The sequence below is a fragment of the Petromyzon marinus genome, chromosome 54 (genome assembly GCF_048934315.1).
Source record: "Petromyzon marinus isolate PM22_M1 ecotype Great Lakes invasive population chromosome 54, UKy_Petmar_22M1.pri1.0, whole genome shotgun sequence".
Classification (NCBI taxonomy): Eukaryota; Metazoa; Chordata; class Hyperoartia; order Petromyzontiformes; family Petromyzontidae; genus Petromyzon; species Petromyzon marinus.
Genome location: NC_133720.1, coordinates 1,155,886 through 1,227,974, shown reverse-complemented (window position 1 = coordinate 1,227,974; position 72,089 = coordinate 1,155,886). Strand labels below are relative to the sequence as shown.

The 72,089-nt window shown below is 52.7% G+C and overlaps 1 protein-coding gene across 2 annotated transcripts; it reads right to left on the bottom strand.

Annotated features, from left to right (window-relative positions):
* Positions 1-36,526: 36,526 nt before the first annotated feature.
* On the bottom strand, positions 36,527-69,071 carry LOC116954123 (cerebellin-1-like). 2 transcript variants are annotated; one of them, XM_032974584.2, is made up of 4 exons: positions 68,729-69,071; positions 59,627-60,327; positions 40,126-40,245; positions 36,527-37,309 (listed from the first exon to the last, which is right to left on the bottom strand). In XM_032974584.2, the coding sequence occupies exons 2-4, from the start codon at positions 60,005-60,007 to the stop codon at positions 37,112-37,114; spliced, it is 699 nt and encodes a 232-aa protein (XP_032830475.2). In that variant the 5' UTR covers positions 60,008-60,327; positions 68,729-69,071; the 3' UTR covers positions 36,527-37,111. The 2 variants fall into 2 exon arrangements, with proteins under 2 accessions (XP_032830475.2, XP_075908185.1); XM_076052070.1 differs by lacking the exon at positions 68,729-69,071 and adding an exon at positions 61,486-61,879.
* Between the last annotated feature and the right edge of the window lie 3,018 nt (positions 69,072-72,089).

Genomic DNA, 72,089 nt, shown 5'->3' with positions numbered 1-72,089 from the left:
AGGACGCAAAAAAGGCGAACCATTTAATATTTTATTGTGATACTGGCAAGAAAGGTAGCATGGTGTGTAGCTCCGCCGTGGTTGTTTGGTTGGTCAGGGCGCTTTGTGTGGCGGACAAGCATGAGAACGCACGACTCTTGATCCTTCCCCGGGCACCTCCGATCAACGCCGCTGGCTACGTACGGCGCGAAGGAAGTTCAACGCACTTACATAGAACGTCACGTGTGCGCGCGTGCACACGTGACGTGCTGCATTTACGACAGCGCGAACGTCATGCCCAAGCCGAGGCAAGGAGCGGTGCTGATGACGGGGTTTGTTTCGTTGTCTGTTGGTTGCCAACCCGTTGTCACGACTCACATCTCGCAGGCTCTCGCTTGTTTCGATGCGAGGGCGGCGTGGGGAGCCGAAGGTGATCACCGTGGCGTTGCTGTCGGCAGCGCTGCATCTCAGCGACAATGGAAATCAGAGGATGCGTTCGGGCGCTGTACGAGCATATGGCGCGTCAGCGTAGCTGGGGGGTGGGAGGTCTTTATTTTTGGTTTAAAGAAATTAAAAAAAATTAGATAAATACATAGATTAATAAATAACTGCTTCGTCGAATCTCGCACTCGAAACGGATCGGTTCTCACTTCTGTTTCGGCCCGCCACGCCGTCTCGATGGTTTATTTATTTATTTCAGAAGCCGATCGCGAGTCGAGCTGTCATCTCGCCCAACTAAAACTTGGGCGCCGAGAATAAACGATCGTGGTGCGCTGCGCTCTGTAACCAGTGGCACTGCGTGCAAGTGGGGACACGCTGTCAAAACTGACTCGGCTCCTCGCCGGGGTTTAATGAAATAGTCACCACGCATGGCACACACACAGTGGAGAGCGTGTGCGTGTGTGTGTGTGCGTGTGTGTGCGTGTGTGTGCGTGGATGTGTGTGTGCGTGCGTGTGTGTGCGTGTGTGTCTGGCAAAACAACCCCCTACCTCCTCTTGGTGCCGGACGGGCAACGCTGTCGTGGACAGTGCTGTGGGGGAGAGGGCCAATTCCGATTGGCCTTTTTCCCCTCATGGCATCTGTAACCACCACAGCGGCTAAATAGGGGCTCTGGACGGGTGCAAAGGGCTGGTAACCCCTCCACCTTCAATTAATTACCACGAAACCACGACTAAAATATCTAACTAATAAGCTTGTGCCGGAGGCCCCGGGGGGCCAGGCGTCTATGACGTCTCCAGCCAAGAGATTGAATCTATACCCTCGGGGCTCATCCAGAAACAACAAAAAGTCACTACGGATGGCCACGTGGAATGTTCGGAGGAGAGGCTGCCACTCCTCTGTTGGGAGCTGGACCGGTACTGCCTGGATCTCTGTGGCATTCAGGAGGTCCGGTGGATCGGCTTTGACTCCTGTCACCATGAGGGGTGGACAGTCCTCTACTCGGGGCAGGAGACTGCCAAACAACAGGGTGTGGCTCTTCTTCTGAACAAAATAATGAAGGGGGCGTGGGAGCGTGGCGGTGAGGTGTGGGAAGCTGTAAGCCCCAGGCTACTTTGGGCTCGCCTTCTCATCAACCGGAGGCGAGAAGTGGTGGTCGTGGTTACTTATGCCCCCACCGAATACGAACATCCGTGGAAGGATGCAGGCAAGGCCGATGATTCAAATGCCTTATATGACCTCCTGTCACAGGTGCTGGCTAAAGTGGCCCCTCGGGATAGAGTCATCTTGATGGGTGACTTCAATGCCCGAGTTGGTCATGATGCTGGCACCTGGTCTGGAGTGATTGGAAGGCATGGGCCAGATAAGCTCAATAACAACGTTAGGAGGCTGCTAGATTTCTGTTCAGCCCATGGGCTTGTAATTACCAACACGCTGTTCCGGCATCGGCGCATCCACACAACATCATGGATGCATGCCGGGTCCAAGCAAGAACATCTGCTGGACTACATAGTGACGGATTAGCGGATGCGAGCCCATGTCCTTGACACCAGGACCTACCGTGGAGCTGGTCTGCCCTCTGACCATCGACTTGTGATTTGGAAGATGCGCTTGCCATTCTTCCACTCCGGTGGTGGGTGTACACCCAGGACCCCATTCCAACCTAAGGTGGCCTGGTCTCAGTTAGCTGATGAAAGTTGCAAGCGAGAATTTCATCATCGCTTGCGGCTGGGGTTGGCATCGTCCCCGACTCCTCCTGATGTCGAGGGTAAAGGGGCGAAGTTTAGGACTGTGACTCATGCAGCTGCAATGGCTGCTTTGGGTACGCGGTGCAGACCTCCCCAGAGACCCTGGCTGACAGAGGAGGTGTTCAGGATGGTTGAGAAAAAGCGACAGGCCCACTGTCATCGGCTACAGAATCCCACGTCAGAGAATGAGGAGGCTTACCGCAGCCTTCGCTCAAAGGTTCGGAGAGCCGTGAGGCGCTGCAAGGATGGGTGGTGGTCGCGGGTTGCTGAGGAGATGGAGTCTGCATCAGTGGTCCGCGATCACAAATCCCTATTTAACTCCATCAAAAAAGTAACCTGCAGCGCCATACCTATTACCATCATTAGGGGAAAAACGGTGATCCAATCGCCGACCCCCAGGAACAGGTTTGCAGATTTGCTGAGCATTTCTGTGAGGTCCTGGGGGAGGGCAAATCCCTCAGCCAGGAAAACATCGTGGCACAAAGTGGGGATTGCCCTGCTGAGGCTGTGGTGCCTCAAATATTGGAAGAAAATATCACCCCCTGTGAGTGGCTGGCTGAGGTGCCATCTGTTGAGGAAGTACTGAAGGCGATCCAGAGTCTGAGACCAGAAAAGACACCAGGCAGAGATGATCTCCCAAGCGAAATGCTGAGGGAGGGTGGCGTTTGTGCACAGACTGCCCTATATGACATCATAACAACAGTCTGGACCACTGGACGGATCCTGCAGGATTGGAAGGATGCCCTGGTGGTCCCCCTCTTTAAGAAGGGGGACCGCACAGACTGTAACAACCACAAGGGTATCTCACTCCTCAGTGTGCCGTGAAAGGTCCTGGCAAGGATTATTCAACATCGCCTTGCTAGGCACGCTGAGGAGAGGCTTGCAGTGCCCCAATGCGGTTTCAGGAAAGGGCGGTCTTGCACGTAGGCCATATTTTCTGTCCGTCTGCTACAGCAGAGGTGTAGGGAGTTCCAGCAAGACCTACATCTCTGCTTTATTGACCTGGTCAAGGCCTTTGATACCATCAGTAGGCCTGGGCTCTGGGTTGTTCTTCGTGCTTTTGGAGTCTCTGACCCTCTGCTCACGATCATTAAGGACCTTCATGATGGTGAGCGGGCCCGGGTAAAACTACGTGGCCGGGAGTCAGAGCCATTCCCTGTACACCTTGGGATGTGCTTTGGCTCCCACATTATTTAACATCTAATTTGACCACGTAGTTTGTGAAGCCTTCAATAGCTGTACCGGGGGAATTTCCATTTGGTACAGATATAATGGGAGGCTGATTGATGCCCGGGTGCGGTCAAGGAATGGCTCCCTATTGGTCAACCACGTTATGTATGCCGATTATTTGGTAATTGCTGCTCATTCAGAGGAGTTGGAGACGCTGCTGCTGAAACTGGAGCGTGTCACGAAGAGGTGGGGCCTTAACATCAGCCCCACCAAAACTAAGCACCTGCCTGGGTATTTTGTACCATCGGACACTCCACCCCCACACCTCCCAATCGGTGATGGGGCAGTTGTGGAGAGAGTGAAGAGTTTCCCATACCTGGGCAGTGTGCTGATGATCGGCTCCGGTTTAACAGCAGAGGTCTCACTCCGAATCAGTCGAGCGGCAATATATTTTCATCGATTGCGTAACGCTGTGTGGAAGCTACCTGGTCTGTCGCTCCGCACTAAGCTTCAGGTCTTCTCGGCCACGGTCATTCTCTCTCTTCTCTACGCTTGCGAAACGTGGACCCCCTTATTGGAGCATCTTCGCCAGTTAGAAACATTTAGGCTGGCCTGCCTACGAGCCATCCTGGGTTTAACCAGGCTGGATTGTGTGAGGAGCTCACAAATCCTTGAAAGATCTTGGCAAAGTCCCATCGGTGAGCTCCTCCGGCAGGCAAGGCTGCGTTGGCTGGGTCATGCAGCTCGCATGCCCAGCAACCGCATGCCGAAACAGCTTTTGTTCGGCCGGATCGAGGGGGCTAAACGGGCGCGGCACGGGCTAGAGAAGAGATGGAGTGATGTGGTACAGGAGGACGTGGAGCTGAGTGGACTTACCGATGACCGGTACCAGCGGTGTCAAGATCGGTCTCTGTGGAGGAGCCTCGTGAAGGACGCTACTGGGCAGTTGGAGGCAGTCGCCCTCCAACAACAACGGAGGGCGGAGGAGCGACGCTCACAACAACGAGCGGAGCACCGGGTGGCTAAAGCACAGCAAGTTAGCACAGTAGGGGGCACAGGTGGTGCATCAGCCAGTCATCTCAGTCATTTCAGTCAACCAGCCCGTGGCACCTGGGTCTGCCCCGTGACCTCCGGCCAGCGGGCGTTCGACACTTCACGTGGCCTGAAGGTGCACATGGCCTGGCACAAGCGTCGCCACTTAGTGGCGAATGGCGGTTGTTGTTGTGTGTGCGTGCATGTGTGTGCATGTGTGTGTGTGTGCTTGTGTATGTGCGTGTGTACATGTTGCGCACTGCGCTATGATCCTGGCCACTCGGGTTCGATTCCACTCACGGCCAACATCAGTGGTGACGATTATCAGAACCGGTTCTGGACCTCCCCTAGGTCGACTCAGTCTCAAATGGGTACTTGGTGCGATGGGCAAACATCGCCGCGAGGGAGACAAAGGCGGCCGGGCGTGGTGTTGGCCACCGACCCGCTTGTGTGCCATGCCGGCTTTTATCGGTGCTCGCTAACAGCACTTGCTCCGACAGTCTGTTACAGGCTATACGGGGGATCTTTGTCTTGTGTGTGTACGTGAGTGTGCGTGTGTGTGGGAGCGGTAGTGTAGCGGTTAGCGCGCTACGCTATGAACCCTGCGACCCGAGTTCGATTCCCGCTCACCAAATGACGATTATCTGAACCGGTTTTGGGCCTCCCCTAGGTTGACTCAGCCTCAAATGAGTACCTGGTACGATGTGTAAACATCGCCACTGGGGAGACAAAGGCGGCCGGGCGTGGTGCTGGTCACCCACCCCCTCGTGTGCCGTTCTGGCCTTCATAGGTGCTCGCTAACAGCACTTTCCCCAATAGTCTGTCTGAGGCTATACGGGGGATATTTGTCTATTTGTCTTTGTGCATGTGTGTGCATGTGTGCGCATGTGTGCGCATGTGTGTGTGTGCGCGTGCGGGGGAGCAGTGGCACAGTGGTTAGCGCCCCGTGCTACAAACACCCCAGCGACCTGAAATCGATGTTGCCGCTCATGGCTAATATGCCAGTGACAAATGTCTCACCAGGTCCTGGGTCTGCCCCTAGATCAACTCGGCCTTAACTCCGTACCTTGTGCGGTGTGTAAAACATCACCTTTGGGGAGACAAAGGCGGCCAGGGGTGGTGCTGGTCAGCCACCCCCTCTTGTGCCGTGCCGGCCTTCACAGGTAGTCACTCACAACACTTGCCCCAACGGTCTGGTAAGAGACTACACAGGGGATCTTTGTACATACGTAGAGGTGTTAACTACTCACTGTTCAGTAACCTGCATTGCCACTAGGTATCAAAGGGGCAGTGCAGCGCTACCTCTGTGTACATAACGGTTGGGGTCAGACGAGGTGAAGTGGATCCTAGCCACAGTTTGGTAAGAACCAATAAGACAGTTCCACGTGGGAATGTGGGATTGGTTACACCTGACCACAAACGGGTATAACAAGGGTGACCGCGCAGAGCGCGGGGAGTTCTCTCCCTACACGAAGACCGAAGCCCGGGCTGAAGATAGCCAGGACCCATGACCCAGCCGTCCAGCCCTTCGGCGTATCCAGTGGATCAGATAGCCTCCCCTAGTTCCCAGCCGGAGAACTCTAGGATAGCGGTAGACGTGTGAGTAAGTCCCGCCAAGATAGGAGGCTGTACCTCCTTAGGTATCAAGGAGACCTGTGTGTAGGTCACGCTAAGTCCGGAGGCTGTACCTTCTTAGGTATCAAGGAGACCTGTGTGTAGGTCATGCTAAGTCCGGAGGCTGTACCTTCTTAGGGTATGTGTTAAGGACTGTGTAAAGAGCAGTATTACAATAAACAGAGTGTGCCTCATAAGTTTATTCGTCATTATAAACACTACACATGTGTGCTAACAGGTGCACTTGCCTCAACAGTCTTTCAAAGGCTATGAGGGGCATCTTTGTGTGCATTGGTGCAGAGAACTTGTGCAGTGGTTCACACACTGAACCAATATCAGGAGCCGAGTTCAATTCCAGCCAGTGTCTTTGTTCTGTGGGTGTATACATTTTCATTCGTGGTGTTTACTCACTAAAGTTAACCCGTCCATTTGAGCCTTCAACAATACACTCTCTGTAAATTTGATGAATGCATTTAGATTTCCTGTTTGTTTAGTTTTCCCATTTGTTCAACTTGAAACTAATTCATTAGTAAATGTGTAATTGTTTCATGCGTGCCTTAATGAATTAACGCCTTCATTGGCGTTAATGAGACCATTTTCACTCTTACGAATGGAATGGATTCATTCCATGAAGAACCACTACATGCGTTAACATCTGCGCGCTTATGGGAATTTTTTAAATGTAATGTCGGATCATAGTAACGCGTTAATCCGTGTAATTGATTCAGGAATTTACTGACACATTCGCTAATTATGTGATTACACTGTGTAACGAAAAATTGTTCCTGGGTAGTAAGTGTTATTCCCTAATTGCTTATGCCTCAAAAGTACAGAATATGGCTATTATTATTATTATTCCCCACAAACTTTGCTTTTGTGACCAGGACAGTGATATTTTTAAATTTACATATTTTCCAGAAATTCCAGATAGATTCAGTGCTGAGTAAACTTGTAACTTCTAGAACATTCTAGAACTTTCCAGTAATATAAACAGTAGTATAAATACAGGGCCTTTAAGCCCACCAGTTCAGTTTAGTTCCAGCTGCCTAAGTGGATACATATCTGCATTTTTCTGAGATGGCATCAAGAGGCTGCAAGCATCCGGCAGACGCATTTTGCTATGTCTGCGGCCAATTTATCAAGACAAGAGCGAACAAGTACTCTGTGGAAGCATCTGCTAAGATGTGTGAGGCCTACAAGGCATGTTTCGGCATGCCTGTGGGGGATCAAGACAAACCCTGAGCACCTCATTTCACCTGCGAGCAATGCAACAAAAACTCTGGAAGGTAAGATGGACAATTGTTGTTCGGAATTTTATGTTATAAAATTTGTTTTTAAAATTTAAATTGTAAAAGCTCTTTTATTTTATTTTTACAATTTTCAATGTTATTGAAAAAAATATTTCATCCGTGAAAATGTTGCGAGAATCTCTTACACATTAGTCATGGGTGAAATAAATGTATTTGTGTAGGATGGTACAGAGGGGAAAAGAGAGCCATGAAGTTCGCTATCCAAATAATTTGGCGGGAACCCACTGACCACTCAAGCAACTGCTACTTCTGCATGGTGGACCCTTCCAAACATCGGACTGGCAAGAATGCACCTGCTATCACGTATCCGGACCTTCCTTCATCCATCGCCCCGGTGCCACACTGCCATGAGCTCCCCGTACCCACTCCTCCGGAAAGAGAGCAGCCGTCTTTAGAATAGAGCAGCAAGTCAGAGAGCGAGGAAGACGTTGTAGATCCAGATGACAATTTCAAAGGTGGAGCTGAGGAGAGAAACTCATACTACCCCAACCAAAAAGACCTCACCGACTTGATCAGAGATCTTGGTCTCACCAAGTCCATTGCCGAGCTTTTGACGTCTAGGATCAAACAGCGGAACTTGTTGAATGAAAGTGTGCAAGTCGCAGATCAGAGGAAGCGTCACCAACATTTTTGCAGCTTCTTCGCCCGTCAAGATGGGCTCTGCTTCTGCCACAATGTGACCAGTCTGTTCGAGGCAATCGGAATCGCCTGTGACCAGAATTAGTGGCACCTCTTCATTGACAGCTCATCCAGGAGCCTCAAAGCCGTGCTGCTCTATAATGGTAACAAGTACCCGTCTCTTCCCCTGGCTCACTCGGTGCACCTCAAAGAGGATTACAACAGCATCAAGACCTTGCTGGACGCCTTGAAGTATGATGAGTACGGCTGGGAGGTTATCAGAGACTTCAAAATGGTGGCATTCCTGATGGGTCTCCAAGACGGTTTTACCAAGTTTCCCTGCTATCTTTGCCTTTGGGACAGCAGGGACACCAAGGCGCACTACCACAGGCGGGACTGGCCACATCGGACCGAGTTTTCTGTGGGGAGGAAAAACGTCAAGTGGGAGCCACTGGTGGACCCCCGGAAGGTGCTGATGCCACCACTGCACGTCAAATTGCGCCTTATGAAACAATTTGTCAGAGCTGTAGATAAGGAGTTGGCAGCCTTCAAGTACCTTCAAGACTTCTTCCCTAAGCTGTCTGAGGCAAAGATCAAAGCCGGTGTCTTCGTCGGACCACAGATAAAGAAGATCCTGGAGTGCAATGGATTCCCCAAGAAGCTCACTAGTAAGGGGAAAGCGGCTTGGAACAGCTTTGTCGCAGTGGTTCGTGGCTTCCTGGGCAATCACAAGGTCGATAACTACGTGGAGCTGGTTGAGACTCAGGTGAAGAACTACGGCTAAATGGGCTGTAGGATGTCCCTCAAAGTCCATATCCTTGATGCTCATCTTGATCAATTCAAGGAGAACATGGGAGCGTACTCGGACGAGCAAGGCAAGCGCTTCCACCAGGATATACTGGCCTCTCAATGCCGCTACCAAGGAGAGTATAACGAGAACATGATGGGAGACTACTTTTGGAGGCTGATTCGTGAAAGTGATTTACAGTATAATCGTAAATCTCGAAAAACTACTCACTTCTAAATATTTTGTATTCATGTTTGTATTACTTTAGTATAAATACATGTAAAAATTTTGATTCATATGTTGTTGTTTTCTGACTTTACGTGACCAAAAAGACACAAATTCGCCCGGTTTCTCATTGAAAATAGGTAAACTTCAAAATATAACTTTCCTGGTCACAAAGCAAAGATTGTGGGGAATAATAATAGCCATTTTCTATACTTTTTAGGCATAAGCAATTACGAAATAACACTTACTATCCAGGAACAAAATTGTGTTCAATAGTGTTACCTCTGTCAGGGAATCCACTCGGTTGGCAAAGCGAGCAGCAAAGATAACTCTCCATCCCTTCATCATCGCCCAACATCACCACCAGCGGGACCACTTTCACCACACCCGTCACCATCACCGACGTCGATTTTGTAAATATTATTATCAACCACCACTAACCCCCATCATCCTCACCATCATTATTACCATCATCATTACCATCATCATTACCATCATCATTACAATCATTATTACCATCATCATTGCCAACAGCATCATCATCAACAGCACCAGTGCCTTCTTCATTATCATGACCATCAACATCATCACCACCAGAACCACCACCAAAATTAACATCACCACCACGACTATTGCAACCACCATCATTGTTCTCATCGCAATCACCACGACCATCACCAGCATCACAATTGTCACATTGATCGTTGCCACGATCACCATAGAATAGACTGGCTCTTGCCATAGAACTGTGGAATTTTTCTGATATCCCTGCAGACTCACGATTTACATTGGCACTGATCATATTCACTGATGATGATTTTATTATTTATCGTGATAACTATTATTGATGGATCATCATTAACATGATCATTAACATGATCACTAACGACGATGATAATTGACAGATCATTACTATCAGTGTTTGATGATAATCATTATTCACACACTGTAATGACCATTAATGATGACAACGATTGATCGGTGATTAATTCTGATTTATAGCCTTATTTGATGATAACGATCATTGGTGGATGCTTGATGAAGCTGATCATCAATCACCGCCACGATGAACAGGCCAATTTGATCTTGGCCGCCACTTGAACTCGTGACCTCGGCGAGCGAGCGAGCGAGCGAACGAGCGAGTGAGCGAGTGAAACCAAATGCCATTTCCAGCCGAGTCTGCATCGCTCGGCCGATCGCTGCCCCATTTATCGAACGGCCTCGCTGACGGATGGCGATGCTACGTCGCAGATATGACAACAACGCCGCGTGGTGAAATACAACATCCACGGGGCGTGGTAGGGGCGGGGGGGGTCAGCAGAACACGTGGTAGGGGCGGGTGGGGTGCGATGCCTCGTGACAGGCGATCGGGCTGCCTTCGGGAGAGACACCGTCCCATCGCGTGGTCTCCCCGCAGCGACAAATGGCCATCTCGTCCACGGTTTGTTTGCGAGCCGCGATGGGTGCCACCTCGACCTTGGCGCCGTCGTCTCAGTCGTGGAGCTGTCAAGGGGCCGTCCATAAATGACGTCACGCACCTGGGGGGGGGGGGGGTCCAGACATTTGTGACGATGTGTGACGAGGGGGGGGGGGTGAGAAATGTGACGTCACATCAAAATGCGCAACTTTAAATATAGACAACACGTTCTACTTAATTAAATATACTTTTTAGTAAATGTGTTCTCCTACAACAGCGGCACATTAAATACGCACTACAATGACAATAGTTTAAAGCAATTTGAAGCATGTTTTATTTTTTTTGGGGGGGGGGCAGAGCTTTCTGACGTCATATTTTAGGGGGGTCTGACTTTATGTGACGCCGTGTGACGAAGGGGGGGGGGGTAAAAAATCGTCCAAAATCGCGTGACGTCATTTATGGACGGCCCCTTACAAACTGCACACGCATTGATGCAACGAACATCACGTAGCGGTCGGCTCTTCGCTTGCAAGTTTCACGTGGACTGCAAGACACGCGGCCTGGGACGGGCAACAGCCTCGGACTCGGCAGCAACACGACAGTCGCTGCGTTCAGCCGCGCGGAGCCAGAGCGCAGACAGCCCATGCACCTTGCACCTCGTCTCTACATCAGCCCACGCACCTTGCACCTCGTCTCGACATCAGCCCACGCACCTTGCACCTCGTCTCGACATCAGCCCACGCACCTTGCACCTCGTCTCTACATCAGCCCACGCACCTTGCACCTCGTCTTAGACATCAGCCCACGTACCTCGCACCTCGTCTTAGACATCAGCCCACGCACCTTGCACGCGCCCTGCGCTACCCTCACTCCTTGCCGTAGCCGTCACGTTCTGCTGCTGCCTCTTCGTCGGTGGGACGCTCGACATTCAAGCGCGACCCGACTGAGTACACACACAGTTCACATACACAGTACACACACAGTACACACAGAGTACACACAGTACACACACAGTACACACACAGTACACACACAGTACACACAATACACACAGTACACACACAATACACACAGTACACACACAGTACACACACAGTACACACACACAGTACACACACAGTATACACACACAGTATACACACACAGTACACACACACAGTTCACATACACAGTACACACACAGTACACACACAGTATACACACACAGTATACACACACAGTACACACACAGTACACACACAGTACACACAGAGTACACACACAGAGTTCACACACAATACACACACAGTTCACACATCACAGTTCACACACACAGTACACACACACAATACACACACAGAGTACACACACAGTACACACACAGTTAACACACACAGTACACACACAGTACACACACAGAGTACACACACAATACACACACACAGTACACACACAGTACACACACAGTACACACAGAGTATACACACAGTACACACACAGTTCACACACACAGTACACACAGAGTACACACACAATACACACACACAGTACACACACAGTACACACACAGTACACACAGAGTACACACACACAGTACACACACACAGTTCACATACACAGTACACACACAGTACACACACAGTACACACACACAATACACACACACAGTACACACACAGTACACACACAGTACACACACAGCACACACACACAATACACACACAGTACACACACAGTTCACATACACAGTACACACACAGTTCACATGCACAGTACACACACAGTACACACACAGTACACACAGTACGCACACAGTACACACAGAGTATACACACATTACACACACACAGTACACACACACACAGTACACACACAGTACACACAGAGTACACACACAATACACACATAGTACACACAGAGTACACACACAGTTCACACACACAGTACACACACAGTACACACAGAGTACACACACAATACACACACACAGTACGCACACACAGTACACACACAATACACACATAGTACACACAGAGTACACACACAGTTCACACACACAGTACACACACAGTACACACAGAGTACACACACAATACACACACACAGTACGCACACACAGTACACACACAATACACATACACAGTACACACACACAGTACACACACAGTACACACAGAGTATACACAAAGTACACACACAGTTCACACACACAGTACACACACAGTACACACACACAGTACACACACAGCATACACACACAATACACACACAGAGTACACACACAATACACACATAGTACACACAGAGTACACACACAGTTCACACACACAGTACACACACAATAGACACACAGAGTACACACACACAGTACACACAGAGTATGCACACAGTGCACACACTACACACACAGTACGCACACAGTATACACACAGTATACACACAGTACACACAGAGTATACACACAGTACACACACAGTATACACACAAAGTACACACAAAATATACACACAGTGCACACACAATCCCCACACAGTACACACACACAGTTCACATACACAGTACACACACAGTTCACATACACAGTACACACACAGTACACACACAGTACACACAGTACGCACACAGTACACACAGAGTATACACACATTACACACACACAGTACACACACACACAGTACACACACAGTACACACAGAGTACACACACAATACACACATAGTACACACAGAGTACACACACAGTTCACACACACAGTACACACACAGTACACACAGAGTACACACACAATACACACACACAGTACGCACACACAGTACACACACAATACACACATAGTACACACAGAGTACACACACAGTTCACACACACAGTACACACACAGTACACACAGAGTACACACACAATACACACACACAGTACGCACACACAGTACACACACAATACACACACACAGTACACACACACAGTACACACACAGTACACACAGAGTATACACAAAATACACACACAGTTCACACACACAGTACACACACACAGTACACACACAGCATACACACACAATACACACACAGAGTACACACACAATACACACATAGTACACACAGAGTACACACACAGTTCACACACACAGTACACACACAATAGACACACAGAGTACACACACACAGTACACACAGAGTATGCACACAGTGCACACACTACACACACAGTACGCACACAGTATACACACAGTATACACAAAGTACACACAAAATATACACACAGTGCACACACAATCCCCACACAGTACACACACACAGTGCACATACACAGTACACACACAATACACACAATACACACACAGCACACACACACAGTTCACACACACAGCACACATAGAGTATACACACAGTACACACACACACAGTACACACACACAGTACACACATAGTACACACACACAGTGCACACACACAGTACACACAGAGTATACACACAATACACACAGTACACACACAGTACACACAATATACACAGCACACACACACAGTACACACACAGTACACACACAATACACATAGGGTACACACACAATACACACAGAGTACACACACAGAGTTCACACACAGTACACACACAGTTCACACAGTACACACACAATACACACACAGAGTACACACACAATACACGCACAGTGCACACAGAGTACACACACAGTACACACACAGTACATACACAATACACACACAGTACACACACAAAGTACACACAGTACATACACAATACACACACAGTACACACACAAAGTACACACAGTACATACACAATACACACACAAAGTACACACAAAGTACACACACAACGTTGTTCCACGTAAAACGGCAGAGTGGAGCACATTTTGGATAGAAATCGCCGCATAGACAGAGAGCGATTCCGCACAAACCGAACCCGCACACAGCGAGGGAGAGCGGCATTCTCTTCTGTCCTCTCACTCAGCCTCTCATCAACACCCCTCTCATCTCACGACATTTGCATCTCTTGCCTACATTCTCCTCTCTCGTTCTCTCTCTCTCTTTGTTTACGATCAGTGGAATCAAGAAGATGTTCGGTGTAGTCGGAACTTTGCTTCGTTCATCATTTCGGGGTTTTTTAATGCTTTGCTTTATGTAACCCCCTTCCCCCCCCCCTTTTTAAATGAAAGACTTAACAAAAGATTTCTCGCTCTGCTCTCCTTACCCATTCCCTCTCTCTCTCTACCCCCCTCTCTGCCTTCCCTCTCTCTCTCTACCCCCTCTCTTCCTACTCCATGTCGCTCTCTCTCTCTCACTCTCTTGCTCTCTCTCTCGCTCTTGTTTTTAACTACGATAAGTGCTCGCTTCTGCCCAGGCCCCTCAAGAGGCTGGCACCAATAATGGGCTCGCATAATGCGCACCCATCACGTACGCGGACTCATTAATCCCCCCCACACACACACACAACCACTTCGCGCAGGAAGAGCGCAGAAGCGTGGTCACCACTTCTACGGCTCTATGTAGGGAACTAAACAGGTGGACTTGATGAAGCTAGTTGTAATTACTGGCGAAACGTCGTACTCAGATTGTAAATGTTGTGGCTTGGCTCTCCAACACACCGGTGGCGCTGTACTAGTGACGAATTGGCCACGTTCTGTTTACGTGACAACCCTTACCAGCTGGCTGTGTCGGGTGGTGGCGGGTTTAACGGCACATTTATACATTTACGCGATCTAACCCAACAAACCTCTATCATGGATGATATTTGTCGCGAAAGCCTCCTGCTACGAGGCGTTAAACTCACCCTCTTGGCTGTTCGTGCGCTGCCGTTTGCGCGGTCAATTGTCACCGTGACATTCCATAACGAGCAGACTCCCTTAACGCACTGCAATTGCAACCTTGTTTACATTACATAACATGGGTGCATCGATAATAATAATATTTAAAAGTAATGCTTGATGTGCGTGTGAGCACACCCAGACCGAGACAATGCAAATCGATTTTCCTCGCAGCCCAACTTGAATAATGAAAATTAATTGTTGGTGATCGATTAATGAATGAATGCGCGTACGCTGATGAATGACTCAAGCACAGGGTACAGCAAATTAACTAATGGGAACTGGGTGAATGAATGAAATCATTAATTCATTCATTGAATTATCACCTAGAACTCAATCACATTCAGGTGCTAAATGAACAAGCGGTCACGTCAAAGTGGGTGCCTAATTGGTGGTCCTAAACATGTGGTGGAAATTCCACATTTCTGTGGTGGGAACCAGAATATCTACAGGATAACCACTGTTGAATTATTAAAAATGTCATGATGGTGGTAGTGAAGATGATGATTGTGATGATGACGGTGGTAAGTGTGATGATGATGGTGAAGATGGTGATTGTGATGATAGTGGGGCAGGTGTTGAAGATGGTGGTTGTGGTGATGATGATAATGGTGAAGATGGTGAAGTGATGATGATGATGATGAAGTTGGTGATTGCGATGATGATGGTGATTATGATGATGATGATGGTAGCGGTGGCGATTGCAGTGTCGATGGCAGCTCGAGTCATTGAGTGGTCCCGGGATGAGGACACCGGCGGCTTCCAACCTTCCCACGGGAAGTCGAGCGCGAACGCGGGCTGCGTCACCCCGCCGCCGAATGACTGACTCATGAGCCTATGAATGCGTGCGGGGACAGACAGACGCATACCAAAGAACGAACGGAAATGAAGAGAAACGCGCGCCCGGACCGCCGTGGCTATTCACGCCGAGACTTCTGGAGGTGGCGGGAGGAGAGGAGAGGGGGGGGAGGACATCACATCTGTATTTGCCAGCGCATCCATAATTCATCAGTCACCGCTCGCCCGCAAATAAGGCGCGGCGGTGTCACGGAGAGAGTCGACGACGTCGCCGCGCGAATCTAAAAAAAAAAACCCCTGGGACTCGTCGCTGCCCGAGCGCGTTCATTGCGCCAGGACGGAGGAGTCACTGGGAGGGAGGGAGGGAAGGGGGGGAGGCGATCGGAGCTGATGGCGGGGGAGCAACCGCGTGTCGCTCACGCCGGAGCAAGATTCTCCTTCTTTGGTTCTTTCGGTAAAGTCACCACCACGTAGAATGAGAATAAAATAATAAATTGATAAAATAAAATAACACAATAATATTCTCACGACGTTTCGGCCACAACACAAGCGGCCTTCATCAGGTGATAGGGGCGAGACTGTCTGGTAGGACAGCGCTGGAGTGAAACGTCGTGAGAATATTATTGTGTTATTTTATTTTATCAATTTATTATTTTATTCTCATTCTACGTGGTGACTTTACCGAAAGAACCAAAGAAGATGAAATCATTGCAGTCACGAAAGCTTTAAAAAGCAAGATTCTCGTTTGAGCGCCGCAGTTTGTCTTGACTCTGCATTAAAGGGACGCTCTTTTTGTGTTCCATTTCGCCTTTTACGCCCCAATTAATTAGCTGTGCAGCGTGCGTTTGCCAGGCGTGGGAGCGCCTCTGGTTCCCCCGAACGGTGCATCAACAACGCGGCCTTTGTTTGCGAGAGGTCAACCCCACGACCGCCACCTTCGCTCTCTCGTGGAATGTAGGATCGCGGGACTGGGGACTAATGAGCTGCCTGCTCGTCCCGGTGCTCACAACGTTTGGCTACGTACGGTGCCAACGAAGTTTCAACGTAAACAAAGCGCTTCGTCTGTCGAGCTGCAGACACTGCCAGCAGCAGCAGCAGCCTCCTCTAGAAGAGGGGGCCGCCAAATCTGCACCTCCACGCGGTCGTGGCTGATGGCATCGCGCGTGTGTGGGCACCGCGACAAGGAATGCCCCTTGCCACACGCCTGAAGTGTGTGCACCACGGCCTGTTAGCTCACTCGCTGCTCCCAGTCGTGTTATTTCAGGGAGGGTGGCCACCTTGAGTCAGAAGCACCACGCTTCCCGAACTCCTTGCTGAACTATGACGCACTGAATGTTTCCAAGTTGATATATACGTCGTTAATTCATATTTCGTTTTTATATGTATTGAAAAATAAAAATGTGTCTCGACACTTCAGTTGCACGAATTCTAGCGCTGTTTGTCACGCAATGAGCATTGCTCTCACGTGCCGAGCGATTGGGCAAGTGACGGCCTCTATGCTTCGGACGTAGCTCTGTGATATCCCCTTCCTTGGGCCGTTTTCTATCACAAAGGGCTGCCGCTGCTATGTGACAGATCCGAATATAGTTTCAGCCTCGTGGCAAAATTCCAAGAGCATAATTGGTAAACAAAAAACGTGGCATAAACTACCCCAAAAAGTAAATTGCAACTCTTATTTCGAGCATGTTTCAGTGTGTAAGTGTAAATGCGCAGGATCGTGCGATTGTGGGGTATACTCAGCTGCACGAGCCTTCGTGCCATCGACAAATCCACGCGCAGCTCGCGTCGCGCAACACGGCCGTGCAATGAATGCGCCTGTCAATAGAGCCGCCTCTTAAGACGAGTCCCGACGGCGCGTAATGAGACTCTCCCGCACTAGGGACGCGCATTTACCCACACCGCGGACAATAACGCCAGGTGCACATTCACGCCGGATCGGCGGGGGCGGGTGGAGGACGCAAGACTCGGCGCGGCGTGCCACGCGTGGCTCGTGACCGTGCACGTGGCCACGGCGTTGAACGCAAGAACATCTGCTGGGCTACATAGTGACGGACCAGCGGATTCGAGCCCATGTGCTTGACACCAGGACCTACCGTGGAGCTGATCTGCCCTCTGACCATGGCGCCTGCCATTCTTTCTTTCCGGTGGTGGGTGTACACCCAGGACCCCATTCCAACCTAAAGTGGCCTGGTCTCAGTTATGTGATGAAAGTTGCAAGCGAGAATTTCATCATCGTTTGTGTCTGGGGTTGGCATCGTCCCCCACTCCTCCTGATGTCGAGGGTAAACGGGCGAGGTTTAGGACTGTGACTCATGCAGCTGCAATGGCTGCTTTGGGTACGCGGTCCAGACCTCCCCAGAGACCCTGGCTGACAGAGGAGGTGTTCAGGATGGTTGAGAAAAAGCGACAGGCCCACTGTCATCGGCTACAGAATCCCACGTCAGAGAATGAGGAGGCTTACCGCAGCCCTCGCTCGGAGGTTCGGAGAGCCGTGAGGCGCTGCAAGGATGGGTGGTGGTCGCGGGTTGCTGAGGAGATGGAGTCTGCCCCAGTGGCCCGTGATCACAAATCTCTATTTAACTCCATCAAAAAAGTAACCTGCAGCGCCACACCTATTACCATCATTAGGGGAAAAAACGGTGATCCAATCTCCGACCTCCAGGAACAGGTTTGCAGATTTGCTGAGCATTTCTGTGAGGTCCTTGGGGAGGGGAAATCCCTCAGCCAGGAAAACATCGTGGCACAAAGTGGGGATGATCCTGCTGAGGCTGCAGTGCTCAAATATTGGAAGAAGTCACCCCCTGTGAGTGGCTGGCTGAGGTGCCATCTGTTGAGGAAGTACTGAAGGCGATCCGGAGTCTGAGACCAGGAAAGGCACCGGGTAGCGACGATCTCCCAAGCGAAATGCTGAGAAATGGTGGCGTTTGTGCACAGACTGCCCTATATGACATCATAACAACAATCTGGACCACTGGACGGGTTCCGCAGGATTGGAAGGATGCCCTGGTGGTCCCCCTCTTTAATAAGGGGGACCGCACAGACTGTAACAACTGCAGGGGCATCTCACTCCTCAGTGTGCCGGGAAAGATCCTGGCAAGGATTATTCAACATCACCTTGCCAGGCACGCTGAGGAGAGGCTTGCGGAGCCCCAATGCGGTTTCAGGAAAGGGCGGTCCTGCACAGATGCCATATTTTCTGTCCGTCTGCTACAGCAGATGTGTAGGTAATTCCAGCAAGACCTACATCTCTACTTTATTAACCTGGTTAAGGCCTATGATACCATCAGTAGGCCTGGGCTCTGGGTTGTTCTTCGTGTTTTTGGAGTACCTGACCCTCTGCTCACGATCATTAAGGACCTTCATGATGGTGAGCGGGCCCGGGTAAAACTACGTGGCCGGGAGTCAGAACCATTCCCTGTACACCTTGGGGTACAACAGGGATGTTCTCTGGCTCCCACATTATTTAACATCTATTTTGACCACCTAGTTCGTGAAGCCTTCAATAGCTGTACCGGGGGAATCTCCATTTGGTACAGATATAATGGGAGGCTGATCGATGCCCGGGTGCGGTCAAGGGATGGCTCCCTATTGCTCAACCACGTTATGTATGCCGATGATCTGGTAATTGCTGCTCATTCAGAGGCGGAGTTGGAGACGCTGCTGCTGAGACTGGAGCGTGCCACTAAGAGATGGGGCCTTACCATCAGCCCCACCAAAACGACGCACCTGCCTGGGTATTTTGTACCATCGGACACTCCACCCCCACAACTCCCAATCGGTGATGGGGCAGTTGTGGAGAGAGTGGAGAGTTTCCCATACCTGGGCAGTGTACTTATGACCGCCTCCAGTTTAACAGCAGAGGTCTCACTCCGAATCAGTCGGGCGGCAATATATTTTCATCGGATGCGTAATGCTGTGTGGAAGCTACCTGGTCTGTCGCTCCGCACTAAGCTTCAGGTCTTCTCGGCCACCGTCATTCTCTCCCTTCTCTACGCTTGCGAAACGTGGACCCCCTTAATGGAGCATCTTCGCCGGTTGGAAACATTTAGTCTGACCTGCCTACGATCCATCCTGGGGTTAACCAGGCTGGATTATGTGAGGAGCTCACAAATCCTTGAAAGATCTGGGCAAGGTCCCATCGGTGAGTTCCTCCGGCAGGCAAGGCTGCGTTGGCTGGGTCATGTAGCCCGCATGCCCAACAATCGCATGCCGAAACAGCTTTTGTTCGGCCGGATCGAGGGGGCTAAACGGGCGCGGCACGGGCTAGAGAGGAGATGGAGTAATGTGGTACAGGAGGACGTGGAGCTGAGTGGACTTGCCGATGACTGGTACCAGCGGTGTCAAGATCGGCCTCTGTGGAGGAGGCTCGTGAAGGACGCTACTGGGCAGTTGGAGGCAGTCGCCCTCCAACAACAACGGAGGGTGGAGGAGCGACGCTCACAACAACGAGCGGAGCGCCGGGTGGCTAAAGCACAGCAGGTTGGCACAGTAGGGGGCACAGGTGGTGCATCAGCCAGTCATCTCAGTCAGTCAACCCATGGCACCTGGGTCTGCCCCGTGACCTCCTGCCAGTAACCAATCCTCCACACTTGGCGTGGCTGCCTCAAAATGCACCTAGCCTGGCACAATCGCCGTGGTGACGTCACCACCACTGGTTTCTGTTGTGTGTGTTTCAATAGGTCTATGTGTGTGTGTTTCAGCCAATCTGTGTGTGTGTTTCGGGAGGTCTGTGTGTGTGTCAGTTATAGTTTATCATGAATGCGGAATGTTAAGTTCTCCGATACGCGTGACTCATATGAAGAGCGTCTTGCGGTATAAATTCGAGCAATTAGATTTTTCTCAACAGGAATTTCCCAGAAATCGTTGGGATAATCTACGAATACATCCACCCATGCGTCTCTCTTCTTTAAAGGTCAGTTAATTACCCCATGACTTAATAAAGCACCGATGGCTCCCAATAAACATAATGAAACTCTAAAAAAAATCAATGCCGTGCCTTTATTAAAAACCCAGTGATAAAAACGCCGTCTTAAAAATGCCTTCTTTCGTGAGTCGGGATAACCGACAGTACTCTCAGCACCACCCACATTTTATATTTAAACAAATCTCACAAATTAATCGTGTAAAATAAATGTATACACACGCACATATGTAGGTATTGGTAATTGCGTGTCTGCTCTTTTCACCAGTGACGTCCTGCGCTGTGGGTTCGCCCACGAGCCCACCGAATGTTATAGGAGGCAGATCTAGGAGGTCGCTGCGTGAACACAAGAGAGGAGCTTTGGCGAGAAGCGGTGCCATGAACGTCTTCGGTGGTGATGAGCTTCACGGCACACAGCAAGCACGACCCACGACGGAGATGGCACCTCTCCAGCGCGGCGCGCCTCTCAATGTACAACACCACAGCGGTGCCATACGCGGGCACACTGCCACAGTTAGTCGGTGGGCAGTTGGCGTGGCGGGTGGGGTAAAGTGTGGGAACTTCCACCTCTTCCAAGACGTGTGGCGAGCGTGGAAGAGTAGGCCAAACACTCTTGATGGAGGTGCTCTCTAGAGCTCCCGCTGGCGGAGACACTTCCGCCAGCAGTGGCGTGCACCGGCACTTGCAGGGCTGCGCCTTTTCTCCTGGTCACCAACCCCTGAAAATTAAAGAGAGAACTTCTTGAGAAAATAAATGTCCCACAAATTAATTGTGGCAGACAACACGAGTCTATGTACGCCCTTGTTTTAGATTCCCTTTTGACAAATCAACAATATAGATCTCAACGGATTCTCACCTGAACACAAATAACAGGAACTGAGTATAAACGAGAAGCTCTCCACTTTATCATTGGAGTCCCTCTCTCTGCGCCGATAATGATCAGCGGCGCCCTCTCAGCTCCGCGAGTCATTGTGTATTAACGCGCAAAAAAAGTAACACCTATTACAAATCAGAGTTTATTGTTCGACCGTCATTATTTGGTGCTTATTGAAGTTGTAATTACCGGTCCCTCCTTTCAGTGGAACCATTTCTGCCTCGCTGACACAGCCAATTGTAGTGGGGGCGAGGCAACCCAGGCGGGTTTTCAACCCAGGCGCCGTTCCGTTTTTAATTGAGTCTCAACAGCTTCATCGTGACCACTTGGCGGCGTAGCAAGACAACACGGTACGCCTGCTACAAATGACCCCTCCCCATGAGTTTGGCAAACATGGAATGAATTCATGAATGTATGCTGAACTTCTTTCGCACCGTACATAGCCAACCGTGCTCATCGGAGGTGCGGGGGAAGGACAACAAGCTAAGCACCAACAGTCAGTTCTCGAGACATGCGTTTTTAATGTAGATGATTTTAAAGTGCAACGCTCCAGCTGAGTGGTGTCAGCGGTGAGTGATATCAGCTGTGAGTGATTTCATGGTGAGTGATATCAGCGGTGAGTGATATCAGCGGTGAGTGATTTCATGGCGAGTGATATCAGCGGTGAGTGATATCAGCGGTGAGTGATTTCATGGTGATATCAGCTGTGAGTGATATCAGCGGTGAGTGATTTCATGGTGAGTGATATCAGCGGTGAGTGATATCAGCTGTGAGTGATTTCATGGTGAGTGATATCAGCGGTGAGTGATATCAGCGGTGAGTGATTTCATGGTGAGTGATATCAGCTGTGAGTGATATCAGCGGTGAGTGATATCAGCTGTGAGTGATGTCAGCAGTGAGTGATTTCATGGTGATATCAGCTGTGAGTGATATCAGCGGTGAGTGATTTCATGGTGAGTGATATCAGCGGTGAGTGATATCAGCGGTGAGTGATTTCATGGTGAGTGACATCAGCGGTGAGTGATATCAGCGGTGAGTGATTTCATGGTGAGTGATATCAGCGGTGAGTGATATCAGCGGTGAGTGATTTCATGGTGAGTGATATCAGCGGTGAGTGATATCAGTGGTGAGTGATTTCATGGTGAGTGATATCAGCTGTGAGTGATATCAGCGGTGAGTGATATCAGCTGTGAGTGATGTCAGCGGTGAGTGATTTCATGGTGAGTGATATCAGCGGTGAGTGATATCAGCGGTGAGTGATTTCATGATGAGTGATATCAGCGGTGAGTGATATCAGCGGTGAGTGATTTCATGGTGAGTGATATCAGCTGTGAGTGATATCAGCGGTGAGTGATATCAGCTGTGAGTGATGTCAGCGGTGAGTGATTTCATGGTGAGTGATATCAGCGGTGAGTGATATCAGCGGTGAGTGATTTCATGATGAGTGATATCAGTGGTGAGTGATATCAGCGGTGAGTGATTTCATGGTGAGTGATATCAGCTGTGAGTGATATCAGCGGTGAGTGATATCAGCTGTGAGTGATGTCAGCGGTGAGTGATTTCATGGTGAGTGATATCAGCGGTGAGTGATATCAGCGGTGAGTGATTTCATGATGAGTGATATCAGCGGTGAGTGATTTCATGGTGAGTGATATCAGCGGTGAGTGATATCAGCGGTGAGTGGTGTCAGCGGTGAGTGATATCTAAACCGGTCCACGAGTGTGCGTGGAGACTCTGTGGCTTTGCCTTTTATTTAATATTTTTTTGCTGCTGCTGCTGGTATTTCCTCGGGAATCCGCAAACGCTTACAACTAAAAGCAGCTTTTTAATCGGCCTGTCAGCGCACCGGCGGCATCTTAGGAGAGCAAAGCGGAGCTACTAACGCAGAGTAAATTAAACTCACGCCGTAAAAGTTCGCAGCCTGAGAACACTTGGACAGCAATTATGGTCGTCGTCGTCGTGACAATTATCGTGGTCGGCGTCGTCAGCGTCGCCAGCGTCGGCGCAGTCGCTATGCTGGCGGCTTCACACGGCTTGGAGGCGCTACCGGGAGGCGCTACCGGGAGGCGCTACCGAGAGGCGCTACCGAGAGCCACCGTCGCCACCCCCTGCATCTGATGCCGGCTGACGAGCAACATCCCAGGGAGCAGCAGAAGAAGCAGAAGAAGCTGACATTGCGCCTTAATAATATTAAACTCATCCGTGTCATATATTGTGCTGCTGCTGCTGCTGCTGCGTTGGCAGTGGCACACAAACAACAATAACAACAACAAAGACTCAACACGATCGTCAACAACGCTGTGACCCTGGAGGCGACGTTTCGGACAGATGGCCTCTAACATAGGCAGTGCGATTGCCGACCGTGTTGAGGCGATGTTGTTGCTCCTATAACCTACACGTGGTATACACACAAGTATGGGAATCAACTCGGAATTGTGTCTCTGTATCGTTTCAATTTGTGGCGCCACATTGGCGAAATGTTAACTACCTCGCCTGGTGTGCAGGAGGTCGTGGGTTCGATCCCGACCCTGACGCCTGCTGCTGTATATTTGAAGTTTGCGTGTCTCTCTCTCATCATTATCACGGTGTCTAGGAGATGTTAACACCTCGCCTGGTCTACAGGAGGTCGTGGATTCGATCACGACCCTGATGACTGCTGCTGTATATTTGGAGTTTGCGTGTCTCTCTCTCATCATCATCACGGTGACTAGGAGATGTTAACAACCTCGCCTGGTATGGAGGAGGTCGTGGGTTCGATCCCGACCCTGACGCCTGCTCCTCTATATTTGGAGTTTGCGTGTCTCTCTCTCATCATCATCACGGTGGCTAGGAGATGTTAACTACCTCGTCTGGTCCCGACCCTGACGCCTGCTGCGGTATATTTGGAGTTTGCGTGTCTCTCTCTCATCATCATCACGGTGGCTAGGAGATGTTAACTACCTCGCCTGGTATGCAGGAAGTCGTTGGTTCGATCCCGACCCTGACGCCTGCTGCTGCTGCTGTATATTTGGAGTTTGCGTGTCTCTCTCCCCGTGGTCACGTGGTTTCTTTGTTCTCCGGGTCCTCCACATTTAGAATAAACCTTCACGCGCTTCAAGTATTTGTGCCGCTGTAAATTTCCACGTGATAATCAACCACTTGGTTGAGCTATTATTTGTGGCCAGGTCGCTTCTGAGTAAAACTTTACAGCTTAGTTGGCCTTAGCTGGTAAGATAAAAAAAATAGTTTAGTTTAGTGATAATAGGTCTTTACCCCTTTTTTATGGCAACAAAACAGCTTTGTTAAGATGTTAAAACACCAAACTGAAACCTTTTACAAGGACTCATGTCTGCGTTAACCATAATGCTTGTAGTCAGAATTCAAACAAAAAACATACTCTGATAATATATATCAAGGACAATGCACCATATTATCAGTGTTTTTCGTTTGCATTCTGACCACAAGTATTGTGGTTAACGCAGACATGATTCCTTGTAAAAGGTTTCAGTTTGGTGTTTTAACATCTTAACACAGCTGTTTTGTTGCCAGTAAAAAGGGGAAAAACTTATTATCACATTTTGGTACTGGCAAAGGAGGTCCCATGAAGTGTTTAGTTTATCTCGTTGAGTCTCCAGCAATTCCCACAAAATAACCTCAGGACTGCCCAACATTACCAGCCGTGGTTAGCCCCGAATAATACGATCCTTCTTATAGATTGGCAATGGTATAACCTATCAAGGTTTCAAATCACACTCATTGATGCCACGTTGCATTACATACTCCATCCCAGCTGTATCCAATTGTTCAATCTGCTTATCGCTGTCTTCGCCGACTTCTTGTGATGCCTATAATTGTCCCAACCGCAACATTTTTATTGTTTTTTCATGACAAGTCCAAGAAATAATCTTACTTGCCCTTTTTGAATTATTAATAGAGTCGATGCATTTGCTGTGTGCCGTGGCCGCCATCGGTAATGCATTCTTGTTCCTCGTCTCTCCGTAACACTTTAAACATTCATCTTTAAAATGAAATAAAAACACGCAGATCAATGTTGCTTCTAGTTTACGATGACGACTTTTTGATGACTTCCAAACATCTGGAGCATCCCTTTAAACCAACTCCTCGTTGAACCTGAGTGGCTACGATTTTGTCAACAAGGATCTCGTTCTGAGCAGGAACGAGAGTGTGCGCTCCATCGAGCTCATTAACTCACTCGTGTCGCCCTTTCTGCTTTTTTCACACTCGGTTTAACACCTCGAGGTGTTAGAGGTGTTTTTATTTTACGGAAATATATTTAAAACTTGGAATATAAACTAAAACTCAACTATATTGTTGGTTCTTTCGGTAAAGTCACGTAGATGAAATAATAAAAATATAAAACAATAAAACGATCACGACGTTTCGACTGCAACACAAGCAATCATCATCAGGTGTGATTGCTTGTGTTGCAGTCGAAACGTCGTGAGAATTTTATTGTTTTACATTTGTATTATTTTATTGTTTCCCTTCTACGTGACTTTACCGAAAGAACCATGAATATGAATCCCTGCAGTCACCAAAGCTTTAAATCAAACTAAAACTAAACTATTTTAATATTTCCATGTGAGGCCCACTGAGCTATAAAGCTCTTTTCCAGAAGCGACCTGGCCACAAATGACAGCCCAATGGCTCATCACGTGGACATGTAGAGCAGCCCAATACCCTAAACGCGTGACGTTGATTCTAAATGTGAAGGGGAAAACCGGAGAGCCCGGAGTAAAATCAACGCGACCACGGAGAGAGAGAGACACGCGAACTCCAAATATAGAGGCGTCAGGGCCGGGGTCAAACCTACGCAATCCTGCATACCAGGCGAGGGAGTGAACATCTCCACCAAGGTCCCCGAGTGTGGATGCGGTGCAGGGTTGCCCATGAGCTTCGCCCAAGATTTTCTGCGTCGGGTTGGCGAAGGTTGCCAACTTCGACAACGGGAGCATGGGACCAGCACGGAGCTCCATCCGCCACGTAGCCCCATGGCATCCGATAACAAAAACCTCGCACGCATGGCGTGGCACGTCGGCAGGCGCTCGTCTTCCATGTCACACTGCCCGAGTGGACGAGTGATGGGAATTCCACGTTCCCGTGGCCGAGGCCGGTCTCTTCATAGGACAACAACGCTGTTAACACAGCCCGAGGCGGTATATGCGGGATGTTGAATTGTGCCCAAAGCATTGTCACGCCGACACCCTTATTCATGTCGTGCCTTTCCTAATGCGGGTTTGGCTGTAACTTTTCTTTAACAGAAAAACAAAACACAGATTTAGAACGCGTTCTTTTTTTTCAATCAGTATTCGTTTATTGTTCTGTATACAGTAATATATATTTTTTTACATTTATAGTGATATCAATTTTCAAATAATGCTATATTTGAACACGAATTCTGGTCCGAAATAAATAACTCAATTCGGTTTTCAAAAATAAAAATGGGGTTGGTGAAGGGTCAGGCAATAAAAAGCGAGAGAGAGAGAGAGTTGAACACAATTTGCTTACACGCTGCTAAACATTCACTAAACATTCCTACGACTTACGTCCGAACGCCATCCTCCACGCCTGACACAATGCCACCTCGGGTCGAATGCTATGAGTTGCGACTCTCCTTCAAGGAGGTGACGAGGAGGTGGCTCGATAATTGAGTTTAAGACTCATAAAACAAAGCTGCATTTCTCGCAGAACCTCCAGGCCTGTCAATCCCGAAGTGACCCCGCCGGTTCAGAGGTCAGGGCGCTGAGATCCTGGGACCGAATCTGGATTTCATCCGCCCTTGACTAAAACCGGATTCTCAAAATGTTGGGACTTCGTGGCCGCGAATTCCTTACAAAGACAAAGATCCCCCGTAAAGCCTTTAGCAAGCTGTCGAGGCAAGTGCTGTTAGCGAGCACCTATGAAGTCCGGCACCGCAACACTGGGGGGTGGGTGACCAACACCGCGCCTGGCCGCCTTTGTCTCCCCAGAGCTGATGTTTACACACCGCACCAGGCACTCATTTAAGGCTGAGTCGACCTCGGGGAGGCCCAGGGCCGCCTCAGATATTCGAAACTGTTACTGCGAATATTGTAGTCAGGTCGCCGTGTTGGTGGCACAGTGCGCTAACCACTACAGCACCGCTCCCCGCCAATGTACTACACGCGCGCTCAACTCACACGGAATGTGGATTCTTGCTTTGACTAAGTTTCATCTGTGAGCATTAAATAATCTGTTTGAGCGTCATATGGCAAAACACCGACCTCATGGCAGAGTATTGTAAAAGTGCTCCCCTTACTGTATAGCTGTAGACTCGTCACAGCGTGATGTCATCGCAAGTTGCGTGAACTCCCTCTTCTGCATTCAGTCTCCCTTGGACCCACGGGCCTCACGACCGCCGGGCGAGATTTTGACATGACGCGGATCCCACGGTGTTCGTGAGAGAGTGGCTCAGGGTGTGGAGCGGTGATTCTGGTGGAGCTCAGGGTAAGGGGTCGCACCTGTCCCCCATGCGGCCCAGAAAGTTGGGCTTTAAAGTAGGAGAGAAGCTTCCTGTGGCCTTCGAATTCAGGCGCATGCAGAGGAAGTGAGCGATTCCGTCGCGTGGCAAGGTTAAGCGACGTGCTTCGTGGAAATGTGGCCCGGGTGGGGAGGGGGCGCGGCTGTGATTATAAGCGATGTTTATTAGCGATGCTTCAAGAGAAGCGATGTGGCGAGCATGCGTCGTTGAGGAGGGCCTCTGGGTGGAGAGCGATGGGTTTGGAACGGTCGTCGTGGCTACGGTACCTGTGACCGCCACGCACGATGTGCGATGGCTTCCGCATTGCCCGACGTTCACCCAAATAAGGCTCCCAGCACGTGGAGCGAAACGTCGGACGTCCGTCGCACCGAACAACCGCAGTACGACGGCATCCGGAGAGCCCATGCGGCACAACGCTCGAACACCAAAACACAGTGGCAGGGGAAGACCCCCAAGAGGTAAAGCGACGCTGTTGGAATACCCTCGCAGGGGTCGCTGAAGTTCACACGTCAATTTTCCGGCAATTGAAGGATCCGTAGCAGGAAGGAATCGATGAGGGGCATCAACGGCGTTGGCCACTATGACCTCTTGACCTCAACGAGGCTAAACGTGCAAACTACTGAACAATCTCTGGTCTCGGTCGGCAAAGCAAGCGTCAACGAGGGTCCCCACCTTTTGTGGGGTTTTTTTTTCCCAGGCGAGTTGTAAATTAAAACGAGCGACCGACGAGGATGTTTTGGGACAATCCAGATCATGTGACCACACAACCCAGATCATGTGACCACACAACTTAGATCATGTGACCACACAACCCAAATCATGTGACCACACAACCCAGATCATGTGACCACACAACTTAGATCATGTGACCACACAACCCAGATCATGTGACCACACAACTTAGATCATGTGACCACACAACCCAAATCATGTGACCACACAACCCAGATCATGTGACCACACAACTTAGATCACGTGACCACACAATCCAGATCATGTGACCACACAACCCAAATCATGTGACCACACAACTTGGATCATGCGACCACACGATCCAGATCATGTGACCACACAACCCAAATCATGTGACCACACAACTTAGATCATGTGACCACACAACCCAGATCATGTGACCACACAACCCAGATCATGTGACCACACAACCCAGATCATGCGACAACACAACCCAGATCATGCGACCACCCATCCAGATCATGTGACCACACATCCAGATCATGTGACCAGCCAGCCCAGATCATGTGACAACACAACCCAGATCATGCGACCACACATCCAGATCATGCGATTACCACCCCCCCCCCCCCCAACTCTCTCTCTGTCGCAATTAGCACGGAGGGCTACGTACGGTACTAATGAAGTTCAACGCATGTACGCACGTGTATAGTCTTACAGCGCCCCGTCGTTGTGTCGCACTCTCACGTTCGCGCACCACAGGCTGCATGCGCGTGCTCTGCACTTGGTTACCCGACACGCGCGCGCGCGCAGTTTTACTGTCGTAATAAAATCACCTCCAGGCGCACGCAACACTTGCATACGTTCAAGACCAACGGTAGAGGCATACGCGCACGATGCACAGCAGTTGCACAGCAGAGTGCTGGTGTACAACTCGCTCCGAGTATTACAGCCACGGTTTGCACGCGGAGTTACCACTCAGCGATGATGATGATAATAATGATGATAATCCTTATTCAGTTGCCTACACCGTGAGATCCAAAGCAACGTGAAACCCTCTCGCCATTGATAACGGCCGCGAGTGTGACCCTAACATTGGCACAGCATCGGGTAAGTAACTTGGACATTTTTTAATAGGATGGGTGGGACGCGCGTCTGTGTATGTGTCTGTGTGTGTGTCTGTGTGTCTGTCTGTGTGTCTGTCTGTGTGTGTATGTGTGTGCGTGTGCAGAAACTGAGGAGGACAGCTTCAATGGGGACAGCCTCCTCGCAGGGGCAGCCAGCGGTCCGCTGTGACCCATGGGGAAGGAGCCTTGGGAGCAGGTAGCTGGTGGCGATGATGATGAGACCGTTTTGGACGCTGGAGGAGGTCGGGTTTTACAATGCACCGCGGCCACGTGATGTGGCAGAAGGAAAGACGCAATGGCTAAGTGGTGATGGCATTCGCGTAATTATTTTTCTCGCGGGGGGGGAATTTTGATCTTTCATTACCCACAAAAATGCGTTACGATATTCAGTCGAAATCCCAACCGACATAAATCAATGTTTTTTTTTTATTCCGAGTAAAAGTTGAAGATGACAACTTGACCTTCTATCTTGAATCTTCATCTAATCCAATAACCCCCCCCCCCCTAATCCTAGCGAGCTACCACGAACGCTCGCGCACTCGAAGTGTTTCTCACCACTGCATCCTCACCGCGCGGTGCTCTTCTCCATTGGAGGCGCATGAGAGTTCGAGTTGAAAATTCCACATTGCTATGGCCAGGGCCGAGTAAATCCTTGGGATAACGTCCCACAATGCGGGGCTGTTTTTTAATTAACCCCCCCATATTAGCTGGACACCTATCACCGAACATCCGTGAACAGAATCGCAGTCTTCCGGTATAAATACAGAGTCCGAGTCTGATATAGCGGGCGCCGCGATGCGATGATGAGTTCCGTCGCGAGCTCCAACCGGCACGTGAACCCCCTTGGTCGTGAATCACAGAGCCCCGCCACACGCGAAGTTACTCGACCGCGTCTCTCGCCCGGTACGCCGCGTGGGGCCCTCGCAGGCGTGCGCGTCCCTCGCCGCAGGCTCCACACGCCGCAAACTCCACACGCCGCAGGCTCCACACGCCGCAAACTCCACACGCCGCAAACTCCACACGCCGCAAGCTCCACACGCCGCAGGCTCGACACGCCGCAAACTCCACACGCTGCAAGCTCCACACGCCGCAAACTCCACACGCCGCAAGCTCCACACGCCGCAAGCTCCACACGCCGCAAACTCCACACGCTGCAAACTCCACACGCTGCAAGCTCCACACGCCGCAAGCTCCACACGCCGCAAGCTCCACACGCTGCAAGCTCCACACGCCGCAAACTCCACACGCCGCAAGCTCCACACGCCGCAAGCTCCACACGCCGCAAGCTCCACGCGCCGTAGGCTCTACGCTCTGATCTCGTAAAGGAGCATAAACCATCATCACGCCAACTCCGGCCATTCTCGCAGCAGCAGCAGCAGCAGCAGCAGCGGCTTTTGGCTGACCATTGACCAAAGACGGTCACCGCATCGCTGCGCTTCCAGAAGCGCTTCTGCGGCCGTCTGGAACGCTCTTCCTTCCGATGTTAGGAAGCCACTGGAGCTATGCACTTTCATCGTCTAGATTGAAAACTAATTTCTTTAGAACTGCTTGCTGTTGTGTTGAGTTCGTTGTCCTTCCTCAGCTGTCCAGGTACCGTGCAAAAGAAGTTCAACACGCACGCGCAAAACCACGACTGGTGCCTTACAGGTGCGCATGACGAGGCCCTCCCTTCACGCCGTAGAGCGCGTGTCGTCTGGCGCGACGTCCGACGTTTCGTCGCACGTACCGCGGGGGAACTTCTCGAGTTCCGACGCGGAGCGACCCACGCGCGCGCCGCGTCGAGCGCGCGCGACCCGGCGACGCGGCCCCCGAGAGACGCAGCGCGCGCCACCCCCCCCCCCCCCGGGGGCCATCCTCGTGGTGCCCGACGTTGCTGGGGTGTTACGCAAGGACGCGGCCGTGGGACGTCCCAACTCGTGTGGTCAACGCGCGGACAACTTTCCCCGTCCCGTCTGCAGCCCGACCACACCGGGCTGACAGCGGCGACGTCTTGGAGCGGCGTCTTGAAGCGGCGTCTTGGAGCGGCGTCTTGGAGCGGCGTCTTGGAGCGGCGTCTTGGAGCGGCGTCTTGAAGCGGCGTCTTGGAGCGGCGTCTTTGAGCGGCGTCTTGGAGCGGCGTCTTGAAGCGGCGTCTTGGAGCGGCGTCTTGGAGCGGCGTCTTGAAGCGGCGTCTTGGAGCGGCGTCTTTGAGCGGCGTCTTGAAGCGGCGTCTTGGAGCGGCGTCTTGAAGCGGCGTCTTGAAGCGGCGTCTTGGAGCGGCGTCTTGAAGCGGCGTCTTGGAGCGGCGTCTTGAAGCGGCGTCTTGGAGCGGCGTCTTGAAGCGGCGTCTTGAAGCGGCGTCTTGGAGCGGCGTCTTGGAGCGGCGTCTTGAAGCGGCATCTTGAAGCGGCGTCTTGGAGCGGCGTCTTGAAGCGGCGTCTTGAAGCGGCGTCTTGGAGCGGCGTCTTGGAGCGGCGTCTTGGAGCGGCGTCTTGAAGCGGCGTCTTGAAGCGGCGTCTTGGAGCGGCGTCTTGAAGCGGCGTCTTGGAGCGGCGTCTTGAAGCGGCGTCTTGAAGCGGCGTCTTGGAGCGGCGTCTTGGAGCGGCGTCTTGAAGCGGCGCGTGCGCGCGACGAGAAGTGTCCCGCCCGAGGCGCCGGGGCGAGGGCGCGAGCCGTCATCTGTCGCCGCGGTGGGCACGAGAGGCCGGGACGGCGACTCCGCAGATCCACAGCCAACACTCGCGAGGCACGGCCAGCTACAACACCACGACGCCGTCATGCAGGCGACAGTGTCCACATGGGCAGTATTCGCAAGCGCGTGGGGGGGGGGGGGCGATGGGGTTGGGGGGGGCGCGGTGTTGCCGAGGTAAAGAGCGGCCAGTCACAATCAGTCGTCTCCCGCGAGCGCGGGGAGCAGCGGTGCTCAGCTCCATTCGGTTGGAAATTCCACATTCCTTCGGCAGAGGTCAAGTCCCTCTGCGAGGCAAACAGTCGATTTGACTCGCCACTAAGTGGTTCTCTCTTGTTTAATGACCACCTTAGGGATGATGATGGTGGTTGGTGGTGGTGATTGATTACGAAGGGCTCTCCCCCCCCCCCACCTCTCCCCCACCTCCTCCCCAGCGGGGATGTGAACCCGCAACCTCTCCGCACGTGCGTGGAGCCCTTCCCGAGCACGAGCGGCGCCGTCCGTGCGGATGACGAGGAGCTGCCTCGGTAGGCAAATGTCCCTTTCTAGATTCACAATCCTCCGATCGCACCCTCCCACGCTCGCCAGACAGACGGAGCCATCCATCCGGCGATTGGCCTCCCTTCCGTTGCGTCTCCACTTTATCGGCGCAGCAGTCGGAGTGAAGCTCACGCGTGGCCTGTTCGTTTGTTCCTCTGGTGCTGCTTTTCAGTCGTGAACTCGCCCATTCCCGTCCGCCAGCAGAGATGAATCTGTTCACCACCGCGAGTCGATCGGCGGCTCGCACGCGGTGGGGTCAACGCGTGGGGTCATCCCGCCTCTTCAAAGACGTGGAAGAAAAAGCTGAAGAGCGGTGGGCGGAGAGGGGAGGTACTCGCGAGCTCCCTCTTCGTGGAGACCTTTCCACCGGGCAGTGGCGAGAGCGAGCGCCTGCAGGGATGCGCCTTTGACCCCCGTGCCGCTCACGTGTGCTGTGTGCGGTGTGCAGTGTGCGGTGTGCAATGTGCGGTGTGTGGTGTGCGGTGTGCAGGTTCATCTGCTCGCTCGCGGTGCGCTGGGATTCGACAAAAGTGGCGCTGCTCAATCAGAGAGAACGTCGCGCGTCTCGGCCAGACTCCGCGAAAATGTCAACAACAACAACAAACTGGTTCAATAGCGGCTCCATTGGAATTCGATCGCCGTGCCCTTTCTGCGCGCGGTTGTGTGTGTTGTGTGTGTGTTGTGTGTGTATTGTGTGTGTGCGTGTTGTGTGTATTGTGTGTGTGTTGTGTGTGTGCGTTTTGTCTGCGTGTTGTGTGTGTGTTGTGTGTGTTGTGTGTGTTGTGTTGTGTGTGTTGTGTGTGTGTGTTGTGTGTGTGTGTCCGTGTGTGTTGTGTGTGTGTCCGTGTGTATTGTGTGTGTGTTGTGTGTGTGTCCGTGTGTGTTGTGTGTGTGTCCGTGTGTGTTGTGTGTGTGTTGTGTGTGTGTCCGTGTGTGTTGTGTGTGTGTTGTGTGTGTGCACGTGTGTGTGTTGTGTGTGTGTTGTGTGTGTGTCCGTGTGTGTTGTGTGTGTGTTGTGTGTGTGCCCGTGTGTGTTTTGTTTGCGTGCGATGCAATGATTCGACGGCGGTGTGAAGAATGGACGCAAAGTAAACTTCCCAGGGCGTCTCGGTCGGTGTGGAAGAGGAGGCCAAAACACTCTCTGGACGCGGCGGGGGGTGGGGGGGGTGGGTGGTGATCTCTCGAGAACTCAACCTGGCGCAGACTCCTACCGCCAGCAGTGCCGCGAGCGAGACGTCTCAGGGCTGCGCCTCTACCCTGGTCCATCGCTGCAGCGGTGCGCGCGCGTTTTGACCGAGACTTGTTAGCCCAGCACCGCTGCAGCTGCACCATTCAACTCGTCACTGTGGTGACAATGACCTGCGAGTCGTACCGTGGTGTCCCTGCCCCAACCCTCGCTCTCCCAGTGTCCTAACGCAGTGGCCGCGAGCGCCTCGCTGTTGTCAGAGCGTCTCGAGGTGCCGGTTGCATCGCACGACGCCGCGTTGCATTGAGAGTGGCGCTGCTTTTGTTTGCGTTATTGGTGGCTTTGGTTTTTTGTCTGCGTATGGGAATTTTGTTGGCACGTGGTTAACACACGCCGTGACCTCGTAGTTTCACTTTGCAGGAAATCCACTTAATTGGTAATCGATATCTGACCCCCCCCCCCGCCCCCGGCCCTATCCTGGGCCACTCCTAGGTAGACTCAGCCTTAAATGAGAATCCGTGAACATCAACAACAGGAAGGCGAAACGTTGACCGGGGGTGGGGGGGTGTGTTCGGTCCTGCTGGCAACACCACCAACACCAAAGACAAAGCTCCCCGGTATAGTCTGAAGGGACTGCTGGGGCAAGTGCTGTTAGCGAGCTCCGAATGAAGGCCGGCACGGCACACGAGGGGTCCGGTGGCCTTTGCCTCACCCAGTGGCGATGTTTACAACACCGCACCAGGGACTCATTTGAGGCTGAGTCGACCTAAGGGAGGGCCCCAGCACCGGTTCAGAAAATCGTCACCGGTGTTGCCCGCGAGCGGGAATCGCAGCTGCGCTCACCGCTACCCCTCCACCACCACCACCACGACCATCACCACCACCACCACGACCACCACCACGACCACCACCATCACCACCACCACCACGACCACCACCACGACCATCACCACCACCACGACCACCACCACGACCATCACCACCACCACGACCACCACCACGACCATCACCGTCACCACCACCACGACCATCACCACGACCACCAGGACCACCCACCCTGGCGTGGCGCTCCCTGCCACTCGTGTGGACCCCCCCTGCCCCCTCCCCCCCCGACGGCCGTCACCCCGGCACTTTGGTTGTGCCGTCTACGAAGTCCTCGTGGCCCAGAGCGGTGGCACCGAGATGACGCCAAGACGCAGGGCTCGGCCAACTGCTGCCGCATGCGGCTCGTTAAGGAGCTGCTGCCTCGTGACGCTATTCGTTAAGGTGCCACCACCACATCTCGTGTTCACCACCACCAACACCAGCACAGTCTTGTGTTCACCACCAACACCAGCACAGTCTCGTGTTCACCACCAACACCAGCACAGTCTCGTGTTCACCACCAACACCAGCACAGTCTTGTGTTCACCACCACCACCAGCACAGTTTCGTGTTCACCACCAACACAGCGCATTGCGGATCTTGAAATATTGAGTTGTTTTTCTTGCTGAATTCGAAAACAGGTGTTGTTGTTCTTCTGTTATTTTCATTGGCAGCTCCATGTGCTATCGGGATGCACATTGTAGAATATTGTGACGGCCGATGAGGATTATTGTGTGTACGCGATGTGTACATGAGTATAACACGATCAGATTTGTGTGAACACTGTCGTATGCGTTTTATATTTGTATACCTGTGTGTATTGTGTCTGTGTGTATTATGGCTGTGTGCATTGTGTCTGTGTGTATTGTGGCTGTGTGTATTGTGTCTGTGTGAATGATGGCTGTGTGTATTATGGCTGTGTGTATTGTGTCTGTGTGTATTGTGTCTGTGTGTATTGTGGCTGTGTGTATTGTGTATGTGTGTATTGTGTCTGTGTGTATTGTGTCTGTGTGTATTGTGGCTGTGTTTATTGTGGCTGTGTGTATTGTGGCTGTGTGTATTGTGGCTGTGTGTATTGTGTCTGTGTGTATTGTGTCTGTGTGTATTGTGGCTGTGTGTATTGTGGCTGTGTGTATTGTGTATGTGTGTATTGTGGCTGTGTGTATTGTGGATGTGTGTATTGTGTCTGTGTGTATTGTGGCTGTGTGTATTATCAGTGTTGACTGTCACAGGCACTTCTTCTGATGAGCTCTACGGCTAAGTGGCCATCCTGCTGTTTGTGTACTTGAGAATCCAGTCTTAGGCCTCCCCGACCCTCAAATGAGTACCTGGTATCATCGTCTGTAAACATCGGCGTTGGGGGAGACAAAGGCGGCCAGGCGTGGTGCTGGCCACCCACCCCCTCCAGTGCCGTGCCGGCTTTCATAGGTGCTCGCAAACAGCACTTGCCCCAACAGCCTGTCAAGGCTATACGGGGGACCTTTGTTGCTCGCATGTATTGTGTGCCTACGTGTGCGCACACGCGTGTAATTGGGGATGTCTGTATGGTGACCGCACGCGTGTTGACATGCGTGTGCGTGCGTCTGTGGGCACTGCGGGCTCCTAACACAGCACGCAATTATGTACACGCTGAATATTTAATGGGCAATTCATAAAACGCTTCCATCGTCACTGCTGCCACTACGTGATCGCAATCCCAACCAAGAGTCGCTGCCCCTCAGCCCAATGGACGTCTTCTCTCTCCTCATCCTCCTCCCCCACGTCCTCCTCCTCCTCCTCGCGTGCGGGGTCCGCATCACAGCGGGAAGACGAGGAACCCGGAGAAGGTGGAGAACTTCCAGCCGCCCGTGAGCGTGCCCCGCTCCAGCTTGAGGTGCACGCGGTTGCCCTTGTCCATGGAGAGGAGGACGCCGTTGCTCGCCGCCTCTCTGGTCACGTCCTGGTCTCCGGCGAAGGCCGAGATCACGGCCCAGCCGTTCATCACGAGCGCCACCTTTGTAGTGGGGGGTCGGTGGGGGTGGGTGGGTGTGGTGGGTGTGGTGGGTGGGTGGGTGAGGGTGGGTGAGGGTGGGTGGGGGTGGGTGGGTGGTAGTGGGTGGGTGGGTGGCAGTGGGTGGCAGTGGGTGGGTGAGGGTGGGTGGGGATGGGTGGGTGGGAGTGGGTGGGTGGGTGAGGGTGGGTGGGGGTGGGTGGGGATGGATGGGTGGGTGAGGGTGGATGGGTGGGGGTGGATGGAGGTGGGTGAGGGTGGAGGTGGGTGAGGGTGGAGGTGGGTGGGGGTGAAGGTGGGTGGGGGTGGGCACACACGCAGCACCCCACACAGCGCCGCGCGTTCGTCAGGCGCGGCCGTGTGGCCACTGGTCGCTCTCTCGCGCCTCCCATTGGTGCACAAAGACAAAGATCCCCCGTGTAGCCTTAACAGACTGTTGGGGCAAGTGCTGTTAGCGAGCACCTTTGAAGACCGGCACGGCGCACGAGGGGGTGGGTGGCCAGCACCACGCCCGGCCGCCTTTGTCTCCCCAGTGGCGATGTTTACACATCGCACCAGGTACTCATTTGAGGCCGAGTTGACCTAGGGGAGGCCCAGGACCGGTGAAAAATAATCGTCACTGGTGTTGGCCGTGAGCAGGAATCGAACCCGAGTCGCCAGGTTCGTAGCGCGGCGTAGCGCTAACCGCTGCACCACCGCTCCCCTTGGAAGTTCAACAAACGCACACACGGACGCGTTCTCGATGGGGGAAACTAAAATAAACCACTCGGCTTCAGCCGACAGGAAGGCGTTCACTTGGTCAAACACCGCATCGAAGACACCGGCTACTGCACACGGCATCGTCATCATCATCATCTCCGATTAGCACGGCTGGCTACGTACGGTGCGAATGAAGTCCACCGTACATACCATTGCTACTGGCAAACAAAGGGTCCTCATAGAGATTTGTATTCGTATTTATTTTGTTGTTGTTGCTTGTGTCTTGTAGAGTGTCGTTGCCCCTAACGGTACACCTTCCAATGTTGAAGCGCATATCTCAGGTTTAAATGTTGTTTTAATGATTGTTGTTGGTGTTGTTCTGTTTGTAATTGTGTTGTTCTGTATGTAATTACGTGTTGTTCTGTATGCTAATGATGTAACTTCTCGTATAAGGTACTCCGCGGGTCTTGCTTGCAAAGCAGCTGAATGCCACTCACCTGCGTCACCAAATAAAACTTAATTTAAAAATAAAACATCTTTTAAGAATGTATTTACAGTTTTAAATACCCAATTTTAAAACTAGAACACACAACACATGCATTTTTAAGGACAGCGCTGTCCTACCAGACAGTCTCGTCCCTTCACCTGATGAAGGCCGCTTGTGTTGTGGCCGAAACGTCATGAGAATATTATTGTGTTATTTTATTTTATTTTATCAATTTATTATTTTATTCTCATTCTACGTGACTTTACCGAACGAACCAAAGAAGACATTTTTAAGGTATTTACTTAACATAATATTTGCCCCTATTACTTAACCAGTGTGGATTTACTTAAATTCTCAGAATATCCGAAATAAAGGTACAGCCCTGCAATTGCCTGTTAACAACCCTGCTGATGGAAGGACCTCCACTAGCTAGGGTGCCCCTAGATCGTGGCCGAATCTTCCACGCACACTTTAGCATCACCGCCAGCAGCACACGTGGCCTGCCGCCGATCGACTCGCTGTGACGTACAAATGTTGTGACTGCTGGTCGGACAGAGGTGACGGGGAGGATTTCATGTTTAATGTTCCCACGTGAGCGAACCGCATGGTGACCAAGGGGTCTCACGTGGGGCTGGCACTCGTCCAGACAACGTTGGGACCAGACACCGGAGTTGGGCTACGGGGAAACTGCTGAAAGCAAAACTGAGCCGCTCTTTCGACAGATAAGTTTGGAACTTGGGCTTCCATAAAACGTTTTATTTGAACGTGCGTGAGAATATATTTATATGCGAAATAAATATTGACTTTGTCGGAAAGAATATGGGGGTACAAATATTCCGAATATGAACTAATATTACCAAATAACGATTTCTAGGGGGATTATTGAACATTCCTTTCTGGACGAAAACATAAATTGTGGCTAACAAATTCCGTGACAACATCACCACCACCATCACCAACATCACCACCATCACCACCACCACCAACAACTACCAGCAGCAGCACAATGACCATCACCGCCATCACCACCATCACCGCCACTGGGGTATTGATTCGTGCGTGTCCCGTGGTGTAGGGTGTACGACACACACATTAGGGATTCTACCCAAGCGGCGATCCGGACCAAACATGGATTTTGCATCAAGACGAGGTTGGTGGCCACGCACACATCAAGGAACTCCACCTAACGGATGGCCGAGTCCTAGACCTCGATCCCAGGAGCTCAGCGGTCTCAGCGCCACGTCTCCGACGCGGCCATGATGAATTGCCTTAGCCACCCGGCCACCGACAGCACCAATGAATGGCGTGGATCAGTGGGGAGCCGCCGTGCAGCGGTTAGCACGCTGCACCACGAACCTGGCAACCATGTAACATTCTATTCCCGTTCACGGCCACCAACACCATCAGTGACGATTATCTGAACCGGCCCTTGACCTCCCCTACGTCGACTCAGCCTCAAGTGAGTACCTGCTACAGTGTGTGAACATCGCCACTTGGGGGAGAGACAAAGGCGGCCGGGCGTGGTGTTGGTGCCGTGGGGGGTGGGCGTGGTTATCGAGAAGTGGGCGGGGCCGAGAGAGAGGAGGGGCTTGGAGCCCAGCGCGTGGTGGCTGTGTGGACGTGTCGCGGGCACCTCGATGGTCTGCCTGTTGTACACCTTCACCACGTGGAAGCTGAAGCTGTAGACGCCCTTGCGCGGTGCGGAGAAGGTGCCCGTCTCCACATCGAAGCTGTTGCCCATGTTCACGAGGATCTGCGCCGCACGCGGTGCACGCACAGCACACACAGGGAGACAAGGGTTCCCCCGATAGCATCTTCGGGTTTCCACGGCACACAGCTCATCAGCGAGCCCACCACCACACCACCCGGCTTCCACGACACACAGCTCATCAGCGAAACCACCACTACACTACCCGGCTTTCCTCGACACACAGCTCATCAGCGAGACCACCACCACACCACCCGGCTTCCACGACACACAGCTCATAAGCGAGACCACCACCACACCACCCGGCTTCCACGACACACAGCTCATCAGCGAGCCCACCACCACACCACCCGGCTTCCACGACACACAGCTCATCAGCGAAACCACCACTACACCACCCGGCTTCCACGACACACAGCTCATCAGCGAGACCACCACCACACCACCCGGTTTCCACGACACACAGCTCATCAGCGAGCCCACCACCACACCACCCGGCTTCCACGACACAGCTCATCAGCGAGACCACCACTACACCACCCGGCTTCCACGACACAGCTCATCAGCAAGACCACCACCACACCACCCGGCTTCCACGACACACAGCTCATCAGCGAGACCACCACCACACCACCCGGTTTCCACGACACACAGCTCATCAGCGAGCCCACCACCACACCACCCGGCTTCCACGACACATCTCATCAGCGAAAGCACCACTACACCACCCGGCTTCCACGACTCACAGCTCATCAGCGAGCCCACCACCACATTACCCGGCATCCAGGACACAGCTCATCAGCGAGACCACCACTACACCACCCGGCATCCACGACACACAGCTCATCAGCGAGCCCACCACCACACCACCCGGCTTCCACGACACAGCTCATCAGCGAGCCCACCACCACACCACCCGGCTTCCACGACACACAGCTCATCAGCGAGCCCGCCCCCCACCACCCGGCTTCCACGACACACAGCTCATCAGCGAGCCCGCCACCACACCACCAGGCTTCCAATGTGGGAGGAAACCGGAGCATCTGAAGTAAACCCACGCGTGTGAGCGGGCAGCACCACTCTATCCCACACAGAAGGGACAGAGAACTTCCCTCCGCGTTTTGCTGTACCGCATTCTCCTGGCGAGCCAGGGTACCGCTCCTCCTCGACACCCACAAGAAGAGAGGATGACAGAATCTCTGCGTGTGTGATCCACCAAACCTTCGCTGCAGAGGTGGCACATCCACACCCTGCTACGAGAGCAGCTAAACGCTCTGACATCTCAACCATGCGGCCACCTCCTCTACTCGCTGCACTCAGAATATCCCGCACGCTCTCATCACGAGTGGCTGCCTGGATTCGTGTCCGGGATGTCGACGCCGTCGACTCCGCTTGGGTATCAGTCCGCTGGGCCAGCCTGGCCACCTCACGATCTCGCGCCTTAAGGGGCACTCATTCATCATCATCGACCATGGTCAATCCACTGCTGGATGAAGGCCGCCCCAAATCTGCCACCGTCTCTCACGATCCTGCGACGTCACGATCCACCGGGCACCTTCCTGGGTACGAGCTGCTCCCATGGCTCCCGTCACCCCCCAGGCCCTCACCCCCCACGCCGTCACCCCCCACATCGTCACCCCCCACGCCATCACCCCCAGACTGTCACCCCCCACGCCATCACCCCCCAAACCGTCACCCCCTAGACTGTCACCCCCCACACCGTCACCCCCCACGCCCTCACCCCCCAAACCGTCACCCCCCAGACTGTCACCCGCCACACCGTCACCCCCCACGCCCTCACCCCCCAAACCGTCACCCCCCAGACTGTCACCCCCCACGCCGTCACCCCCACACCGTCACCCCCCACACCGTCACCCCCCACGCCCTCACCCCCAGACTGTCACCCCCCACACCGTCACCCCCACGCCGTCACCCCCCACACCGTCACCCCCCAGACCGTCACCCCCCAGGCCGTCACCCCCCACACCGTCACCCCCACGCCGTCACCCCCACGCCGTCACCCCCACGCCGTCACCCCCAGACCGTCACCCCCCACGCCGTCACCCCCAGACCGTCACCCCCCACGCCGTCACCCCCCACACCGTCACCCCCCACACCGTCACCCCCCACGCCCTCACCCCCAGACCGTCACCCCCCACGCCGTCACCCCCCACACCGTCACCCCCCACACCGTCACCCCCCACGCCCTCACCCCCCAGACTGTCACCCCCACACCGTCACCCCCACACCGTCACCCCCCACACCGTCACCCCCACCCCGTCACCCCCCACGCCGTCACCCCCCACGCCCTCACCCCCCACGCCGTCACCCCCAGGCCGTCACCCCCAGGCCGCGACGTGTCCTGCCCGAGCCCAGCATTCTCCACGGTTCAGACGGTGTCGTCACCCTGCGCGCCCCTCCTCTCTGTCTCCCAGCGTCGTTCCAAGCACAAGCAACACTGCGTGCCTCCCCTCCCCCCCCCCCCCCCCCGGCTTGCGGCTAAAGATCATCGAGTGAAGAAGACGTTGGGGTCGATATCACCGTCACAGTGCACCCGCGGTTTCTACTGACAGTGCACATCGAGGACAATGCGTATCAGAGAAAACGCACGCACGGAAAAGTGGCAATTCGGAGGGGGTCAGCAACTTGCACGCTCGCCTCTTCTTGCCATCGAACGCGCGAGCAATTCTATCGCTGCGACTGTCACAAACAAACAAAAAAAAACCTTCTCGTGTAACAGCGTCATGGATTTAAAAAAAACACTCGCGGAATTCACCCAAACCGCAGTACATTGGTGCGATGTTGACCACAAATATTCAAGCAAGTTGCGCTGCCGCGTGTCCCAGGTGGCGGCGCCGGTTGCATTGACAGTCATGATGAATATATCTGTCCCTAATTTGCAATTGACTCGAGACCCAATTTTCACGTGAATAGATGAGCGTTACCCACGTGGGAAATCCGTGCGGTGGAGGTTCCCAGAGGGCGAGTCTCGCGGAGGAAGCCGGATGATTTTTTTAAATCGTGTTTCGAGACGCACGAGGCACGCACGCAAAAGTAAGACGCGCCCGAATGTTTTTGGGGTTACGTTTTGATTAAAATAACAATCAAGTGTCGTTTTATAATCTGGAGAATACGGTTGCGCACTACGCTGAGCCACCTTCCGGAAGATGATCACGATCGCGCTGTTTTAGAATCGGGAGGGAGACTTCTTCAGGATTATAAAAAGGCACCCCCAAATTTTGCTCAAAATATAGTGGGAGAGAGATGGGGAGAGGGGGGAGGGAGGAGAGAGGGGAGGGGGGAGAGGGGGGAGCGCGTCTTATAATTAATAGAAAACGGTAAATCTGTACGTGATAAGATTTATCGTTAATGTCGATCAGTCGCAGGATTGACTCGAATTAATTCATCCAAAAAACGGTTACGAGGCTCATTGCAACCGGACAAATCCGGCCACAAATGGGTTTGAATTTTACCCAGATTATAACAAAATAAATAAGCAGACAATACACCTCATTCATCGAATTGTGTCTCGAATTAAAACAAATTTCAAGTCGTTTTTACTCAACCCATCGGCCCACTGCCTTCTGGGAGTGCATCGCAGCAGCATTGATTCAGGACAAGCAAACTGTTGGATCGGTATCGATCGAGTATCTCATCAGCAGAGTCGGATCGATTTTGGTGAACTGCCAAATGTTAGAGGCAGGAAACCTTTAAGATATGGGTCAAAGTTTGACTCAAAAATTATATTATACGCTACAGAAATCATTAGCGTTGTGCAGAATTTGAGCTATGCGATACAAAAAGCAATGTCCCATTAATGTCTCTGAAAGTTGAGTGGACCCCAGGGGAAAACCTAGAATAGCTCGAAACACCACTTGGCCATGGCTGAGTCTCACAGCTGGTTCACAAATAAACAAAGACAAAGATCCCCGTATAGCCTGCGCATGCTTTTTGGGCAAGTGCTGTTAGCGAGCACCTATGAAGGCGGGCACGGAACACGAAAAGGTGGGTGGCCTGGCCGCCTTTGTCTCCCCAGTGGTGATGTTTACAGCACCGCACCAGGTACTCATTTGAAGCTGAGTCGACCTAGGGGAGGCCCAGGACCGGTTCAGATAATCGTCACTGGTGTTAGTGGCCATGAGTGGGAATCAAATTTTGGTTGTCAGGTTCATAGCGCAGCGCGCTAACCAGGTAGAGAAAAATACATATCTATATATTAATAAATATATAATACCCCCACGTATGCTTCATTAATATGATTATATGGAAAGTTTAAAAGAACAAGCATTACATTTTTTGTGTATATATATTTGATTATCATGTAAACGGCATACACACTAAATAGATGCAGAACCCTCCTTCTAAGGGGTGTTTGGCCTCCTCTCCCAGGCTGGCAAGAAAGACGTGTTGGTGTTGGAAGAGGTACCCACGCTTTACCCCACCACACGCGGCCAGCCTGCGTAACAATTGACACTGGCGGGGGTAGGGAGGTGACAATTCGTTCAGGAGGTTTGGCAAACCTATTTTCTGCACTGCCACTGAGCCGAGTGCATCACACGCATTGTAAATCGTCGCTTGCTCCATCAACCCTAAAACTCAAATCGTTTCATTTGACCAGGTAAGGCCCACCGAACTATAATAGCTGTTTTTCAAAAGCGAGCTGGCCACAAATGATGGCCCGGCGAAGTTGGCTTGTCATCACGTGGAAATTTCTAGCAGCCAAATACTCGAAACACGTCTTGTTGATTCTTCATGTGGAGGGAAAAACCGGAGAATCCCGGAGAAAAATCCACGCGACCACGGGGAGAGAGACTCGCAAACTCAAAATATACAGCAGCAGGCGTCAGGGTCGGGATCGAACCCACGGCCTCCTGTAGACCAGGCGAGGCGGTTAACATCTCCGAATCGCAGGTGTGTAAGCCAACAATATCAAAGACACGACACACACCGAGGTCAAGAGGTCACCATGGCCAACCGAGTGCCGCCATCCTTCTTGCCAGATAGCACAGCTCTTTAAAAGTCAACAGCCGACATCATCGCCATCATCTGGCCGAAGGTTTTTTTTTTCTCCCGCCGGAATACAAAGTCAACATAATCTTCCTGGACTGTCCTTCGCAGCTTCAAACACAAACCATTCGGCTTCGGAATTAAAGTGAATTATTGGGCCACGCTTCGTTGGCAGAGCTGCAAAAACACACACAACTCAACACGTTTGTCAATAACGCTGCGTAAAATGTAAATAATATAAAACGATTGCTGAGTACAGGGCCCACGGAGCCCAATGTTGAGGGTACGCTGGTTACGAGCTGACGTTGCTGCAGTTGAGCCAAGAGGTCGTAGAATTTGAGAAAGAAACAACAACACGAGGTGACTTCGCAGTGGAGCAGTGGGAGAGATGAAGCGGTGGCAGAAGTGCAGTGTGGTGAGTGGGTGGGTGAGTGGGTGAGTGAGTGGGTGAGTGTGTGGGTGAGTGAGTGGGTGAGTGAGTGGGTGAGTGAGTGGGCGGGTGAGTGCGTGAGTGGGTGAGTGCGTGGGTGAGTGGGTGAGTGGGCGAGTGCGTGGGTGAGTGGGTGGGTGGGTGAGTGGGTGAGTGGGCAAGTGCGTGAGTGCGTGGGTGAGTGGGAAAGTGCGTGGGTGAGTGGGTGGGTGCGTTGGTGGGTGGGTAAGTGGGTAGGTGGGTGGGTAAGTGGGTGAGTGAGTGCATGAGTGAGTGGGTGAGTGAATAGATGCGTGCGTTTTTAAGTGAGTGGGTGGATGAGTAGGTAGGTGGGTGGGTGAGTGATTGGTTGGATGAGTGGGTGGGTGGGTACGTGAGTGTATGGGTGAGTGAATAGGTGTGTGCGTGGGTGGGTGGGTAAGTTGGTCGGTGAGTAAGTGAGTGAGTGAGTGCATGAGTGAGTGGGTGAGTGAACATATGCGTGCGTGGTTGAGTGAGTGGGTAGGTGGGTGCGTGAGTGGGTGGGTGAGTGCGTGGGTGAGTGCGTGGGTACGTGGGTGTGTGGGTGCGTGGGTGGGTGGGTAGGTTGGTGGGTGGATACGTGGGTGAGTGCATGAGTGAGTAGGTGAGTGAACAGATGCGTGCGTGGTTGAGTGAGTGGGTAGGTGGGTGCGTGAGTGGGTGGGTGAGTGAATAGGTGCGTGAGTGAGTGGGTGGGTACGTAGATGGGTGGGTAAGTGGGTGGGTGGGTGGATAAGTGGGTGATTGAGTGCATGAGTGAGTGAATGAGCAAACATATGCGTGCATGGTTGAGTGAGTAGGTAGGTGGGTGCGTGAGTGGGTGGGTGAGTGAGTGGGTGCGTGAGTGGGTGGGTACGTAGGTGGGTGGGTAAGTATGTGAGTGAGTGCATGAGTGAGTGGGTGAGTGAATGGGTGCGTGCGTTTTTGAGTGAGTGGGTGGATGAGGTGGGTGGGTGAGTGCGTGCGCGCGCGCGCGTGGGTGAATGATTGGTTGGATGAGTGGGATGGGTGAGTACGTGAGTGGGTGGGTGAGTGAGTGAGTGGGTGCGTGAGTTGGGTGAGTGGGTACGTAAGTGGGTGGGTGGGTGAGTGAGTGGGTGCGTGAGTGGGTGAGTGGGTGCGTGCGTAAGTGGGTGGGTGAGTGGGCGCGTGAGTGGGTGAGTGAGTGGGTGCGTAAGTGGGTGAGTGAGTGATTGGATGAACATGCACATAGCCTGGCACAAGCGTCGTGGTGACGTCACCGCCACTTAGTGGCGAATGGCGGTTGTTGGTGGTGGATGAGTGGGTGGGTGGGTAAGTTGATGGGTGAGTATGTGGATGAGTGGGTAGGTAGGTGCGTGAGCGGGTGAGTGATTGGTTGGATGAGTGGGTACGTGAGTGGGTGGGTGAGTGAGTGGGTGGGTGAGTGGGTGAGTGAGTCGGTGAGTAAGTGGGTGCGTGAGTGGGTGAGTGGGTGGGTGAGTCGGTGACTGAGTGGGTGGGTGGGTGAGTGGTTATGAGTGGTCTAGTGAGTGGGTAGGTGGGTGAGTACGTGAGTGGGTGAGTGAATCGTTGGTTGAGTGGGTAAGTGGGTGGGTGAGTGAGTGGTTATGTGAGTGGTTTAATGAGTGAGTAGGTAGGTGAGTACGTGAGTGGGTGAGTTGTTGGTTGAGTGGGTAGGTGAGTGGGTGGGTGAGTGGGTGAGTGAGTGCGTTACTGTGTCCTGCAGCGTGGTGGTTAACCACAGCACTGATGAGACCAAACAGTCAGTTGGGTCGACACATGGGCGGAGCAATCCACGAGTAAAGTTCACGATAACGAGATTTAAAACGACGACGTCGGTGCTTCGTGTCGTAAGTAATACAACATCACAATGTCACCGTGTCCCACGCATGCTGTTGTCTCGCTCTGGAGGAGCTACACCCGTGGGTACGTTGTGGCCATCCATTGTCTGACCGCGGCACGTGGAGCGATGTCATCCCACGTGGCGGTCTCATTCCGCCTCTGAGCATTCACGAACATCGCCATGTGATGAGCATCGCTGTCACATGCACAGCTGGGTAGGGAAGGGCTGCCCCCCCCCCCGCCCCCCGTTCTGCGGTCACTTCGCGAGCCGTCCCCTGACGAGGAGAGACGCCACTGCCCCGTGGACCACGTGGCCCGTCACGACGCCACGTGAACCACGTGGCCCGTCACGACGCCACGTGGGCCACGTGTCCCGTCACGACGCCACGTGGTTGACCACGTGTCCCGTCACGACGCTACGTGGTTGACCACGTGTCCCGTCACGACGCCACGTGGTTGACCACGTGTCCCGTCACGACGCCACGTGAACCACGTGGCCCGTCACGACGCCACGTGGTTGACCACGTGTCCCGTCACGACGCCACGTGGTTGACCACGTGTCCCGTCACGACGCCACGTGGTTGACCACGTGTCCCGTCACGACGCCACGTGGTTGACCACGTGTCCCGTCACGACGCCACGTGGTTGACCACGTGTCCCGTCACAACGCCACGTCGATATCACATCTTGGGTGGTTGGAGGGAAGACTAAAATACCTCCATGGCATTCTAATCAACTTCTTTATTTATTTTTACGCATCCGTACAATCATCTCCCTTCGTGCTACATTTCCCGAGAGCGACGGCATGTTGAACGTGAGGTGGGAATGCTCCTTGGCGTGAAACTCGGAGGCGTGAGACGCGCGAGTGTGCGCGTGAGGTGCGCTCCAAGGCGCGCGCATCTCGTCCCGATGGAGCGAGGCAACCTTGAAACAACTCCACTCGCGCTCATTAATTTTACTTGCAGGCACCCAGCTCCTGGGGACGCGATCCGCTATGGTGATGAATTCCAGCGAAGAAAATAGCATCGCGTGCACAGGCGAGGAGAGGCGCGGGGCGGATGTGAGCACGGAGAGCTTTGTCAGCACTGGGGATCCAGCCGCGGGGTACAGCGGTGGTCAGCGAACTCGACAACTCGGACCCGACTCACACTCGGAAGGTTTCGAGTTAAAATCCACAGAGGATTGCGGTTCCGCTTGGCGGCCACCCTGGCCAACACTGCGGACGCCTTAACCACGAACGCGTGCGCTGCCCGCTTCACTGGGGGATGGAGTGGGCGTTCAAGGACCCCGTGGCGTTGTTCAAACAAAGGGAGTCGGCCAAGCGAAACCGGCATCGCGTCACACCAGGACCCCCATCTCCAAGACAGACTCTGAGTGCTTCATCGTTGTGAGTGGATCAGCCCCCTCGCCGCCACCACCCCGTGGCGCGTCTCCGACGTCGCCCCCAGCACTCCGCACCTGCGGCACCGATGAGGCCGCTAACCCCGTGGCAAGCGACGCACCGATCAGGTCAACGTTGAGCGTCGTAGACGCGGCCAGTCCACGGGCGGAGTTTGACTTCTGTACTTCGGGGAATCTCGTGGGGGGGGGGGGGGTATAAATAAATAATACATTTTCTATTTTATTGCTCTTTTTGTAAACTGGTTCGAATAATATTCTTGGTTCTTTCGGTAAAGCAACGTAGAAGGGAAACAATAACATTATTTTCTTGCTGTGGTTTTCACACCTGATGATGATTGCTTGTGTTGCAGCCGAAACGTCGTGAGAATTTAATTGTTTTATATTTTTATTATTTTATTGTTTCCCTTCTACGTGACTTTACCGAAAGGACCAAGAATATGAATCCCTGCAGTCACGAAAGCTTTAAATCTAAATTTGGTTCGAATAAATTAATAAACGTGCCCAGACTCTGCCCGTGGGCGGCTACGGACGCAGACGTCCACCACGGAGACACGTGCCAGCGCTGACAACGACGTCTCAGAATGGCCACGGCCATTACAGAGTCTTGATATTTGGGTTGCCACCCTTTGAAGAGGGCAGAACGCGACACTCGTCGATGCGTCGTCTTGAGCAAGTTCTTCATCACGCAACTCCGAGCAAACAAAACAAACACGAGATCCCGGGACACTTTGACGTCCACGGACGATCCGCCAATTTGACAAGGGGACAGGCTTGGTCGGTGGACCTGAGTCGGGTGAGGAACAAGAAGAAACTCCCCAGGCCACGGTTTCAACCCTTGCTACAGCAGTCAACTGAGCAGAGGTGGATGAGCGAGGGGTTGTTTTTATTGTTAAGGGTGTTGTGTTCTTTGGGCTGCTGCGAAAACCGACCAAGTCATAAACTTCGAGACCCAATCGTCCCAGCCAAAAGTGGCGAGATAAGCAAAAAATTGTCATTGGCTGTGTTGGGGGTGAGGCGCTCCCTGCGTTTCAGCAACTTGAGCGATTTTTTTTATTTTGCTTCATGCCTACAGTGGCTGGGGACAGAAATCCGTCGCTGCGGGATTTCAGTGAAAATGCAACAACAGCAACAAGCCAAAAACAAAGATCCCCCGTATAGCCTTAACAGACTGTAGGGGCAAGTGCTGTTAGCGAGCACCTATGAAAGTGCGGAACGGTACACGAGGGGGTGGGTGGCCAGCACCACGCCCGACCGCCTTTGTCTCCCCAGTGGCGATGTTTACACACCGCACCAGGTGCTCATTTGAGGCTGAGTCGACCTAGGAGAGGCCCAGGACCGGTTCAGATAATCGTCGCCGGTGTTGGCCGTGAGCGGGAATAGAACTCGTGTCGCTGGATTCATAGCGCAGCGCGCTAACCGCTACACTACCGCTCAAAGTCGGGGCTGAAAATGCAACAGCAACAACAAGAACCGCACACACACAGACACACACACAGACACACACAGACACAGAGACACACACACACACAGACACACACACAGACACACACAGACACACACACAGACACACACAGACACAGAGACACACACACACAGATACACACACACACAGAGACACACACACAGACACACACACACAGAGACACACACAGACACAGAGACAGAGACACACACACACACACGCACACAGACACACACAGACACACACACACAGAGACACATACACAGACACACACACACAGACACAGAGACACACACACAGACACACACAGAGACACAGACACACACACAGACACACACAGAGACACACACAGACACACACACACACAGACACACACACACACAGACACAGAGACACACACACACAGACACACACAGAGACACACACACAGACACACACAGAGAGACACACACAGAGACACAGAGACAGAGACACACACGCACACAGACACACACAGACACAGACACACAGACACACACACAGAGACACACACAGAGACACACACACAGACACACACACAGACACACAGAGACACACAGACACACACACGCACACAGACACACACAGACACACAGACACACACACACAGAGACACACACACACAGACACACACACAGACACACACAGAGACACACACACAGAGACACACACAGACACACACACAGACACAGAGACACACAGACACACACACAGACACACACAGACACACACACAGACACACAGAGACACAGAGACACACACAGACACACAGAGACACACACAGACACAGAGACACACAGACACACAAACCCCTGCGAACAACTGTGTTGATGTCAACACTAGCGAGGCGCCGTGCCAGCGAGTTCAGTCGTACGGTGTGACATCTCACGGCCCCGTAGGCTTCCTGTCCCATCCTTTGCCCACACACTCTCGTCTGGATCGAGCGGCGATGCTGCCGGACGACACAAACGAATTTGCATTCATTGAGCGCTTGCTTTAAATGCCGCGGAATCTCCACGGGGCTTGCATCAAAACCAATCTCAGTCGTGCCCAGCTGTGGATCGTTTTGTCTCTGCTGTGGCCTAGATTCTGCAATTTCCACAACGGCGTGAAGAAAGCAGACGACGAAGCGTGCCCTCAAGGGCCCCGTGAGCTCATCCTTGATCTCGGCCAGTGGCCGTAGAGAAATGACGAAAGGGGTTTTAAAGCTGAAGAGCAGCCTGATGGCGAAGGGCGTTAAACTCTGTCTAGCCGTGTGTACACTAACTCTGTGTGTCTAGCTGTGTGTACACTAACTCTGTGTGTCTAGTCGTGTGTACACTAACTCTGTGTGTCTAGCCGTGTGTACACTAACCCTGTGTGTCTAGCCGTGTGTACACTAACTCTGTGTGTCTAGCTGTGTGTACACTAACCCTGTGTGTCTAGCTGTGTGTACACTAACTCTGTGTGTCTTGCTGTGTGTACACTAACTCTGTGTGTCTAGCCGTGTGTACACTAACTCTGTGTGTCTAGCCGTGTGTACACTAACTCTGTGTGTCTAGCTGTGTGTACACTAACTCTGTGTGTCTAGCCGTGTGTACACTAACTCTGTGTGTCTAGCCGTGTGTACACTAACTCTGTGTGTCTAGCCGTGTGTATACTAACTCTGTGTGTCTAGCTGTGTGTACACTAACTCTGTGTGTCTAGCCGTGTGTACACTAACTATGTGTGTCTTGCTGTGTGTACACTAACTGTGTGTCTAGCCGTGTGTACACTAACTCTGTGTGTCTATCCGTGTGTACACTAACTCTGTGTGTCTAGCTGTGTGTACACTAACTGTGTGTCTAGCCGTGTGTACACTAACTCTGTGTGTCTATCCGTGTGTACACTAACTCTGTGTGTCTAGCTGTGTGTACACTAACTGTGTGTCTAGCCGTGTGTACACTAACTCTGTGTGTCTAACTGTGTGTACACTAACTCTGTGTGTCTAGCTGTGTGTACACTAACTCTGTGTGTCTAGTCGTGTGTACACTAACTCTGTGTGTCTAGCTGTGTGTACACTAACTGTGTGTCTAGCTGTGTGTACACTAACTCTGTGTGTCTATCCGTGTGTACACTAACTCTGTGTGTCTAGCTGTGTGTACACTAACTGTGTGTCTAGCCGTGTGTACACTAACTCTGTGTGTCTATCCGTGTGTACACTAACTCTGTGTGTCTAGCTGTGTGTACACTAACTCTGTGTGTCTAGTCGTGTGTACACTAAGCTCTGTGTGTCTAGCTGTGTGTACACTAACTGTGTGTCTAGCTGTGTGTACACTAACTCTGTGTGTCTATCCGTGTGTACACTAACTCTGTGTGTCTAGCTGTGTGTACACTAACTGTGTGTCTAGCCGTGTGTACACTAACTCTGTGTGTCTAGCCGTGTGTACACTAACTCTGTGTGTCTAGCCGTGTGTATACTAACTCTGTGTGTTTATCCGTGTGTACACTAACTATGTGTGTCTAGCTGTGTGTACACTAACTCTGTGTGTCTAGCCGTGTGTACACTAATTCTGTGTGTCTAGCTGTGTGTACACAAACTCTGTGTGTCTAGCTGTGTGTACACTAACTCTGTGTGTCTATCCGTGTGTACACTAACTCTGTGTGTCTAGCTGTGTGTACACTAACTGTGTGTCTAGCCGTGTGTACACTAACTCTGTGTGTCTATCCGTGTGTACACTAACTCTGTGTGTCTAGCTGTGTGTACACTAACTCTGTGTCTAGCCGTGTGTACACTAACTCTGTGTGTCTAGCCGTGTGTACACTAACTCTGTGTGTCTATCTGTGTGTACACTAACTCTGTGTGTCTATCCGTGTGTACACTAACTCTGTGTGTCTAGTCGTGTGTACACTAACTCTGTGTCTAGCCGTGTGTACACTAACTCTGTGTGTCTAGCCGTGTGTACACTAACTCTGTGTGTCTAGCCGTGTGTACACTAACTCTGTGTGTCTAGTCGTGTGTACACTAACTCTGTGTCTAGCCGTGTGTATACTAACTCTGTGTGTCTAGCCGTGTGTACACTAACTCTGTGTGTCTTGCTGTGTGTACACTAACTCTGTGTGTCTTGCTGTGTGTACACTAACTCTGTGTGTCTAGCCGTGTGTACAATAACTCTGTGTGTCTAGCTGTGTGTACATTAACTCTGTGTGTCTAGCCGTGTGTACACTAACTCTGTGTGTCTAGCTGTGTGTACACTAACTCTGTGTTTCCAGCTGTGTGTACACTAACTCTGTGTGTCTTGCTGTGTGTACACTAACTCTGTGTGTCTAGCCGTGTGTACAATAACTCTGTGTGTCTAGCTGTGTGTACATTAACTCTGTGTGTCTAGCTGTGTGTACACTAACTCTGTGTGTCTTGCTGTGTGTACACTAACTCTGTGTGTCTAGCTGTGTGTACACTAACTCTGTGTGTCTAGCTGTGTGTACATTAACTCTGTGTGTCTAGCTGTGTGTACACTAACTCTGTGTGTCTATCCGTCTGTACACTAACTCTGTGTGTCTAGTCGTGTGTGCACTAACTCTGTGTGTCTAGCCGTGTGTACACTAACTCTGTCTGTCTATCCGTGTGTACACTAACTCTGTGTCTTGCTGTGTGTACACTAACTCTGTCTGTCTATCCGTGTGTACACTAACTATGTGTGTCTTGCTGTGTGTACACTAACTCTGTGTGGCTAGCCGTGTGTACACTAACTCTGTGTGTCTAGCTGTGTGTACACTAACTCTGTGTGTCTAGCCGTGTGTACACTAACTCTGTGTGTCTAGCCGTGTGTACACTAACTCTGTGTGTCTAGCCGTGTGTACACTAACTCTGTGTCTAGCTGTGTGTACACTAACTCTGTGTGTCTAGCCGTGTGTACACTAACTCTGTGTGTCTAGCTGTGTGTACACTAACTCTGTGTGTCTATCCGTGTGTACACTAACTCTGTGTCTATCCGTGTGTACACTAACTCTGTGTCTAGCCGTGTGTACACAAACTCTGTGTGTCTATCCGTGTCTACACTAACTCTGTGTGTCTAGCCGTGTGTACACTAACTCTGTGTGGCTAGCCGTGTGTACACTAACTCTGTGTGTCTAGCCGTGTGTACACTAACTCTGTGTGTCTTGCTGTGTGTACACTAACTCTGTGTGTCTAGCCGTGTGTACACTAACTCTGTGTGTCTAGCTGTGTGTACATTAACTCTGTGTTTCCAGCTGTGTGTACACTAACTCTGTGTGTCTTGCTGTGTGTACACTAACTTTGTGTGTCTAGCCGTGTGTACACTAACTCTGTGTGTCTAGCTGTGTGTACATTAACTCTGTGTGTCTAGCTGTGTGTACACTAACTCTGTGTGTCTTGCTGTGTGTACACTAACTCTGTGTGTCTAGCTGTGTGTACACTAACTCTGTGTGTCTAGCTGTGTGTACATTAACTCTGTCTGTCTAGCTGTGTGTACACTAACTCTGTGTGTCTAGCCGTGTGTACACTAACTCTGTGTGTCTAGCCGTGTGTACACTAACTCTGTGTGTCTAGTCGTATGTACATTAAACTCTGTCACTGTCCTAGAGACAGATCAGTGTAAATTTGTGTTGCTCTTCAGGACTTTACCCAATCTAAAACCGGTCAGATGTTTCAAGGTTCTCCTAAAAATCCTGAAGACCCAATAAAGAGCAACGAGAGCTTGTTCATCCTAACAGCTACCCGTCAGCTTCCGTGCTGCTCATGAAATACTTGAGGACAAATCCGAACGTTTCTGCACCTCCAGTGAACGTGTTGCTCGCCTTGCCTGACGCTACCCCGAGCCAAACATCCACTCGCGTTGTCATCTTCCACCCCGTTTTCTCGTTTCAACGTCGACCTTGGCCAGAGATGCCATGAGTGGAACCACTCATGGCATCCCTGGACACAGGGACCCCTCCTGGACACAGGGATCCCTCCTGGACACAGGGACCCCTCCTGGACACAGGGACCCCTCCTGGACACAGGGACCCCTCCTGGACACAGGGACGACCCCTGGACACAGGGACCCACGTGATGCGTGGCACAGCCCGGCTTCAGCCCACAGCTTGGGGTTGGGACCCAGCGGCCTGAGTGCAAGACACGCTCTTAACAGGGCTGGATCTACGTACTACGTATATGTGCTGAACCTCTTACGCACCGTACGTAGCCAAACCGTGCTAATCGGAGGGGGGGGGTGGAGGACACCAAGCTGAACACGACAGCTCGTGACGAGCCCCCCGCCTCGTGCAACATGCAGGCGGTCGCGCTGAGCCTTGGACGGCGTTGTCATCTTTCAGACAACGAGCGGCAGCGCCGCGTGATGCCCTCGCACGTCTCGACACGAGGACAGAGCGAGGCCTCGCCCAGAGAGCTGCTGGCCAACAGGGCCACTGACTGAGTGTCTGTGGAGTCTCCGTCTGCCTGTCCCCCACCAACAGGGCCTCTGACTGAGTGTCTGTGGAGTCTCCGTCTGCCTGTCCCCCACCAACAGGGCCACTGACTGAGTGTCTGTGGAGTCTCCGTCTGCCTGTCCCCCACCAACAGGGCCACTGACTGAGTGTCTGTGGAGTCTCCGTCTGCCTGTCCCCCACCAACAGGGCCTCTGACTGAGTGTCTGGAGAGTCTCCGTCTGCCTGTCCCCCACCAACAGGGCCACTGACTGAGTGTCTGGGGAGTCGCCGTCTGCCTGTCCCCCACCAACAGGGCCACTGACTGAGTGTCTGGGGAGTCGCCGTCTGCCTGTCCCCCACCAACAGGGCCACTGACTGAGTGTCTGGAGAGTCTCCGTCTGCCTGTCCCCCACCAACAGGGCCTCTGACTGAGTGTCTGTGGAGTCTCCGTCTGCCTGTCCCCCACCAACAGGGCCTCTGACTGAGTGTCTGGGGAGTCTCCGTCTGCCTGTCCTCCACCAACAGGGCCACTGACTGAGTGTCTGGAGAGTCGCCGTCTGCCTGTCCCCCACCCACCCCCAGCTCGATCGTATTAGCTGCATCAGGCAGTTGCCAAAAATGTGAAGATGCCCTCCACACATTTTATTCTTGAGTTCTGAAACAAAATCAATACCGGACCACAATAACGGTCTCGAGGGCCCACGCGTTTGAGGTTGTGGTTTTTGATACTTCGTTAATATTTTACGAGGAAATATGGTCTGAAACAAAATAAGAGTTCACCACGGGCGATGTATCAAACGTTGTCTATTCGTCTCGAATAGCCACGCGATTTGTACACAGGCCACAGACGCCTCGCTGTTATTGGCAAACTGGCGTTTTTGAAACAGTGCCATTCTAACGACGCCACCCACTGACCTCTATCCACTAATGAGGCCTCGCCTCTGACCCCTGTCCTCCAGCAAACCCTTTCATAACCTCTGAACTTCAACCCAAACCCTGCTTCAAATCCGCATCGACAACTGCAAGAAATATGCGTGCAATGTAACCGCACATTGTGATGGCTACGCGCACGCACGCTGACTCGCCTGCCGCAATATCCTGCCTTGAATTAGCGACCTGGGATTTAAAAGCAATATCAAAGTGGACTAAGATTAAATGAGGGCCGTCGCGGGCTTCGCGCGTACACACGGGGGGGGGGGGGGGCTGAGCGGCAGATCAGAAGGTAGCAGCAGCAGACAGCGACGCCTCTTTACTCGTTACTCGTGACTCGTTACTCGTTGCTCGTTACTCGTTACTCGTTACTAGTTACTCGTCACTCGTCACTCGTGACTCGTCACTCGTCACTCGTTACTCGTCACTCGTCACTCGTGACTCGTCACTCGTCACTCGTTACTCGTTACTCGTTACTCGTGACTCGTTACTCGTTACTCGTTACTCGTTACTCGTTACTCATCACTCGTCACTCGTTACTCGTGACTCGTGACTCGTGACTCGTTACTCGTCACTCGTGACTCGTTACTCGTTACTCGTCACTCGTTACTCGTGACTCGTGACTCGTTACTCGTTATTCGTTACTCGTTACTCGTTACTCGTCACTCGTGACTCGTCACTCGTCACTCGTTACTCGTTACTCGTCACTCGTTACTCGTTACTCGTGACTCGTTACTCGTGACTCGTCACTCGTCACTCGTTACTCGTCACTCGTCACTCGTTACTCGTGACTCGTTACTAGTTACTCGTGACTCGTTACTCGCTACTCGTTACTCGCAACTCGTTACTCGTGACTCGTTACTCGTGACTCGTCACTCCTTACTCGTGACTCGTTACTCGTTACTCGTGACTCGTTACTCGTCACTCGTCACTCGTGACTCGTTACTCGTTACTCGTCACTCGTTACTCGTGACTCGTGACTCGTTACTAGTTACTCGTTACTCGTTACTCGTGACTCGTTACTCGTGACTCGTTACTCGTCACTCGATACTCGTTACTCGTTACTCGTGACTCGTTACTCGTGACTCGTTACTCGTGACTCGTCACTGGCGACTCGTTACTCGTTACTCGTGACTCGTTACTCGTGACTCGTTACTCGTGACTCGTCACTCGTTACTCGTGACTCGTTACTCGTTACTCGTTACTCGTTACTCGTTACTCGTGACTCGTTACTCGTGACTCGTGACTCGTTACTCGTGACTCGTTACTCGTGACTCGTTACTCGTGACTCGTGACTCGTTACTCGTGACTCGTTACTAGTTACTCGTTACTCGTTACTCGTGACTCGTTACTAGTTACTCGTTACTCGTTACTCGTCACTCGTGACTCGTTACTCGTGACTCGTGACTCGTTACTCGTGACTCGTTACTCGTGACTCGTTACTCGTTACTCGTTACTCGTGACTCGTTACTAGTTACTCGTTACTCATGACTCGTTACTCGTGACTCGTTACTCGTTACTCGTGACTCGTGACTCGTTACTCGTGACTCGTTACTAGTTACTCGTTACTCGTTACTCGTCACTCGTGACTCGTTACTCGTGACTCGTGACTCGTTACTCGTGACTCGTTACTCGTGACTCGTTACTCGTGACTCGTTACTCGTTACTCGTGACTGGCGACTCGTTACTCGTGACTCGTTACTCGTTACTCGTGACTCGTTATTCGTAGGGAGGTCGACAGTGGTTATCCTATGGAGAGGCTGCCTCCCGCCATGGCAATGTGGAATTCCCACCACTGGCTGTGCAGGGCTGTAAACGGGAGATGAGCAGCAATGTCTGAACGCTCTTTGCTGGTCAGGACAATCGCTTTGTCGACTTCTGTCTCTCACAGGCTGACTGCGGCTGCAAAGCGGAACGTTAAAGACCCCGCGACGCTGACGTCCGTGAGACCCTCGCCACCCGCGTGCTGCAGCGTCAGGGCGCTACTCGCAACACCACCAACAACACCACCAACAACACCACCACCAACAACACCAACACCACCAACAACACCAACCACACCAACAACACCACCAACAATACCAACACCACCAACAACACCACCAACAACACCAACAACAACACCACCACCAACAACACCAACAACAACACCACCAACAACACCAACAACAACACCAACAACAACACCACCACCAACAACACCAACACCACCAACAACACCAACAACACCAACAACACCACCAACAATACCAACACCACCAACAACACCACCAACAACACCACCAACAACACCAACAACACCACCAACAACACCAACAACAACACCAACAACAACACCACCACCAACACCACCAACAACACCACCAACAACACCAACAACAACACCAACAACACCACCACCAACAACACCAACAACACCAACAACAACACCAACAACACCAACAACACTACCAACAACACCAACAACAATACCAACACCACCAACAACACCACCAACAACACCACCAACAATACCACCAACAACACCACCAACATCACCACCAACAATACCAACACCACCAACAACAACACCAACATCACCACCAACAACACCAACAACACCACCACAAACACCACCACCACCAACACCACCACAAACACCACCAACAACACCACCAACAACACCACCACCACCAACAACACCACCAACAACACCACCACCAACAACACCAACAACACCACCAACAACACCACCACCAACACCACCACCAACAACACCACCACCAACAACACCACCACCAACAACACCAACACCAACAACACCACCAACATTCAACTTTTCCCGCGGTGCAATTGGCTCATTTGCGCAAGAGATCCCTTTGACCAAGCAAGGTTCACGCCGGAGGGCTCCTTCTGCCCCCACCTGCCGCCACCCTACAACGCAGCAGCATCATCATCATCGTGATCACCTGGTCGAAGTAGATGACCCTGGTGCGGTTGCTCATCTCGGGCGGCTCATGGTTGGTGCTGCGCACCACGGAGAACGCCACCTTGGCACCGCCGGAGCGCACCGAGAATCCAAGCGACGAGGGCCCCGAGAAGGGCGACGGCGTCTCCGCCGAGTCGGCCGAGGGGTTGGAGTCGCACACCACGAGGCATTTGCCCTCCAGCACGATGGGCTCCGTGTCGTTCTGGGCCAGCGCCGACGGCAACAGCGGCGCCAGGACCACGGCGACGGACAGCGACAACAGCAGCAGCAGCGGCGGCGGCGGCGGTGGTGGATGGAGAGGCGCACCCGCGGAGAGGTGGCGCGTCGCCCCAGAGCGCAGCTGGCGGTGTGGCCCCACCATGGTGGTGCTGGTGCTGCTGGTGGTGGTGCTGGTGGTGGTTCTGGTGGTGCTGCTGGTGGTGCTGGTGGTGGTTCTGGTGGTGCTGCTGGTGGTGCTGGCGGTGGTGGTGATGCTGCTGGTGGTGATGCTGGCGGTGGTGGCGGTGGTTCGTGCCGCTGGGGAGGGCGGGGAGGACGCGCGCGGCCTGGAGGTGCCCGTGGGGTCCGCGGGATGAACCGCGGAGGATTCTTCTCCCCGCGTCGCCACCGCCGCCACCGCCTCCGCCTCCTCTCCCGCACGGCACCGCAGCTCCTTTGCTCTCCTCCCTCAGGGGTGGCTCGCTGCGAGAAATGAGGCAATGCCGCGTTGTTAGTCGGAATAATGAATAAATAATAATAACAAGATGACACTGTACGCGTAGCGTTAACTCGGCCACCACTCGAGTTTGATTCCCAGCCATGGCCAAATTCCGCAGCGAGAGATGTCAGAACCTCCCTCCCCATCAAGCCGCCACTGGCCAGTTTGGTGAAGTATGGTGAAGTATGGTGAAGTATGGTCGAGCAACCGCGACGACCGACATGGCGTTGTGGTGGCCTTGCATCCAGCGACGAGCTCACAAAGGCGGTGAAACGCCATGGACGTGGCTCGTGACAAACATCCAGAGCAGGGACTCTTCACCTTCACGGCAACCTTGCGCCCGTTTGGTTTCTCAAACGTAATTCTTTTCATTTTAATCATGTCAATAAATGCATCGGAGTTTGATGAAACAAAGTAGTTGTTGCTAACGTGCCCGTGCCTAATTTTCGTTTTCGATTATTTACCTTCTAAACAAATTTGGCCGTGTCTCGCACCCCCAGAAAGGGCATCTCGCAACCCCTGGGGGTGCACGTAAGGGGGGTTAAGAAGAGCCACCACTGGCTTCGAGGAATAACGCAGAGTAGAGGTAGAGGCGCAGCCCTACAATTGCCCGCTTCACACCACTGCTGGCAGAAGGGGCTCCTCGAGAGAAGCTCAAGAGAAGTGTCCCTCCCGACGGTCATGTCACCTCCTCGTCCACGCCGAAAGCGTAAGGAGTACCCACACTTTACCCCACCACACAAGACTTGCTCGTCGACTTACAGGTGTACACATACATACTGCTGGGTGTACACATGCATACTGCTGTGTGTACACATCCATACATACTGTGTGTACACATGCATACTGCTGGGTGTACACATGCATACTGCTGTGTGTACACATACATACTGCTGGGAGTACACATGCATACTGCTGTGTGTACACATACATACTGCTGGGTGTACACATACATACTGTTGTGTGTACACATGCATACTGCTGGGTGTACACATGAATACTGCTGTGTGTACACATACATACTGTGTGTACACATACATACTGCTGTGTGTACACATGCATACTGCTGTGTGTACACAGGGACGTTGGGCGGGGGGGTGGGGGGAGGGAGATACAAATAAAATGGTGCCCCATTATTTCACCTGCCAAGTGGAGAGCTCGAATCTGCGGCATCTGGATTGATTGCCAGTCCAGTGGATGCCACCCAAACCCACCGCGCCACCGCGATGTGGGCATCCCCGCCCTGGGAACGAGAGCCGTGGGCCCAACACCGCCGACAGCCCAACGTCAAATCTCAACCAGCAGCCGCCAAACGGCGACAAAGACGTCGGCGTTGCCGTGCACGCGTAAATAACGCGCGTCATAAAATCAACGCATCTGCCTGTGAGCCCGAGCACACAAGGGCTCGGAGCGGGTGACAGAGGAGCGGGTCGATGGGGAGTGCATCGCCCCGCGTTTATGGACTCGCATAGCGCGCCCAGAGGAGCCCGCCCGCGCGCTGGCAGGCACCGTAAATTGTGGCGAGATATATAAATAATTTAGCAGTAAAGACGCCAGCGCGATTTAATTCATTCCTTAAATCTTCGCGCCACCCCACCCCGCGATCTACACGTGTTCATTATTATTATTGCTGTTGTTGAGATATCAGCCCCCTTCTCTCTAGCGTCTCACGCCGGTCAACAGGGAGCTCTAAGTCATTACACAGCATAACACACATCTTTCTGATTGAGAGGGGGTCAAATACTTACTTCCCTCACCGTAACACACTCGCTGTTTTTTGTACCGGGTTTAATTGCCGGCACGGCCGGATGCAAACCAACGAAACGCACACGCGCGCAGCGCACCCAAACACGATGTCATAACCAACTTACTCTACTGCCCTCCTCGTGGAATCAGAAAATGTCGCGCCGAAAGGGGACGCGATCTGGACACAGTCGCCCACTCGGCGAGCTCCTCCGGCAGGCGATGGAGGCTGCGTTGGCTGCAGGGTCTCGTCGCCCGCGTGCCCAGCCACCGCGTGCCCAGCCACCGCGTGCCCAGCCACCGCGTGCCCAGCCACCGCGTGCCCAGCCACCGCGTGCCCAGCCACCGCGTGCCCAGCCACCGCGTGCCCAGCCACCGCGTGCCCAGCCACCGCGTGCCCAGCCACCGCGTGCCCAGCCACCGCGTGCCCAGCCACCGCGTGCCCAGCCACCGCGTGCCCAGCCACCGCGTGCCCAGCCACCGCGTGCCCAGCCACCGCGTGCCCAAGCAGCTTTTGTTTGTTTAGAGGGGGCTAAACGGGCGCAGCACGGGCTAGAGAAGAGATGGAGTGACGTGGTACAAGAGGGTGTGGAGCTGAGTCGACTTGCCAAATGACTTTTACGAGCGTTGTCAAGATCGGCCTCTGCGGAGGAGGCTCGTGAAGGACGCCGCTACTGGGCAGTTGGAGGCAGTCGCCCTCCAGCAACAAAGGAGGGCAGAGGAGCGACGCTCACAACAACGAGCGGAGTGCCGGGTGGCTAAAATGAAGCAAGTTAGCACAGTCGACTGAAGGCAGTGAATACTCCTCCACACGCACGCACTGCGACACTGGTGGAGGCAGTGATGGGTACCTGCATCTCCTGCACTTTCTATGATGGACACTGCATCTCCTGCACTTTCTATGATGGACACTGCATCTACTGCACATTCCATGATGGACACTGCATCTACTGCACAATCCATGATGGACACTGCATATTCTGCACAATCCATGATGGACACTGCATATACTGCACAATCCATGATGGACACTGCATATACTGCACTGTCTATGATGGACACTGCATCTACTGCACAATCTATGATGAACACTGCATCTGCTGCACATTCTATGATGGACACTGCATCTCCTGCACTATTCAACCTCCAGGGAGCACAGCCACGGACAAGCGACTCACTACTGAGTCAGTAGCAGCCAGTTGGTGGAAGGGGGATGCGTAGATTGAATACAATTACAGCCCGGGCCTCATTGCTCATGCAGCGTATCCCCGAGGCGCCTCCTAGCCGGGACCCGACCCCTGCAGCTCAGCCCCGGACAGCTCCGGCTGAGATGAATCCCCGCCTCTGGTGCCGTAGCGAGGCGGGCGATCCTCTCTGTCGTCTGCGCGCTCATTCCGGGGAAGCGCCCTCGCGAGTCGAGGCCTCGCCGCCGCCGGCAGCCGCCCCTCCGTGGAGATGGAATGGAGGGACAGCGTAGCCCAGCAAGCTGCAGAGTATTGTGGGAATATTCCGTGGGATGACTGCGTCATGTCAACCTGGATCGTTAGATGTTATAACGGCCGGTGGTGGATATGCGTGTGGCTGCCTGTAATCCAGGGCACACGATTCTTACACACACACACATCCATACGTACACAGACAAAGATCCCCCGTATATACTGAACAGACTGTTGGGGCAAGTGCTGTTGGGGCAAGTGCTGTGCTTACAGCACTTGCCCCAACAGTCTGTTCAGTATATACGGGGGATCTTTGTCTGTGTACGTATGGATGTGTGTGTGTGTAAGAATCGTGTGCCCTGGATTACAGGCAGCCACACGCATATCCACCACCGGCCGTTATAACATCTGCTTACAGCACTTGCCCCAACAGTCTGTTCAGTATATACGGGGGATCTTTGCACAGCACACGTAGGGGAGGGTGGCCAACACCGAACCCGGCTACCTTTGTCTCCCTAGTGGCACTATTTACACGCACCGCACTAGGTACTCATTTGAGGCTGAGTCGACCTAGGGCAGGCTCAGGAACGGTTCAGATAATCGTCGCCGGTGTTGGTGGCCGTGAACGGGATTCGAACTCGGGTCGCTGGCCATATAGCGCGGCGCGCGCAAATTGCTGCTCCACCGCTTCCCATCACACACAGACACACACACAGACACACGCAATAAAGCACACAGTCACGTACACGCACGTAATAAAGCACACACACAGACACGTACACGCACGTAATAAAGCACACACACGCAGACACACGTACACGCATGTAATAAAAGCACACACACACACAAACACACGTACACGCACGTAATAAAGTACACAGACACACACAGACACACGTAATAAAGCACACACACACAGACACACGTAATAAAGCACACACACACACACACGTACGCGTGCATACTCAGACGCACGCTCGCTCGGGTGCGGATGAAACCCGCGCTGAATAATGAAGCATCGCGCGCGCTCCTCTTTGCGCCCGAATGAGGGCCACGCAGAGCGCCCATGCCACAAACGTGACCCTAATTGGAGCAATTAATCCGGCAATGGACGGCGGGCGGTATAAATATTTTATTAGATTCGTGGATGAGAGTTCTGTGTGTGCCCCTCTCTCTTTCTCGCTCTCTCTCTCCGCGGTTTTTTTTTGCTTGTTGTTGAACCTCGGAATTCACATCCACAGAGACAATCTCGCCTGAAGCCGGCTGCTGTGTCTGTGGAAGTGCCCGCGCACCGAGTGTCGCCTCGCGGCCGACAGTTGAAGCGTCAGACCGCGACGAATCCCGAGTTCATGTCACAGTGCTTCTCAACTGCCCTCCCCCAGGTCGCCAATAACTAAACACGTTCATTAACAGCAGTGCCGTGAAAGGAAAAGTATTACGTAGGCGACGTTTCGGTCAATGACGCTTCTTCATAGCACGTGTTACGAATAGGGCCTCGATGCACGGGCAGATGATCCCATCGTCCACGCATCTAGCCAAGGCGGTATTAGTAAGGCCACGTGGCTCACGCCGTGGTGTGCATGGCCTTCTGCCGTGAGTAAGCCATTCGTTTCGTGTACTCTGTCGCCGCAACGTGGCCCCGAAGTTCCACGCGCACATTCGAAGTTTCTCCTGCACGGTATCCGTGTCACAGCCTGTCCGCCCTCACCGCACGCGGTGAGGGAGGGCAATTAATTCTGCAGCATATCCAGTGCCTCCCTGGCTAAGGGGGCAAGGTTATTTCACACCTGCTGGAAAACACGGTAATCGTATTCCTGTTTTATATGGCTGCGAGGTTTGATCACTCGTGGTGAAGTGCTCACGTAGAGATTGGTGAGTCAGTGGACGGCTTCACGAGTAGCCCGGTGAATATCGGGAACGATGCCCACGAATGATCCAGTGGGCTACGGCGTTACGATGTCGTCTGCGCGTGGTTTGGAACATAGACTTACACATGGAAATTCATGCATTTTCAAAAAACCACCCATGGACTTACATAGACACCCGCAGCCTTACACAGACCCCACCCATAGGCGAATGCTCGATGCTGTGTGTATGCATCTTGAACCTCTGTCTCGCCCGACGTATCCATCCGTGCCAAATCGGAGGTGCGAATGTGTTAGCTGAGTGAATGAGAATTATGACCGCGGATCGGTGACTGTCAGATATCCTTGATGACTGGAGGTACAATAATTACCACGACGTCAATCCACTGCTGGATGAAGGCCTCCCAATGTCCCGTGCCGGTGCGGCTTCAAACGTCTCTCGTCACCAACGTTAATTCGTGGCCAGGAATTGAACTCCGGATCCATAGCGCAGTGCAATAACCACTGCCCCCACCGACCCCCGACATGATGAATGTGGTTATTTCACCGTCCAAGTCCCCCGGTTTAAAGGGGCACCGCGTGTCACTGCTGCAGGGATGTAGCGCCCTCTCCGACGTAACATTGCACAGCCCTTTGAGAACCCGAGCCATGTCGGTCACGGTAGTCGAGGTTTGAATATACTTCACCATATCCGCATAGAACGTTGCTGACGTCACCTTGTCGCACGAAATGAGACCTCGCACAGGTTCAGCGTGCTAACCATTTCGCCACCGCTCCCCCCCCCCCCCAGCTGTTTTGGATACGATGATGCGGACCAAAAGATTACTACCAAAGCGGTTCTCTGCGGCGTCAAGACCACCATCGTGTTAAACCCACCATCGGTGTCAAGACCACCATCGTGTTAAACCCACCATCGTGTTAAACCCACCATCGTGTTAAACCCACCATCGTGTTAAACCCACCATCGTGTTAAACTCACCATCGGTGTCAAGACCACCATCGTGTTAAACCCACCATCGGTGTCAAGACCACCATCGTGTTAAACCCACCATCGTGTTAAACCCACCATCGTGTTAAACCCACCATCGGTGTCAAGACCACCATCGTGTTAAACCCACCATCGTGTTAAACCCACCATCGTGTTAAACCCACCATCGTGTTAAACTCACCATCGGTGTCAAGACCACCATCGTGTTAAACCCACCGCGGTGTCAAGACCACCATCGTGTTAAACCCACCATCGGTGTCAAGACCACCATCGGTGTCAAGACTACCATCGTGTTAAACCCACCATCGTGTTAAACCCACCATCGGTGTCAAGACTACCATCGTGTTAAACCCACCATCGTGTTAAACCCACCATCGGTGTCAAGACCACCATCGGTGTCAAGACCACCATCGGTGTCTTGACACCGCAGTGTTGCGAGTTCCACACAGCGACGGTGTCGACTTGTACCGCGGCTCCACACAGGAGGGGTGGTGTGGCGAGACCCCCGCGCCCGCCCGTCTTTGTCTCACCAGTGCTGATGTTTGCACACCGTACCGTACATGTGCTACTGTGCTCGTTGACGACGTACATAAACGTGTGTATCCATTAACTACTGTACCAGCACGAGTAGACATTCATACAAAGACAAAGATCCCCCGTACAGCCTGAACAGACGGTTGGGGCAAGTGCTGTTAGCGAGCACCTATGAAGGCCGGCACGGCACACGAGGGGGTGGGTGGGTGGCCAGCACCACGCCCGACCGCCTTTGTCTCCCCGGTAACGATGTTTTACACACCGCACCAGGTACTAATTTGAGGCTGGGTCGACCTAGGGGACGACCAAGACCGGTTCAGATAATCGTCACTGTGGTGTTTGTGGCCGTGAGCGTGAATCGAACTCGGGCCGCCGGGGTCATAGCGCAGGGTAGCGCCAACCGCTGCGCCACCGCTCCCCGGGTCGCGTGCAGGCACGCGAATTCACGCAGCAAGCGACGTGGTCGCATTGGGCGACGCCGCTGCCGCCGCTGCTGCTCCGGCAAGTGGCTCACAGCCACAAAAAACAACTCGAGAGCACTCACCGATAACGCCGTGTCGGCTTGAAATTACTCAAATATATAATAGTCAACGTTTCGGGCGATGGCCCTTGTTAGTTGAACGCAGAGTGATCACACGCAAATGCATGTTCACAATGTACGCGCGCGCGTGCATGCGCGGTGTCCTCTCGGCTCATGAAAACTCTCCGCGCCAGAGTGCACGGGCAGTACGCGAAGACAAAGGCCCCCCGTGTAGCCTTTAACAGACTGTTGTGGCAAGTGCTGTTTGCGAGCACCTGTAAATGTGCCTCACGGCACACGAGGGGATGGGTGGCCAGCACCACGCCCGGCCGCCTTTGTCTCCCTCGTGCGAATGTTTACGCATCGCACCGCTCCACGTACTCATTTAAGGCTGAGTCGACCCAGGGGAGGCCCAGGACCCGTGCAGATATTTGTCACCAATCTTGGCTGCGAGCGGGAATCGAACTCAAGTGGCCGAGTTTGTAGCGCGGTGCGCTGACCGCAACGCGACTCGGCTCACCGCGGGGCGCAGCACAACAGCGACACGCATCATACATGTGCATCGCTGTACGTTCTACAAGCAAGTGCAGAGCGCGCGCACGCGTAGACACACTCCCGTGCGCTTAACAAAACCCGCGTCCCATCCATTGCATGCGGCACGTGTGCTACACACACACGTGTGCTACACACACACACGTGTGCTACACACACACACACACGTGTGCTACACACACACGTGTGCTACACACACACACACACGTGTGCTACACACACACGTGTGCTACACACACACACACGTGTGCTACACACACACACGTGTGCTACACACACACACGTGTGCTACACACACGTGTGCTACACACGTGTGCTACACACGCACACGTGTGCTACACACGCACACGTGTGCTACACACACACACACGTGTGCTACACACACACGCTTCGCTGGCGCGCGGAGTAGCTATTGAGTGTAAACCCCGCTGTAGCGACGAGGCACTCTAAACAGTACCAATGTGAATCATTTACAACCCTCCGTCAATCCACTGCTGGATGAGTAGAGTGCGTCGCCGGGGAAGCGGGGTGAGTTGGCCATACTTCACCACGCTGGTCAGCGCGGCTTGTTAAAACCGGGCGGCAATCGGGGGCGGATTCCGCTAAACGAAAGTTTAAAAGCAAAGAAAATGTGCGACACGAGATTACGCCGGTGATATTTTATTTTGTCCGTGTGAATATTCTATCAACTTGATTGCATCGTATCGCTTTCCCGCCCATATCGTGTGGAAGCCAAATGCTGCTTACCGCTCATCACTGCGCTTGGGTCCATCCGCCGTGAGGAGGAGGAGAGGCGATCTCTGAGCGCACAGGAGCGCTGCTGTGATCCTACCCCTGTGTGTGTCTGTGTGTGTGTCTGTGTGTCTGTGTGTGTCTGTGTGTGTGTGTGCGTGTGTCTGTGTGTCTGTGTGTGTGTCTGTGCGTGTGTGTGCGCGTGTGTCTGCGTGTGTGTTTCTGTGCGTGTGTGTGTGTCTGCGCGTGTGTGTGCGTGTTTATACGAGGGATAGGGAGCAGAGGCAATGGACTGGCCCAACACGCCGTGCTCACACCACCACCACCACCGCTGCTGCTGCATGTGGGGAGCAACACGTGCGGATGCCGACTGTGTACGCAGGCGTGAGATGACGCGCGCTTACACTGTGGAGAGATGTCACCGTACAGCCCTTAACACGCTGTTGCTGGGGCAAGTGCTGTTCGCGAGCACCTATTAAGACCGGAACGGCGCGCGATGGGATGGGTGGCCGACACGACGCCCGTCCGCCTTTGTCTTTCCGCAGCGCTTATCTTTACACACCGCTTTAGGTACTCGTTTAAGGCTGAGTTGACCTAGGGGAAGCCCAGGTTCGGTTCAGGCATTCGTCGTCGATGAGTAGACAGGCGCGCACAGGTCAACACAGGTTCTCCGTGTACGCCTTCAACAGATCCTCGGGGTAGCGGCTGCCAGCGAGCATCTCTTAACGCCGGGACAGCTGACGAGGGGAGTGGTGCAGACAGAACCACAGCAGGCCAGCGTCTCCCTCGTGCTGATGTTGACGCACAGCGCCAGGTATTCACTTCAGGCTAAGTCGACCTACGGGAGACCCGGACCCAGTTGTGATATCACTCGTCACTGATGTTAGCCTTGGCCGGGGAATCAAACTCAGGCGGTTGGGTTCGTAGCGCAGTACACCAATCACTACGCCACCGCTCACACACAAATACAAAGATCCCCCGTATAGCCTTAATAGACTTGCGGGGCAAGCGCTGTTCCCTATGAAGGCCGGCACGGTACACAAGGGGGTGGGTGCCCAGCACCACGCCCGACCGCCTTTGTCTCCCCAAGTGGCGGGTGATGCCGGAACCGCACACAAATTCTGAGCGCGTTTTACTCGATGTTGCCAATGTTTCTACACTATATAGACACACACACACTAGGTGACTAGGGTTGTCACATGAGAGCAAAATACAATTTTTTTTGTTTGCATTTTGACTGCTTGTGTTCTGGTCATTGCAAACATGATGCCTTGAATAAAGGTGTCAGTTTTTGTGCCAGTTAAAAGGGTAAAACCTATTCCTATAGCAAAATACACCTTGAATATTTCCAGAACCGATGTTTGGTGTGCATCACGGGGTCGTGAGAAGTGGAAGCGGCTTGAGAGGGTGCCTCCATCTAGCAGTGGATTGACCGTAGCTGACGACGACGTTTATGAATTCGAGCAGAAAAAATGTTTCTTCGCGCATGCGGCACGACCCAGCGGGCACTTTACTCGCGTGCGATTTGTCTTTGTTGCATCCCCAAAGTTTGCCGCTAGATGGCAGACGTGGCACGTGATAAAGAACGGCGTCACCCTTGCACAACTGCACATGAGAAAAGGGACACATTTATACCGGTAGGAAGGAAGTTGTGAACTGAGTGTACCAGCCTGCAATAGATTAATGTGTCCGTCCGTCCGTCCCCTTTCAATACTTTAACGAAGTGAAATCTCGTGCTGTTGGGTGTAAAATCAGCAATAGACAGCGCAGAGACTTGATATGTCTTATTGCACCCAACATTTGGAAGTCACCATTATCTAATTTGCGAACTTCTACCAGCCCACCCTGCAGGGACCTGTTACAATGACATCTGAGGCTTTTAATAAGTAAAATGTGTACATTTGTTTTGGTTGGGGGGGGGGGGGGGGGGTGTTGGTTATTTAGCGTGCGCATTTGAGAGACGGACTTGGCGAAATTTGGTCACCGGTGGATGGAACATCGACTAGAAGCAGAGGGACGGCGCGAGGAGTGGCCAGGGCAGAACGACAACACGGAAACATTCCCCCCGGCCCCCTTGCCCCCCGCCTATCGCAGAGTAACGCTGCCAACTGGTGGCAGCGATGAAGCTGGGGGAACGTGCACGCAGCGGCGGAGTGACCGCTATCAGGATATAAAGTACTCAGGCGTCTGGTGCTTCAGCTCCTAGCCAATGTCACTCGTGTCGAGAGGTTGGTTTTTGGATGACAGGCGAGGAAGGAAGTTGGAGGCCACGCGTCAGCTGCAAGGGGGATAGCGTGCGGGCGCAGTTAATTCAATAAATCGTCGGGACAAGTTGAACGTTGAAGAGGCGCGCGTGTGTGTGTGTCCCTGTAGTCACGTGTGTGTGTGTGTCCCTGTAGTCACGTGTGTGTGTGTGTCCCTGTAGTCACGTGTGTGTGTGTCCCTGTAGTCACGTGTGTGTGTGTGTGTCCCTGTAGTCACGTGTGTGTGTGTCCCTGTAGTCACGTGTGTGTGTGTGTCCCTGTAGTCACGTGTGTGTGTGTCCCTGTAGTCACGTGTGTGTGTGTGTCCCTGTAGTCACGTGTGTGTGTGTCCCTGTAGTCACGTGTGTGTGTCCCTGTAGTCACGTGTGTGTGTGTGTGTGTCCCTGTAGTCACGTGTGTGTGTGTGTCCCTGTAGTCACGTGTGTGTGTGTCCCTGTAGTCACGTGTGTGTGTGTCCCTGTAGTCGCGTGTGTGTGTGTGTCCCTGTAGTCACGTGTGTGTGTGTCCCTGTAGTCACGTGTGTGTGTGTCCCTGTAGTCACGTGTGTGTGTGTCCCTGTAGTCACGTGTGTGTGTGTGTCCCTGTAGTCACGTGTGTGTGTGTGTCCCTGTAGTCACGTGTGTGTGTGTCCGTGTAGTCACGTGTGTGTGTGTCCCTGTAGTCACGTGTGTGTGTGTCCCTGTAGTCATGTGTGTGTGTGTCACTGTAGTCACGTGTGTGTGTGTGTCCCTGTAGTCACGTGTGTGTGTGTGTGTGTCCCTGTAGTCACGTGTGTGTGTGTCCCTGTAGTCACGTGTGTGTGTGTGTCCCTGTGGTCACGTGTGTGTGTGTCCCTGTAGTCACGTGTGTGTGTGTCCCTGTAGTCACGTGTGTGTGTGTGTGTCCCTGTGGTCACGTGTGTGTGTGTGTCCCTGTAGTCACGTGTGTGTGTGTCACTGTAGTCACGTGTGTGTGTGTCCCTGTAGTCACGTGTGTGTGTGTCCCTGTAGTCACGTGTGTGTGTGTCACTGTAGTCACGTGTGTGTGTGTCCCTGTAGTCACGTGTGTGTGTGTGTGTCCCTGTAGTCACGTGTGTGTGTGTGTCCCTGTAGCCACGTGTGTGTGTGTGCCCC

Bases quoted from the DNA above. Each gene is read 5' to 3' on its own strand.
- LOC116954123 (XM_032974584.2), bottom strand. From the start codon at position 60,007: ATGGTGGGGCCACACCGCCAGCTGCGCTCTGGGGCGACGCGCCACCTC. The intron at 40,246-59,626 runs GTGATCACGATG...CGTGCGGCGCAG, and splicing joins GGGTCATCTACTTCGACCAG to ATCCTCGTGAACATGGGCAA. The intron at 37,310-40,125 runs GTGCCCGCGACA...CCCACTACAAAG, and splicing joins ACAACAGGCAGACCATCGAG to GTGGCGCTCGTGATGAACGG.